The following is a 69634-nucleotide window of genomic DNA, read 5'->3' on the forward strand; positions in this document are numbered from 1 at the left end:
CATCCTTAACCTTGACATTCCTCTTTTCCTCTCCATCTCCATCCTTTTCCTCTCCACCTCCATCCTTTTCCATCAGCTTCCTTTTCCTCTCCATCTCTACCTTTTTCCTCTCCACCTCCATCCTTTTCCTCTCCATCTCCATCATTTTCCTTCAGCTTCCTTTTCCTCTCCATCTCCACCTTTTTCCTCTCCATCTCCATCCTTTTCCTCTCCCTATCCTTTCAGCACCACCTCCCTTTTCCCACCCCATCTGCCCCTTTCTCACCTCTCATTTTCCCCTTCCCCCTCTCAACCCACAGCACCTGGGCTCTGTTGCAGCCTCCTCCCACCCCAGCTGTGGCCACTTTGCCCTCCCTGCCCACTGCCCTATTTAAGCAGCCCCAGGACAGGCAGCAGCCCCAAGCTTGCCCAACTGGGCAGAGGATCCTCCTCCTGTCACCACAGGTGAGTGTCCCTGGTGCACACTGGTGCCTGGTGGAGGGGATCAAAGGCCGGGGGGCCTGGTTGGCCCCCCGGCTAGCTAGGGCTAGGCTTGCTGATTGCTCTGACCTTCCCCCCCTCCCCCACGGGTGCTGCCTGGGCTGCTGACTTAGGCTGAGCTCTTGCATGTTCAGCTGCTTCTTGCTCCCCCCTTGTGACCCTGCAGCAGCGCCAGGACCGGGAAGCTCTGGAGCAGGCTCTGGGAAGCAGTGGGAGCAGCACTGAGGGCACTGGAGGCAGTGTCTGGTTGCTCTGCAGTGAGCTGGGGATGCAGAGAGCAGCAGTGAGTGAGACTGAGGCTTTTAACGAGCAGCCTTGCCCAGAGCATCTCCTTGCAGTGCCCCTAACGCTCCTAGGAGAGCCTGTGGGAAGCCAGCCGTGCTCACTGCTGTTCCCTGGCTCTTGTGTGCTGCCTTTTGCTCCCAGCACAGGCTTGTGAGTGGCTCTAGCAGTGCCCCTGCGTGGAGAAGGCAGATGCTCCTCCTGGCAGCTGGGGAAGTGACCTCCCTCAAGTGGAGGAGGAGATTAGACCTTGACTTCTTGCTTCCTCTGTGAGTAATCACAGCTCAAACAAACTCTTTCCTCCTCTTGTGTTGCTGGGGAAGAGGATCAATCAATTGATTTTGAGGTGACTCTAAGGCTAGCAAAGCATATCAGTGCCACACACCTCCTAGGCTCCTGCTGAGCAGGTTTGGGAGACCTATTCCAGGAATAGACCTCTGAGATCACTGAGTCCTTCCTATCACCTTCTAATCAATGAACTCATGGCACCAAGTGTCAAGAGTCTCCTTGATAGGTTGAACTGGATGACCTTGGAGGTCTCTTCCAACCTGTTTGGTTCTGTGATCCCCAGGGATGGTAACTCCACCATCTCCCTGGGCAGCCCATTCCAGGGCCAATCATTCTTGCTGTGAACTTCCTCCTAACATCCAGCCTGAGCCTGGGAATGTTTGGGAAAGATTTAAGAGAGGTATTGAGGTGCTGGAATGTGTTCAGAGAAGAGCAGCAAGGCTGGGGAGGGGCCTGGAGCACAGCCCTGTGAGGAGAGGCTGAGGGAGCTGGGGGGGTGCAGCCTGCAGCAGAGGAGGCTCAGGGCAGAGCTCATTGCTGCCTGCAGCTGCCTGAAGGGAGGCTGTAGCCAGGTGGGGTTGGGCTCTGCTGCCAGGCACCCAGCAACAGAACAAGGGGACACAGCCTCAAGCTGTGCCAGGGCAGGTCTAGGCTGGATGTTAGGAGGAAGTTCCTGCCAGAGAGAGTGATTGGCATTGGAATGGGCTGCCCAGGGAGGTGGTGGAGTTGCTGTGCCTGGAGGTGTTGAAGCAAAGCCTGGCTGAGGCACTTGGTGCCATGGGTTTGTTCATTAGAAGGGTTAGGTGATAGGTTGGACTCAAGGATCCTGAAGGTCTTTTCCAACCTGGTTAATTCTGTGATGCCCTCCAGCCAAAATCCACTCCTGGCCACTGCCACAGCTGTGATGCTTGACCCAGGTGGGACTGTGGACAGCTCTGCTCCCCCCCTCCAGAGCTTTCAGGGCACCACATTAATCAACCAGCCAGTGTTTTGATGGCATTACACCACGATGCTGCTGCAAACATGTCCAGCAGGCAACACTGCAGAGTTTGACATCAAAAAGGAGCTACTGGAGGCTCTCAGCCTCCCAGTGTCTCCACAGGAGGCTTTCCCTGCCCTCTCCTCCACTGGGCAGATGTGAGCATGGTGCCCTGGCAGTCACTCATTAACCACCTGCCCAGGCAGCTGCTGCCCATGCTGTGGGTTACGCCTCGACCCCCCCTGGCCACTCATTTCTGATGCTTGACTTCACTCCACAGTGTTTTTATGGACCTCTTGCTGCAGGTCTCATTTCCCACAGCCTTTGTTTGTTCCTCCTGCAGAGCCACAGACGCAGGGAGTGAGCCTGAGTGCCACCAGCCCCAGCTTGCTTTTCATGGGTAAGTGCTCTGCAGCTCAGCCACCAGGCCTGTGTGGATGCAAGGATCTGGCCAGCATTTAAAGTACTTAGGGACACTTGTCCTTCTTGTGGGAAGAGCTTTCAAAGCTTCCAAGAGAGAGGTGAAAGGAAGGCACCTGAGAGACCTGTTCTAGTGGGAGGTGTCCCTGCCTATGGCAGGGGGTTGGAACTGGATGAGCTTTGAGGTCCCTTCCAACCTAAACCATTCCATGAAGCTATGAATCATAGGATCAGGCAGGTTGGAAGAGAGCTCCAAGCCCAACCAGACCATGGCACTGAGTGCCCCATCCAGGCTTGGCTTCAACACCTCCAGGCACAGCAACTCCACCACCTCCCTGGGCAGCCCATTCCAGTGCCAAATCACTCTCTCTGCCAACAACTTCGTCCTAACATCCAGCCTAGACCTGCCATGGCACAGCTTGAGGCTGTGTCCCCTTCTTCTGTCCCTGGCTGCCTGGCAGCAGAGCCCAACCCCACCTGGCTACAGCCTCCCTGCAGGCAGCTGCAGACAGCAATGAGCTCTGCCCTGAGCCTCCTCTGCTGCAGGCTGCACACCCCCAGCTCCCTCAGCCTCTCCTCACAGGGCTCTGCTCCAGGCCCCTCCCCAGCCTTGCTGCCCTTCTCTCAACATCTCTCTGCAATGGAGGAGCCCTGAACTGGACACAGCACTGCAGGGGTGGCCTGAGCAGTGCTGAGCACAGGGGCACAAGAACCTCCCTGCTCCTGCTGCCCACACTGCTCCTGAGCCAGCCCAGGATGCCATTGGCTCTGCTGCCCACCTGGGCACTGCTGCCTCCTCTGCAGCTCCTCTCTGCCAGCACCCCCAGCTCCCTCTCTGCCTGGCTGCTCTCAGCCACTCTGGCCCCAGCCTGCAGTGCTGCTTGGGGTTGTTGTGGCCAAAGTGCAGAACCCTGAACTTGGCCTTGTTCAGTCTCATCCCATTGGCCTCTGCCCACCCATGCAGCCTGGCCAGGTCCCTCTGCAGGGCTCTGCTACCCTCTAACAGCTTGTGAGAACTGAAGTGAGATTCCCATGAGCCATCCATGCCACTTAACTTTTCACCACAGAGTCAATTTGAACTCCTCCCAGAGAGGACAGCAACCCCCATGGCAACTTCTCCTCAGCCAACACCACCTTTGCTGTGCTCTTTAGGCTGGGCACGAAGCTTGCACTGGCAGCAACATAAGAACTGAGAGGTGAAGGTGCTGAAATCATCTTTATCTTTATTACATACATGAGATACAAAAAGGAATTACCAAAATAGTATCATTTCTCTTTAGGTTTTTTTGTTGCTGTTGAGTCCACAGGACCCTGAAAGAAAAATATCAACTTAAAGTGGATTGGTAGAGTTTTCTGCCCTTCCTTTTCTTCCTTCTCCTCCCCCCTCCTGAACACAACACATTCTACACAGTGTGGTTTAAAGATGCTCTACAGGCAAGACAAAGATGTTAGTGCTGAAAACTGCAGTAAACTTGTGCTATATTCCAGGCTGGTGGCAAAGAGGAAGTATAGAGGCCATGGATATTGCAGCTGATAACACAAAGGAACCAAGAAGATGCTCAGCTCTTAAATGCCAACAACAAACCAAAGGGAATCAACACCAGGCCCAAGGTGAGTGGCTGGGTTGGGATAGGTGAATGTGAGGGCTTTGCCTTCTCAGCAGCCACTCTGCTTCCTGCAGGCAGAGGTTTTCTCCTCTGGCATTGCATTTAGTTCTTTTTCATCTCAAAATCTCTTCTGCTGCTTCTTTTTTCTTCTTTTTTTCTTCTCTTTTTTTCTCCTTCTTTTTCTTCTCCTCCTTTTTTTTTCTTCTCCTTTTTCTTTTTTCTTCTCATTTTTTTCTTCTCCTTTTTCTTTTTTCTTCTCATTTTTTTATTCTCCTTTTTATTTTTTCTTATAATTTTTTTCTTCTCCTTTTTCTTTTTTCTTCTCATTTTTTTCTTCTCCTTTTTCTTTTTTCTTCTCATTTTTTTCTTCTCCTTTTTCTTTTTTCTTCTCATTTTTTTCTTCTCCTTTTTCTTTTTTCTTCTCCTTTTTCTTTTTTCTTCTCATTTTTTTCTTCTCCTTTTTTTCTTTTTTCTTCTCCTTTTTTTCTTTTTTCTTCTCCTTTTTCTTTTTTCTTCTTTTCAAATATTCTTTCTTTTTTTCTTTTTTGTCTATTTTCTTCTCCTTTTTTCTTCTTTTTTCCCTCATTTTTCTTTTTTATTTTTTCTTCTTTCTTTTTTTTCTCATTTTTCTTCTTCTTTTTCTTCTCCTTTTTTATTCTTTTCAAATCTTCTTTCTTCTTTTTGTTATTTTCCTTTTTTCTTCTCTTTCTTTTTTCTTTTTTCTTCTTTCTTCTTATTTTTTTTCTTTTTTCATATTCTTTTCTTCTCTTTTTTCTTCTTATTTTTTCTTCTTTTTTTTCCTCCTCCTCTTCGTCTCCTTTTTTCTTATTTTTCTTCTTCTACTTTTTTTTTTCCCTCTTCTTCGTCTCAGACTGTTAGTGAAGTCTCCCTGGAGCCCTGCTGATGGGGTCCAAACTCTGCTCTGAAGCTGAGACTTCAGTGCAAATACTTTCAGATTGCATCCTTAGATACTCTGAGGGGCCAGGGCCAGGCTGGCCATTCCCTTTATCCCATTAACACCATCCAAATCAGGGGGGATGGGGGTGGGTTTGTCTTCAGGAGTGCTTCTGTTTCAAGGAGTTTTGTTTCAGGTGCCACCTTTAGGCTCTTTTTTTTTCCCCCAACACAATCAGACTTCCCACCCTGTGAAGTGGTAGGTAGTAAAGTGCTTTATACAACAAAAATATTTACACTAGGGCTAGGTTCATATTTCAGCACTTCAAAGGCAAGAGCTTAGAGATGCTGTACCACCTACAGAGCTCCTCTCTGCAGCCAGGCGGTGGCTGTAGAGCCAGCCTCTGCCCTGCCTCTTGCTTGTGCCAAGGAAGAAGGGCTTGATTCACTCCAGCAGTTCCACCCTCACCAGGCCCAGGAGGAAGCTTAGCCCCTGAAAGCTTGGGTGGGGTGAGCAGGTTGAAAGCCAGTGGCACCTGATTCTCTTTGACAGGTGCCACGTCCCAACCCAAGGGGCTGTTTCTAGAGAGCTGTTGCCACTGCCAGGCTGCTGCCACTGTGGCCGTTGCCTTGCCCACAGCATCCTCTGGGAGCCTCTGAAAGTCACTCAGGATCCACTCTGGTGGCACTGGCAGTGGTGTTTTGCTCCTCAGCTGTGGCTCACGGGCACGCTTTCCCTCCCGAGGCTGGCAGTTTAGCCTGGGTGGCATCACAGGAGCGGCTCCAGCAGCGCAGCGCAGCGAGGCAAGCATCTGCCCTTCCTTTGCTTGCCCTCAGCCTCACCACAAGCCAGGCTCCTGCCAGCCCCTGGCAAGGAAGCTACAGGCAAGTGAGTGAACGCTGGCCAGGGAGGATTCAGTGAGCCAGTGCCTACAGCTCTGGCTGCCTCGCTACTCCTTTTGGCACTATTTGCTTACACTCCAGTTCTCATCCTAGAGGTCTCCTCTCCGTAGAGGCTGTTGCCTTTCACACGTAAAGAAATGCCCATGGCAGCTGCACACCTCTAGTTGCAGTCTCTTTTCAGAATCTCCAGAACCTTCCTTCCAAGAGCTGATTTCCAGGGATGGACAAAACTTTTCATGTTGACCACGAGCCTGCCGGTTTGGACATCCTCATGTCCTGCCACCAGGTACTCCAAGCCTGCAGAGCAGCAAAGCAGTGGGAGTCAGAGGATCGAACAGCCAGGTTGGCAGAACCCCTCAGCAGCACCAAGCCCAACCTAGAACCCTACTCTACAAGCTTCACCTTAAACCATAGTCCTAAGCACCACATCCAAACCACCCTGAAACACAGCCAGGCTGGGGCACTCCAACACCTCCCTGGGCAGCTCATTCCAGTCCCTGACCACTCTCTCCTTCTGCAGGCTGCACACCCCCAGCTCCCTCAGCCTCACTTCACAGGGCTGTGCTCCAGGCCTCTCCCCAGCCTTGCTGCCTTTCTCTGGACACCTTCCAGCACCTCAATATCACTGTTGAATTGAGGAGCCCAGAACTGGCCACAGTACATGATGTGCACCTCCTTCTGTTTGGGAAGAAACTGGGACTGGTGAAGCTGGAAGGCTGTAATTATGCAGCCGTTAATGAGAATCTGTGTTTGGAAGTCTACAGAACGAGCCAAGTTTTTTTTTCTACAAGGCTCATATGAGCTGGAGATTGCTGTTGGAATCCACCTGATGCACAGCCAGACCTACAGACCTCCTTCATGCACACCGGGCTGCAATCGCAGCTCATTGGCATGAGGGGATGGAGGGGCAGGAATGAAATCAGTGTGAATGTGCTGGGATGAACTGCTCAGGGCATCATAGAATCAGGCAGGGTTGGAAGGGATCACAAGGACCATCTAGTTCCAACCCCCCCTGCCACAGGCAGAGACACCCTACTCTAGAGCAGGCTGCCCAGAGTCCCATCCAGCCTGGCCTTAAACACCTCCAGCCATGGGGCCTCAACCACCTCCCTGAGCAACCCATTCCAGCCTCTCACCACTCAACAACTTCCTCCTCACCTCCAGGCTGAACCTACCCATCTCCAGCTTCACTCCATTCTCCCTACTCCTGTGACTCCCTGATATCCTGAAAAGTCCTTCCCCAGTTTTTTGTAGGCCCCCTTCAGATCCTGCAAGGCCACAATAATCAAACCTACCTGGGTTGAGGATGGGACAAGTGCAGCCCCTGTTAGTCCATGACTCAGGGTAGAGTGTCCTCTTGCCCCGCAGGATCTTCAGCTTTGTAGCTTTCAGGACTTTCTTGATCTTCACACTGACTTCTGCATGGGAGCCTTTGTCATGAGCTGACAGGATCTTTGCCTTGAGCACTGGTGAGACACAGATTCCAAACCACAACAGTCAAGCTACTTACAGTGCTTTGTTTCCTTTTGGTCTGCTGCAGGTGTCTGAGTGAAGCACTGAAGACAATTACTTGGCTGCACTGGAGCTAGCCTGGTGCTCCTGGCTGGGGAGCTTGGGGCCAGTGCAGCTGCCAGGGCAGTGTATACACCTCCATATGCTGCCATCTGGTTTGGCCATGGTCACTGGACCTGCCAGGTGGGCAGTGGGAGAGGTCCGGTGCCCATTTACCCCACGAGTTCAGCAAAGACTTTGGCTTCCTTAGCAGCTTTGGAGATCCAGCTCAACATCAGGAAGAACTTCTTTGGTGTGAGGGTGATGGAGCACTGGAGCAGGCTGCCCAGGGAGGCTGTGGAGTCTCCTTTGGAGGCTCTCAGAACCTGCTTGGACATGTTCCTGTGTGTCCTGCCCTGCAGAGGGGTTGGGCTAGATGATCTCTGGGGGTCCCTTTCAATCCTTACCACTCTGTGATTGTATGAACAAAGCAAGATGCTTCCCCCACCATGACCTCTGTGCGCTTTGGGAAGGTCACATATCTGCCCCTGCACCGAGGATCGCTGAGATAAAGCCTTGCACTCAGCATCCCCTCTCGTCTAGCACTGCCATTTACAGCCCTCCCCCCTCGCCCCCAACTCACCATAGGTGTACTTCATCCCACAGAAGACCTTGGGACTCCCTAAAACTTGCTCTTTACATTCACATTTACCTGGGGAAAGAGAAAGAAACAAACAGCTGCAGCCTTAGAAGACAGGAGCCTTCTCCAGCAGAGCCTGGGACTTGCCAGAAGCTTTCACATGGTCCACGAGGCCCATGAACAGCAAGGAAAAAAAAGTCCTATTTTCAGATCCAAGGGCAATTACTCCTTGTTTACAACGTGAAGAGAAACAAAGGCCTTATTATTTTGCCTTGGGATGCAAATAACACTCGTGTCTCTCTCCCCATGGTATTTTCCACACCATCGTGTACCAGACGGCACTCAAAGAGAAAGGAAACGTCGCAGAGGTTAAGGCAGATTAATGACTTCCCTGATCTCAGAACAAAGGATAACATGATAGACTTATTTATGTTTCAAATGAAGTTGCTCAGACAAATGCTGGAGCTTTTCCCCTCAATTAACTCAATTATTGTATCTTGGAGATTTTTATCAGGCTGCCTTCTGGAGCCGCAGGAAATGATGCTGGGCAGGGAGCAGGCAGGGAGCGCAGGGCAGGAGGCTTGGGTGCTGTGCTGTGCTGTGCTGTGCTGTGCTGTGCTGTGCTGTGCTGTGCTGTGCTGTGCTGCCAGCCTGTCTCACAGCAGCTTCGTGGAGCACCTCCCTCATTCAGGCTGGAGGGATGTGAGGAGAAACATCTTGCAGATGACACCAAGCTAGGAGCAGCTGTGGAGCTGCTGGAGGGTAGGAGAGCCCTGCAGAGGGACCCGGCCAGGCTGTATGGGTGGGCAGAGGCCAATGGGATGAGACTGAACAAGGCCAAGGGCAGGGTTCTGCACTTTGGCCACAACAACCCCAAGCAGTGCTACAGGCTGGGGACAGAGTGGCTGAGAGCAGGCAGGCAGAGAGGGAGCTGGGGGTGCTGGCAGAGAGGAGCTGCAGAGGAGGCAGCAGTGCCCAGGTGGGCAGCAGAGCCAATGGCATCCTGGGCTGGCTCAGGAGCAGTGTGGGCAGCAGGACAAGGGAGGTTCTTCTGCCCTGTGCTCAGCACTGCTCAGGCCACCCCTGCAGTGCTGTGTCCAGTTCTGGGCTCCTCCATTGCAGAGAGATGTTGAGGTGCTGGAAGGTGCCCAGAGCAGGGCAGCAAGGCTGGGGAGGGGCCTGGAGCAGAGCCCTGTGAGGAGAGGCTGAGGGAGCTGGGGGGGTGCAGCCTGCAGCAGAGGAGGCTCAGGGCAGAGCTGATTGCTGCCTGCAGCTGCCTGCAGGGAGGCTGTAGCCAGGTGGGGTTGGGCTCTGCTGCCAGGCAGCCAGCAACAGAAGGAGGGGACACAGGACACAGCCTCAAGCTGTGCCAGGGGAGGTCTGAGCTGGATGTTGTTATGAAGTTGTTGTCAGAGAGAGTGATTGGCATTGGAATGGGCTGCCCAGGGAGGTGGTGGAGTCTCTGTGCCTGGAGGTGTTGCAGCCAAGCCTGGCTGGGGCTCTTAGTGCCATGGTCTGGTTGCTTGGCCAGGGCTGGGTGCTAGGTTGGGCTGGCTGAGCTTGGAGCTCTCTTCCAGCCTGGCTGATCCTATGATTCCAAGGGCTGGAGCAGGGAAGCCCCCACAAAGCTGCCATCCTACCTGAGTGCCGAAGCGCTGAGAAGCCCTGCTCGTCCTCCCAGCCCTGCTCCTCCTCCCAGCCCCAGGCAGGCTCACTCTCATTGAGCACTGCCTGCAAAGAAGGTGCTGCGTTGTGCCAGGTCAGGTCTGAGCTGTAGGGGGAAAAGACACATGATCAATCTTCCTCCTGGAGTGGCTGGCAAGCAGGGCCACCAACAAAGGCATCTTCTGGGCACAATGTTCCTGTGCACTTTGGAGATGTGAAATGCAAGGGGCTGGTTTGGAATGTGAACAGGTTGAGTGTTCCAGAGGGGGTCAGGGGTTTGAATTTATATGCTGTAAATAGTCTCAGTGTGGTACAAAAGCCTCAACACACAAGGGGCTGAGGATGGGGTGTTAGTAACATGTGCTGCCTTCTGAAAGGCAGAGCCTGACTTTAAAGTCCAACACAGCCAAGCTGAGCTGCAACAGGAGCAGCAAGGCTCAAGCCTTGGCTCTGCTCTCATGCAGATGCCCCTGAGGGTCATGTTCAGTTCATGCAGAGGGAGCAGCTGGTGAGGTTATGGAAAACATCTGATAGATCAGCACCACCACAGAGGGCAAATGATCCAACGTCACCAGTGCCCTGCCAGGGTGTGCCAGGCAGCCAGCTGAGCTGTAACACCACCAGTGCCCTGCCAGGGTGTGCCAGGCAGCCAGCTGAGCTGTAACATCAGCAGTGCCCTGCCAGGGTGTGCCAGGCAGCCAGCTGAGCTGTAAGACCACCAGTGCCCTGCCAGGGTGTGCCAGGCAGCCAGCTGAGTTGTAACACCACCAGTGCCCTGCCAGGGTGTGCCAGGCACCCAGGTGTGCTGTCACACCACCAGTGCCCTGCCAGGGTGTGCCAGGCACCCAGGTGTGCTGTCACACCACCAGTGCAGTCTCATCTCCATCCCCAGTTCCTAACCATACCCACCCCAAATCTCTCCCCTGGTGTGCATTTTGCAGCCCATGTGCCACGTACAAAGAGGGTGAGCGCAGTGCCCTCCACGGGACAGGCGGGGGGCACGGGGAGGCTCAGAGGGGGCGCCAGGGCCCCCAGCTCACCTGCGGCTGCGGCAGTCTCCGGTGCGGGGGTGGCAGGCGCGGGCGCAGGCGCAGGGGCGGCAGCCGTGGGCACCAAAGCCCCAGTAGCCGGGCAGGCAGTGGTCGCAGCGGGGCCCTGCCACCCCGGGCTTGCAGGGGCAGTCGCCGGTGCTGGGGTCGCAGAAGGTGCGGGGCCCCAGGGGCAGCGCGGCCGATCCCAGCGGGTGGCAGGAGCAAGCTGCGGGGCAGAAAGCGTCTGTGAGCGCAGCAGCTCCGCAGCACAGCTGCCAGGCTGCCTCCAGCTGCGCCAGGGCAGGTCCTGGCTGCATGTTAGGGGGAAGTTGTTGGCAGAGAGAGTGATTGGCATTGGAAGGGGTTGCCCAGGGAGGTGGTTGAGGCCCCATGGCTGGAGGTGTTTGAGGCCAGGCTGGCTGAGGCTGTGTGCAGCCTGCTCTAGGGTAGGGTGTCCCTGGGCATGGCAGGGGGTTGGAACTGGCTGCTCCTTGTGGTCCCTTCCAACCCTGACTGCTTCTGTGATTCTATGAAAGACCTTCACCTAAACCTCCTTGCTGTAATGGCCATGGTGGTCTTAAGTTGCCAGTTACACTCAATCATAGAACCATAGAATCAGGCAGGTTGGAAGAGAGCTCCAAGCTCAGCCAGCCCAACCTAGCACCCAGCCCTGCCCAAGCAACCAGACCATGGCATTAAGTGCCCCAGCCAGGATTGGCTTCAACACCTCCAGGCACAGAGACTCCACCACCTCCATGGGCAGCCCATTCCAATGCCAATCACTCTCTCTGACAACAACTTCCTCCTAACATCCAGCCTAGACCTGCCCTGGCACAACTTCAGGCTGGGTCCCCTTCTTCTGGTGCTGCTTGCCTGGCAGCAGAGCCCAACCCCACCTGGCTACAGCCTCCCTGCAGGCAGCTGCAGGCAGCAATGAGCTCTGCCCTGAGCCTCCTCTTCTGCAGGCTGCACACCCCCAGCCTCTCCTCACAGAGTTTGTGTTCCAGGCCTCTCACCAGAGGTCTTTTCCAACCAACCCAATTCTGTGACTCACATAAAAGTCAAAGTCCCTAAGAAAATTGTGTTTGGAGGGGAAAAAAAACCTTTTCCTTAAGCCCCAGCAGGAATATTTGTAGTTTGTAACTGCAAAGGCAGCAAAGCAGAAACTCCACTGCAGGCAGCACAACCCCCCCCTTAAAATCCTGATTGCTCTCCACTTTATCTATTTCATTCTGCTCTGACAACATTTTTTTGTGGTTTCAGGGATTTGGAAAACCCAAGAAAACCACAAACCAAACCTGGAGTGTCCTTTCAGACTCTTTAAAGGACAGCTTAATATTGGCAGCTAAGGTGGAGGCAAGTAGGAATCCAAAATCTCTGCCAAAGCAATCCCCCCAAATTTTCCCCCCACCCTTTTCATTCTCCCCTTTAACTCTCAAAATACAATTATACAAAATTAAAAGATTAGGAAGGCTCTCCACAAGCTGCAGAAGTAGCTGCAGGCAGTGAGCTCTGGTAGCTCTAATAGCATAGTTTGCAGCAGCACTCAGCCAGCCTTGCATACCTTTCTCCTGAAGCCTGTGGAGTGCTTTACACCTGCCACGTCCAGCCAAATGCTCTCTTTCTCCTTACTGGATGTGGCATTCCTCAGCCCCTCCAGGGGAAAGATCAAACACTTCAAAACTTCTGTGTTCTCCTGAAGTTCTGGGCCACTCCATTGCAGAGAGATGTTGAGGTGCTGGAAGGTGTTTGGAGAAGGGCAGCAAGGCTGGGGAGGGGCCTGGAGCACAGCCCTGTGAGGAGAGGCTGAGGGAGCTGGGGGGGTGCAGGAGCCTGCAGCAGAGGAGGCTCAGGGCAGAGCTCATTGCTGTCTGCAGCTGCCTGCAGGGAGGCTGTAGCCAGGTGGGGTTGGGCTCTGCTGCCAGGCAGGCAGCAACAGAAGAAGGGGACCCAGCCTGAAGTTGTGCCAGGGCAGGTCTAGGCTGGATGTTAGGAGGAAGTTGTTGGCAGAGAGAGTGATTGGCATTGGAATGGGCTGCCCAGGGAGGTGGTGGAGTCACCATTCCTGGAGGTGTTGAAGCCAAGCCTGGCTGGGGCACTTAGTGCCATGGTCTGCTTGGCCAGGGCTGGGTGCTAGGTTGGGCTGGGTGAGCTTGGAGCTCTCTTCCAACCTGCTGGATTCTATGATCCTATGATAAACCTCCACTGCTCAGAGGGAGATTTGATGCTGTTGCACTTGGGGGTCCTGCTGAGTTTTACACCCGGCCCTTAGTGTTCTTACAGAATGGTTTTATTATCTCTTTTTCTTTCTTTCCCCTGATGGAAAATTTCATGGCAGGGGCATGGATATTAAATGTACAAAGGACAGCAGCAAGCTCATGAAATGGCAATTAGAAGTGAGAATGTGGCTGGCTGTACTTCATCAGAAGGCTGCAAAGAGATGTGTTGTAAAGGGTGGTCACTCCTGCAAGGGCTGCACACCCATTCATACCTTCAGACAATGGATTGGTCTGGAAGGGACCTTCAAGATCATAGAATGGTTTAGGTTGGAAGTGACATCAAGGATCATCCAGTTCCAGCCCTCCTGCCATGGGCAGGGACCCTTTCCACTAGAATCATGGAATCAACAAGGTTGGAAGAGACCTCCAAGCTTAGCCAGTCCAACCTAGCAGCCAGCCCTGGCCAAGCAACCAGACCATGGCACTAAGTGAGACTGTACAACCTCTCTGGGCAGCCTGTTCCAGTGATCTGTGACCCTCACAGTAAAGAAATCCCCCCTTGTGTTGAGGCAGAACCTCTTTTGCTGCAGCTTACACCATATACAGTGATGGGCAAAGAGCAACAGTTTGGAAACTGGAGCAGGGTTAGACATAAGGAAGAAGCTCTTCACAATGAGCATGGTGGAAGACTGGAACAGGGTGTCCAGGGGTGTGGTTGAGGCCCTGTTCCAGAAGGAATTCAAGCTCACACTTGATGTTGCCTTGAGCAGCCTGAGGTGTCCCTGCTGACTGCAGGGGGGTTGGACAAGGTGGCCTTTGAGGGTCCCTTCCAACCCAAGTCAGTCTGCAGGTCTGTGGATCAAGGATTTGGGTGAGGTGACCCTCAGTAAGCCTGCAGATGACACTAAGCTGGGTGGGTATGCTGAGAGGTAGGGAGGATCTGCAGAGAGATCTGGCCAGGCTGGAGAGATGGGCTGAGGCCAGCAGGGTGAGACTCAACCAGGTCAAGTGTTGAGTGCTGCACTTGGGCCACAAGAACCCCATGCAACATTACAGGCTTGGAGCAGAGTGGCTGGAAAGGTGCCCAGCAGAGAAGGACCTGGCAGTGTTGACTGATGCCCTGCTGAACATGAGCCAACACTGTGCTCAGGTGGCCAAGAAGACACAATCCTGGCCTGGAGCAGGAACAGGGTGGCCAGCAGGGCTCTGCATGTGATGGTGCCCCTCTACCTGGCACTCAGTTTTTGAGCCACTCACTGCAAGAAGGACACTGAGGTGCAGTGGGAGCAAGGGAAGCCTTCCATGGGCTCGACCTTGTTGCTTTCTGTTTGCTTTGTGAGCAGCATCATTAAAATGCCAATTTACCACCCAGTGCAGAGTTCTGCACATGACCTCCACCCATCCATGAATTAACAGCCACCAGCTCATGCTGACTGGGGTTCAAACCCAGTGAGAGGGACCCCAACAGAACCACATCTCCTCACCTTTGTATGCTGATACCATTGTGGTTTCTTCAGCTGCAGCTAACCTTTGGGAATGACAAATATTTGCCCTCCCCCCCACCCCCCCCAAAAAAAAAGACCCAAACAGTTGAAAAGCAAAAGTAAACTCAGCAGTTAGAAAACTCAGTCTATGGTCTGCAACTCTACTGTAGCTGAGGCTGAAAAATTCATGAGGGATGTGAAGAAAAAGAGGTATGGTGAGGGGCAAGAGCCATCAGAGAGCTGTTTGAGGGGGCAGAATATCTCACTTTATCAGGGACACACCTCCCCCTGAGCAAATACTATTCCCACTCTTTGCCTGCAAGGATCTTTCAAGCATCCTTAAAGACTGTGGCTGAACAGCTCTCTTTATTTGCCCTGACTTTGGTATTTTCTCATTTTCAGTGCTGCCTCATGGTTGAGCAATAAGGTTGCCTTCAGCCACCAGTCCAGATCTGGAGCCCTCTATTACCAAGAAAGATTTGGACCTGCTGGAATGTGTCCAGAGAAGGGCCAAAGAATTACCTCCCTGCCCCCCAAGCTACAGGGACTGTGCTAGTTTGAAGCAGGCTGGAGTGTTTTGGTGAGAAGAACTAGATGACTGGCTGTGGAAAGAAAACAGTGGTGATGTCTACTTCACTCACAGGCTTGCTGAGATGTATAGGAACAAGAGACAAAAGCATTAGATAACCACTCTCACTGGGGCTGCTGGCTGGGCTGCATCTCTCTAACCTCACCCTCTATTTTGGGCTAACCCACTTTGCTTCCTAACCTCTGTCCAAATCTCCATTCTTCCTTGGGACTGGGGTAGGGTTGAGAGGGGCAGGGGGAAGGTGAAGGGGTGGTTGGGAGTCCCTCCTGGGGACTCAGGTTTCTGGGAGGGCTGCTGTGTTTCTGTATTGCCTTTTCCCTTGTCTCTTTCTGTCTATAGCTGTCTATACTGTAACTATCTGCTTGTATATTGTGCCAGCTGTAAATATAAGCTTCATTCCATTTCCAGAGCTGCTGAGTCTAGTCTGGGTGACTTCCAAAGTACCACAGTATCACAGTATCACCAAGGTTGGAAGAGACCTCACAGATCATCAAGTCCAACCCTTTAGCACAGAGCTCAAGGCCAGACCATGGCACCAAGTGCCACGTCCAGTCCTGCCTTGAACAGCTCCAGGGACGGTGACTCCACCACCTCCCCGGGCAGCCCATTCCAGTGTCCAATGACTCTCTCAGTGAAGAACTTTCTCCTCACCTCCAGCCTAAATCTCCCCTGGCACAGCCTGAGGCTGTGTCCTCTCGTTCTGGTGCTGGCCACCTGAGAGAAGAGAGCAACCTCCTCCTGGCCACAACCTCCCCTCAGGTAGTTGTAGACAGCAATAAGGTCTCCCCTGAGCCTCCTCTTCTCCAGGCTAACCAATCCCAGCTCCCTCAGCCTCTCCTCGTAGGGCTGTGCTCAAGGCCTCTCCCCAGCCTCGTTGCCCTTCTCTGGACACGCTCAAGCATCTCAATGTCCCTTTTAAACTGGGGGGCCCAGAACTGGACACAGGTCTCAAGGTGAGGTCTAACTGGTGGGCGGGGAACACCCAAACCATCAGAGGGAGAGGGATGCTTGCAATAGATCTGTCAGCAGCACCTGCAGGCTTTTGCCCTTGCTGCTGCAAACAGCACCGAAAAGAGAAGGAGGTTTGCCCCAAGGAGGGGCAGGCAGGTCTCAGCTTGCTTTGGACACCACTTGAGAAGCCTTTCACCAGCCTGAGGCAGTGCTGACTCACGTTTGCAGGCGTCAGGGGCAGAGAAGGGCTTCCTGAGGTCGCGGTAGAAGCCTGGCTTGCAGCGCTGGCAGTGCTGCCCCTCCGTGTTGTGCTGGCAGCTGTCGCAGACGCCGCCGCTGCGGTTGCCCGAGGCCAGCCAGGCAGCCAGGTCGAAGTGGCAGGTGTCGGCGTGCCCGTTGCACTTGCAGGCTGAAGTCATGCCAAAGGGAACAGAAAGAGTTGTGAAGGCAGCGAGAGGGGGAGACAGAAAGACACCAACCCCCAACCCATGCTTTGGGATGGAAGGCTTTGGGTCTGTGCGCTTGTTAGCGGCTCAGGTGGGTGAAGCAGCATCACATTTTCCTGCTTCCCAACCTCTAGAGATGGCAAGAAAGAAAAAAGAGCTTCTTTAACTCTTTTACCTCCAGCACAAGTTTCCCAGTGCAAGGGCAGCAATGTGATGCAAGGAGCCTGCCCACAGTCAGCAGCCCTGCTGGGGCAGGATCCTTCTCACCCTGCTTTAGAAGTCAGCAGTGCAGCAGCTGCTCTATGAGATGCCTATGGCATGGAGTGGAGGGATGTGCTGGTTTGAGGCTAATTGGAATACCTTAGTGAGAGCAATTAGATGTGAAAAGAGAACAGTGGTGATGGCTACTTCACTCAGAGGCTTGCTGAGATGTATAAAAACAAGGACACAAACATAGATAAATCAGAGAGGGTGACTCTGTCAGAGTCTGTGTTTCTCCTTGTAACTAATCCTTCTGCTTCTAACTCCCTGTTGCCCATCCTCCAAACTCACCTTGCACATAAGGCAAACTCTGGGATAAGGTAGAGGGGTGGGAAGAAGGTGGAAGGGTGGTTGGGAGCCCCTCCTGGGGACTCTGGTTTCTGGGAGGGCTGCTGTGTTTCTGTACTACCTTTAACTTGTCTATTTCTGTCCATGGCTGTAAATGTTGTAAACATCTGCTTGTGTACTGTGCTGAGCTGTGAAGGTTAAGCTTCATTCCTTAACTTCCAGCCAGCTCAGTCTAGTCTGAGTGTGTGTGGGGGGCAGGTAACTCCCAAACCATCACAAGGGAAAAGGCAGTTGGAGGGCAGGTGTGTGACAGAGGGCAAGCATCTTCCTTCCCCTGTGCTGGCTTGAAGCCCGAAGCTAGGGGCTGAGACCTGTTCCAAACCCTGCTCCCCAAATGCTGCTACTGGGAAGAGGGATTTGCTGTCAGTCCCTTGGGGAACATCTTCACTGCAGCTCACACAGGCAGCCTGATGCTAGCTTGTGCTGACTGCAGGACAGCACTCACAATGCCTGCAGACCTTCCTGGGGTGGTGTGGTTGATCCTCGGTGTCCTCAGTACTGAAGCAGACCACTTTGTAGCCTCTGCAGTCCCCTGCAGCCTATGCTCACCCTGGCCATCCCTGCCTGGCATTGTAGAAGCAATCTTCAAATCTCCCCAGAGTCTGTGGCTCTCCTAGCCCCAGCACCCAGGGTGTGAGCAGAGCCCAGACCAAAGAGCCCAGAGCCCTGCCAAAGGCAGCTTTGTCACATGGAGGGGACACTGATGGCACCTCCGGCTTCGAGGTGCTGCAGTTTGCCTCCAGCAGAGGACCCTACAGCAAGGAGATGCACCTGAGTGCCAGAGAAAGGCCAAACCAGCAGCCACCATGGTCTGGTGGGCATTGCCAAGCCAGAGGCTGGCACACAGAACCACCCCCACCACACAGACATGCAGATGGAGCAGGGCAGGAGCAGGGGCATTGGATCTCCACTCACCGTGCTGCTTCCCAAGCTCCTGCCCAACACCTCAGTGTCTGCTGCCTCTGGGAAACACAGGAGAAAAGCCCAGGAGGGAGCATTTCACTCCAAGGAGGCTCTGGAGCCCAGCTGGCTACTTACACTGGCACTCCCTGGGCGCTCCGGTTCTGCCGTCGGCAGGCTGCCAGGGCTGGTCGTTGTAGAGAGGGGCACAGTGCTGGCAGTGGGACCCTGCTGTGTTGTGCTTGCACATGCATCTCCCATGGACCTGCCAGGAGAAAGAGAGCCAGGATCACCCACAGCAACACCCAGAGAGTCTCTGGGTCAGGAGCAATGCCCATGCCAGCGAGATGCTACTGCACAGACTGGAAGGAGGGCTGGCATGGTTCAGGGGGCAGAGGGGAGGCTGAGAGGCCTGAGTCTGCTTAGTCTGGAGAAGACAACCATAGAATCACAGAACCACAGAATCATGGAATCAGTCAGGGTTGGAAGGGAACACAAAGATCAGCCAGTGCCAACCCCCCTGCCATGGTCAGGGACACTCTACCCTAGAGCAGGCTGCCCTCAGCCTCAGCCAGCCTGGCCTCAAACACCTCCAGGGATCAGGCTTCCACCACCTCCCTGAGCACCCATTGCAGGCTCTCACCACTCTCATGCTGAACAACTTCTTCCTAACATCCAGGCTGAATCTCCCCATTCCCAGCTTTGTTCCACTCCCCCCACTCCTATCACTCCCTGACAGCCTAAAAAGTCCCTCCCCAGCTTTCTTGTGGCCCCCTTCAGATCCCAAAAGGCCACAAGAAGGCTGAGAGGAGATCTTACAAATGCCTATAAATTTCTGGGGGTGGGTGTCAAGATGGTGCAAATCTCTGTTCAGTGCTGCCCTGTGACAGGACACAAACTGCAGCACAGGAAGCTCCACTTCCACAGGAGGAGAAACTCCTTGGCTGTGAGGGCAGTGCAGCCCTGGAGCAGGCTGCCCAGAGAGGTTGTGGAGTCTTCTCTGGAGATTTCAAGACCCCTCTGGATGCACTCCTGTGTGCCCTGCCCTAGGTGACCCTGCTTTGGCAGGGGGGGTGGATTGGATGATCCAGTTCTGGGCTACTCAATTCAAGAGATGTTGAGAGAAGGGCAGCAAGGCTGGGGAGGGGCCTGGAGCACAGCCCTGTGAGGAGAGGCTGAGGGAGCTGGGGGGGTGCAGCCTGCAGCAGAGGAGGCTCAGGGCAGAGCTCATTGCTGCCTGCAGCTGCCTGCAGGGAGGCTGTAGCCAGGTGGGGTTGGGCTCTGCTGCCAGGCAGCCAGCAACAGAAGAAGGGGACACAGCCTCAAGCTGTGCCAGGGCAGGTCTAGGCTGGATGTTAGGAGGAAGTTGTTGTCAGAGAGAGTGATTGGCACTGGAATGGGCTGCCCAGGGAGGTGGTGGAGTCTTTGTGGCTGGAGGTGTTGAAGCCAAGCCTGGCTGGGGCACTTAGTGCCATGGTCTGGTTGATAGTGCAGGGCTGGGTGCTAGGTTGGACTGGCTGAGCTTGGAGCTCTCTGCCAGCCTGCTTGACTCTATGACTCTGTTCTTTGGCCTCTGGAGACCCCTCACAACTCCTCCCATTCTATCATTCTGTGATGTCTGCCTTGGTGTGCAGTGCAGGCAGAGGTAACTATTGTGCAGTTACACTTCGAGTTAGAGCAGTGCTTGTGGAGCTGCCAGCCACAGTACTGGATAATCACACTCCTTTCCTTGGGATCTAAAAGGATCTTTAGCAGAAAACTTGCAGCTGCAGCACCAATCACAGAACTTTAGAGGTTGGAAAGGACCTCCAGAGATCATCGAGTCCAACACCCCCTGCCAAGGCAGCATCACCCAGGGTAGTTCACACAGGAGTGCATCCAGGTGGGTTTGGAAAGCCTCCAGAGAAGGAGACTCCACAACCTCTCTGGGCAGCCTGCTCCAGGGCTCTGTCACCCTCACTGTGAAGTAGTTTCTCCACACGTTGAGCTGAAACCTTCTCTCTCCCAGTTGGAATGCCCAGAAGACATTAAGAAAACAAAGAAGCCAAGGTTCAAAGCATCCTTGGGAAGCTCTGTAAAGCCTTTTGCCTTTTGTCCCTCCTCAACATGGAGACACTTCTGCAGAACTTCAGGAGCAGCTCAGCACTCAGTCACCAGCAGAAAGAAGTACAAGAGGCAAAAAAAAATCAATTCAAACCCTTGAAACAGAAACCTCTGAAACACAGAAACTCTTCAAACTCACCCTGGGCAAAAGCTTTTGCCCACAAAGGAAGACCCAGGGCTAGCACAAGGCCCTTGAGTGACTACACTTGGCCAGGTTCATGGCAGATCAATGGTTCAGCAGCCAGGCAGCCTCCTCTAAAGGGGTAATTAGAGATGAAAAGCCAGCAGAGCAAGCTGGGTGCCAGCTGCCCTGTCAGCCTCTGGCACTGCTCACACTGCTGGCAAACACAAAGCAAACAGGACGTAGCCAGAGGGCAGGAGCAGCCCTCAGCTCCTGGGTGCAATGAAATCAAGCTCTGAAGCAGCAGGACTGCTGGCAGGGCTGAAGGCTCTGCCTTTTCCTGGGGAGTGTGGCAGGCAGCTACCTAACACAGCTACTCTGGTGGCTGCCTGTGCTCGCAGCTTTGCTCTGCTTGGTGTTTGGCTTTTAGATATGGTTTTACTGTCAGCCTTTCAGCTGCAAGTCTCTGCAGATGGCTGATGGCATGATGGGCAGCCTGTGCTTGCTGAAATGCAAACTGAGTGGTGCCACACCACCCTGGTGCCCCACTATCCTTGTGCCCCAACATCCTTGTGCCACACCACCCTGGTGCACCATCACCCTTGTGCCCCACCACCCTGGTGCCCCACCATCCTTGTGCCACACCACCCTAGTGCCCCACTACCCTTGTGCCACACCAGCCTGGTTCCCCACCACCCTTGTGCCCCACCATCCTGGTGCCACACCACCCTGGTGCACCATCACCCTTGTGCCCCACCACCCTGGTGCCCCACCATCCTTGTGCCACACCACCCTAGTGCCCCACTACCCTTGTGCCACACCAGCCTGGTTCCCCACCACCCTTGTGCCCCACCATCCTGGTGCCACACCACCCTGGTGCCCCAACACCCTGGTGCCACACCACCCTTGTGCCACACCACCCTGGTGCACCATCACCCTTGTGCCCCACCACCCTGGTGCCACACCACCCTGGTGCACCATCACCCTTGTGCCCCACCACCCTTGTGCCCCAACACCCTGGTGCCCCACTACCCTTGTGCCACACCACCCTGGTGGTGATTGGCATTGGAATGGGCTGCCCAGGGAGGTGGTGGAGTGCCCATGACTGGAGGTGTTGAAGCCAAGGCTGGCTGGGGCACTTAGTGCCATGGTCTGGTTGGTTGGGCAGGGCTGGGTGCTAGGTTGGACTGGATGAGCTTGGAGCTCTCTTCCAACCTGCTGGATTCTGTGATTCTATGACTACTGTGGGGGGATGCCTCCTCCCTCTGCCTGTGCCCACAGCCTGCAGCCTCACCCCTCAAATTCAGCTCTCCCCTTTGCCAAAGCCAGACAAAGAACCAGTGGGGACTCGATCAATCAGCCCATGGCTGCTCAGAATTAATGATGTGCAACTCTGCAACTCAGCAGCACCTAAGAAACCCTCAAAGGCTTAAGAATCCCAAGACAGCAGCACAGAGTGAGGCAGAACTCCCTGCTGAGGAACATTCACAGTCCCACAGCCTAAGAGCCTGCATTCTCTGACAGCCCAAGTGGTGCACAATAGGGCATGTCCCGTTGCCAGAGCACAGGGAGGTGGGCAAAAAGAGAACAGAAGGGGATGGGCATCCAAAAAGCCTCAACCCTGATGTGCAGCCACTTATTTTGCATGCAGAGCTAAGGAGTGAAGCACTGAATAGCTCTGTGCCTACTTGTTCATATTAATCTGAATGTGGGCTCCAAAGAAAAGAGGTTTTGTGACCTGAAAACCTGCTGCAGCATTGAGCTTCCAGGGCAAGCAGCCCTGCCAAAGAGGCATGTTTGGAGATGGTGCAAATGAAACCAGCTGCTGGTGGAGTAGAGCCCAAGGTAGAGCAGGGCATGGTGCACCTGGTAGAGATCACTTGTAAAGGTGTGATGGGCCTGAGGGCAAGGAAATGAATGGACTGGCTGGAAAGCTTAAGATGTAAAGAGAGTAGAACAGTTGTTGAGTTCATACCTTGAATATTGAATTCAGATTTGGACCACTCACTCCAAGAATGGCATTGAGGAGCTGGAGTGTGTCTTGAGAAAGGCAACAAAGATGATGAAGGGTCTGGAGAACAGGGCTGGGAAGGAGCAGCTAAGAGAACTGGGGGTGTTTAGACTGGGGAAGAGGAGGCTGAGGAGAGACTTCATTGCTGTCTACAGCTCCCTGAGAGGAGGTTGCAGGGAGGTGGGGGTTGGACTCTGCTCCCTTGTATTGGATAAGATGAGAGGAGATGGCCTGAAACCGTGCCAGGGGAGGGTTAGGTTGGAGACAAGGAAAGATTCCTTTGCTGCAAGAGTGGTCAGGGCTTGGAACAGGCTGCCCAGGGGGTGGTGGAGTGCCCATCCCTGGAGGTATTCAAGCAACCTGTGGCCATGGCACTCTGGGACATGGTTTGATGCCATAGTGGTCTCGGGTTGACAGCTGGACTCAATGATCTCAGAGATCTTTTCCAGCTGAACCAATCCTGTGATTCCATGATTCTAGAAGCACAAGGCCAGCACAGAGGTCCTTAGATTTGGAGCTCCCAGTTGACTCTGTGGGGATCAGGAGGAACTCTGTTTCCGCTGCCTATGAGAGACTGCTGCTTTGCAGGTTGCCTTCCTCCAGAGGCATTAGTGCCTTCATCAGCTGCTCCCTGCCAGGCCCAGATCCCCCTGTGGATCCCAGCAGCACGGGCTGGGTTGGCCAGGCAGTAGCTCAGACTGCCAGGCACACTTTGCAAACCTCTGCAGCCCTGCTTGCTGCCAGGCTGGGGACTCAGTCTCAGCGAGATCCACACCTGGCTGAGCACCCACAGGGGTGCACCCACACACGTGGCAACCCAGCTGGTCCTGCTTCTGCATCAGATGCAGCCAGACAAGGCCTGGTCCCCACTGGTCTCCCTCTGGAGCATCCCCAAGCACACAAACACAGCTCCCACCTCAGCCTTTCAGCGTTCACACAGCTCTCCACTCGCCTCAGCAGCAAAGCCTCCTCATAACCATCTTTCATGTTGTCACAGGGGCTTTACATCCCAGTGCCCTTTCACACTGCCTCCCTTCTGGGCACAACAGCCCTGTCACGACGCCAGGCACAATGCAAACAGTGTTACAAAAGTTGCTTTCTGCAAGATAAACGAGCCACTGATTTCTCTATACAAAGGCAGCTGCCAGGCTCATGCTTCCTTCCACAGCCTTTTGTGGCTGAATTACAGCCTTCCACTGCTTCCTTTCACACTGCAGAGACATTGGGTTCCTTGGGTTGGTTTTGTTGGGCTGGGGCTTTTTTTTTATCCCCTTTAGTCACAACCTATAAAATACTTCTCCCCCTGTTTATCCTGGACCCTGGGCAGTGAGACAGAGATGTTGTTTCAGGGGTGGGGAAAAACCCCAACATAATAAATGCTTTCAGTCACCTGCTCTGAAGTGATTGATCTTGCAAAACCTCATTTTGTAGAGCCCAGCACAAATGCAGACTGAAAGGAAAACCAATCTCCCAAGAGCTGATAACAGAGATAGGTTAAACAGCTGGGAGGGGGAAACTGCTTCTCATAGAGTTCCTTGCATGGACCCTGGAAGTGTTTAAGGGTGGTTTGGATGTGGTGCTTAGAGCTGTGCTTTAAGGTGAATCCTGTGGAGTAGAGTCCTAGGTTGGACTTGGTGATAACTCTTGAGGTGTTTAAGGGTGGTCTGGATGTGGTGCTTAGAGCTATGCTTTAAGGTGAGTCTTGATGAGTAGAGTTCTAGGTTGGACTTGGGGATAACTCTGGATATGTTTCAGGGTGGTCTGGATGTGGTGCTTAGAGCTATGCTTTAAGGTGAGTCTTGATGAGTAGAGTTCTAGGTTGGACTTGGGGATAACTCTGGATATGTTTCAGGGTGGTTTGGATGTGGTGCTTAGAGCTATGCTTTAAGGTGAGTCTTGATGAGTAGAGTTCTAGGTTGGACTTGGGGATAACTCTGGATATGTTTCAGGGTGGTTTGGATGTGGTGCTTAGAGCTATGCTTTAAGGTGAGTCTTGATGAGTAGAGTTCTAGGTTGGACTTGGGGATAACTCTGGATATGTTTCAGGGTGGTTTGGATGTGGTGCTTAGAGCTATGCTTTAAGGTGAGTCTTGATGAGTAGAGTTCTACCACCTCCCTGAGCAACCTGTTCCAGGCTCTCACCCCCAGGGTGAAGAACAGTTTTGGCACTTGGCTCCTTCCCACAGCAGCACCTGTTAGCTCCACACCCTGGTTTCCACAGGCTGCATGTCTGCCTGCAGGCTCTGTTACAGTTCTCAGCAGTGCTGCAGGCTGTGGTCTCAAGCCACTTTATGCCACCTAAACAATCCTGAGCAAAGAGCTTCCTTCCAAGACTTCTGCTCAGGGAACCTCTGTGGGAAGCAGAAGCTGCTCTGAGCAGTGCTGTCAACCACAGTGCTGCACACACTGCTTTCAAGATGTGCAAGGCTGGGTCTGTTGGAAGGGAAATGTGCTGTCTGCTGCTTGTCTGAGAGCATCAGCCAAGAGAAAGGAGAGCTCCCTGAAGAGCTGGCTGGGTGCCAGACCTCCTCACCTCCAGGATTTCTTTAATGCTCTTTCCCTTTCTAGCATTATTCAGCAAAATCTGATGGACTGCTCTGGCTTCTCCCCACAGCTCCTCTGCCAGCAAAGCCAAGATCACAGAATCACAGTGGCAACAGAAGCAAAATGCTTCTCTGTGGTACCAAAGTCAGCAATGAAAGATCAGAAAGGTGACAGAGATCAGCCTGGTTGTACCTTTGAAGATAGAGAATCACAGAAGGTCAGGGGCTGGAAGGGAGCTCCAAAGCTCAGCCAGTCCAAGCCCCCTGCCAGAGCAGGAGCACCCAGAGCAGATCACACAGCAACACAGCCAGGTGGGCTTGGGATATCTGCAGAGAGGGAGACTCCACAGCCCCCCTGGGCAGCCTGTGCCAGGGCTCTGGCACCCTCACAGGGAAAAATTCCTCCTCATATTTCCATGGAACCTCCTCTGCCTCAGCTCCCACCCAGTGCCCCTTGGCCTGGCACTGGGCATCACCCAGCAGAGCCTGGCACCAGCTCCTGGCACTGACTCTGCACACACCGATAACCATTGCTGAGGTCACCTCTCACCTGAGCCCCCTCTTCTCCCAGCAGCACAGCCCCAGCTCCCTCAGGCTCTGCTCCTAACAGAGCTCTTCCATTCCCTGCAGCACCTTTGTGGCTCTGTGCTGAGCTCTCTCCAGCAACTCTATGTCCTTCTAGAACAGGGGGGCCAGAACTGGACACAGTGCTCCAGATGTGGCCTCACCAGGAGTTGCTGTCCCTGGAGCTGTTCAAGGCAGGACTGGACGTGGCACTTGGTGCCATGGTCTGGCCTTGAGCTCTGTGCTAAAGGGTTGGACTTGATGATCTGTGAGGTCTCTTCCAACCTTGGTGATACTGTGATACCAACCACAGCCCTTCTAACCCACCCCAGAATGGCACTGCCCCTCCTGGCCACCAGAGCACAGTGCTGTGATGAGAGCAAATGGCTTGAAATTTGTGCCAGGGGAGGCTTAGGCTGGAGATTGGGAATAAAATTATTTGCTGCAGGAGTGGTCAGAGGTTGGAACAGGCTGCCCAGGGAGGTGGTGGAGTTTCTGCCCCTGGAGGTGTGGCCATGGCACCTGGGGACATGGTTTAGTGGCCATGGTCTTGTTTGGTTAATGGCCTTAGAAGTCTTCCAAGGGAACAGTTCTGTGATTCTAGGGCATGAAGAGCTCTTCCTCTGTAAAGACTGAGGGAGCTGGGGGTGTGCAGCCTGCAGAAGAGGGGGCTCAGGGGTGACCTCACTGCTGTCTGCAGCTCCCTGCAGGGAGGCTGTAGCCAGGTGGGGTTGGGCTCTGCTGCCAGGCAGCCAGGGACAGAAGAAGGGGACACAGCCTCAAGCTGTGCCAGGGCAGGTCTAGACTGGATGTGAGGAGGAAGTTGTTGGCAGAGAGAGTGATTGGCATTGGAATGGGCTGCCCAGGGAGGTGGTGGAGTCCCCGACCCTGGAGGTGTTTAAAAGGAGGCTGCATGAGGCACTTGGAGCACAGTTTAGCTCATCAGAAGGTGCTAGGTGATAGGTTGGACTCAGTGATCTCAAAGGTCTCTTCCAACCTGGTTAATTCTGTGATGCTGTGATGGAGAACTGCTTGGCCCTAGCTGCTGAACGGGGAGAGGTTCTGGAAGCAGTGCCAGCCTGTGGGTGCATTCCTGAGCAGGAGGCAGTGGGTAGGATGTGGGCATCTGCCACCTGCCTCTTCTCCTCTGCTCCCAGCTGAGGAGGGGCTCAGCTGCTTGCTTTGGCTCCTGGACTCTTGCAGAGAAGTTACAGCTCTCCTGGCAGCTGAAAGGAGGAGTCTCCTTTGCATGAAGTCAGACCAGAGCCAGGCTGCTCTGGCAGGGCACTCAGCTCAGACAAGTCTCTGAGCCTGGGCTCATCCCTGAGCTCAAGCCTGCCTCCACTGAAAGAGCCTTTCAGAGCACATCCAGAGCTTCAGAGCAGCGTTCCTGACACCAGTCCTGTGCCATGCAGCCTCCAGCCTCCTTCCTCTGCAGTTCTCTCCAGATCTATCCTTCCCCTCCAATCTCACCAGTGGGCTCTTGGTCTTCCAGGTCATACCTGCTTCAAGGTGGAGGACTGGGATGCATCCAAAGCAGATCACCATGTCTGCTGGGTCTGCAGCTTCAGGGGCAGGCAGCCAAGAAGAGCACATGCCTACCATGTCCCTGCTGAGGCAACTCTACCCATCAGCACACCTGCCAAGTGCCACACATGGCACACATTACCCAACCTGGTTAATCCTCTGATTCCGTGACTGCTTTTGCTCCCTGTGCTTAGACTCCAGGGTGCCACACAGCACACTTGGACCCGTGTGCAGGACTAGACCACCTCTGCCACATCCCAAAGCCCTCTTTGCCGTGGGGCAGCCCTTGGACACCCATACATACCACCTGGAAAACACCAGCTGCCTTGAGAGGCTTGAATCCCGCCACCGGGACGCAGTGGTCGGCGTGGCCGTTGCAGAAGCAGCTGCCCTTCACGATGAAGTCATAGATGGCATAGTGCAAGGGCCCTGGGGGCTGCAGGGGCTGCAGGGCAGGGCTGGCAGGGAGGCAGGGACAGCCCTGCTGCTCCAGCAGCCGCACCCGCAGGTTGGTGATCTTCAGCTGTGCCTGGGCTTCAGCGCTGTATGGGTCCTCCACGGCGTGGGGTGGTGCCAGGGCTCGATAGATGACCTGGGCAGAGAGGTGCAGCAAGGGAAAGCATCAGAAAGAAATTCCCTACAGTGAGGGGGGTGAGAAACTGCAGCAGGTTACCCAGGGAGGTTGTGGATGCACTCTCCCTGCAGCTGTTCAAGGCCTTGAGCATCCTGGGTGGGTGGAAGGTGTCCCTGTCCATGGCAGGAGGTTGGAACTAGATGATCTTTAAGGTCCCTTCCAACTCAAACCAGTTCAGAGGAGGGCCATAAAGATGCTCAGAGGGCTGCAGCAGCAGCTCTGCTATGAGGACAAGCTACAAGAGTTGGGGCTCTTCAACCTGGAGAAGGCTTTGAGGAGAGCTTATAGTGGCCTCCCAGTATCTGAAGGGGGCTCCAGGAAGGCTGTGGAGGGACTACTGACAAGGTATTTCAATGACAGAACAAGGGGGAATGGGTTTGAACTGGGAGAGGGGAGATTGAAACTAGATGTTAGGAAAGGGTTCTTTGCAGTGCAGGTGGGGAGACACTGGCACAGGTTGCCCAGGGAGGCTGTGGAGCACAGAAGCACAGAATGTGATCAAAGACAGGCTCTGCTCACTGCTCCCTGGCACAGGACAAGCAGCAATGCATGGAAGCTGCAGCACAGCAGGTTCCAGCTCAACACAAGGGGAAACTTCTTGCCTGGAAGGGTCCCAGAGCACTGGCACAGGCTGCCCAGAGAGGCTGTGGGGTCTCCTTCCCTGGAGCCTTTGCAGGCCTGTCTGGATGTGTTCCTGTGTGACCTGAGCTAGATTGGATGGTCCTGCTGTGGCAGGGGGGTTGGACTGGATGAGCTCTTCGGGTCCCATCCAACCCCTGCCATCCTCTGATCCTGTGATTACAATTTCTGCTAGATGCCTCTGCAGACTGCTCCCTGACTGCCAGTTTTGCTTGTTTGTCCTCACTCAATGCACCTGAGTGCTGCCTGCAGCTGCAGCACAGGCAGCCACAGCAGGGGAATCAATCCCCCTTGAGTGCCCTCACACACAGAGAGTTAAATCTTGTCTGAGTGGAATTCAGGGGGAGTTGTGCTGCTGATTTCTCTGGAGCCAGGATTCCCAAATTCTCCAAACACTTCTTTTTATGGCTACTTGAAAACAGTGATGCTAAACATGAGCCCTCTCTGTAACTCCCAAGGGCTGTCCTGTACTGCTCCTTCTGTGCCCAGCAGCCCCACAGCCGTGCTACACCCTGCAGCAGTGCCAGGGAGAAGGGCAAGCCTGGTCTTGGCACTGCCAGGCAGTAAATGTCCTCCTGCCTCTGCCCCAGATGTGAGTTATGGAACAAAATACAAATCACTCATTCTAAGATGTGGGAGCCCACACAAACAGCAGCTTTCTGCTGGGCAGAGTGGGTTGAGTTGGAGGCAATGAGGTCAAGGTTGTGCTTTCCAGCAGGACTTCCCTGCTCAGTTATCGACCTCTCTGATTTATCTTTCAGGAGTCAGCACATCACTGGGTCCACATCAACCCCAGAAAGCTGTTATGGGTCTGCAGCCCTGTGCTGCCCAGCACCCCACACCCACCTACAGGCTGCTGCCAGCTTTCATAGAACCAGAACTGCTTTGCCTGGAAAAGACCTCTAAGATCAGAGTCCAACCATCAACCTAACCTCACCATGGCTGTGAAATCAGGTCTCAAAATGCCATGGCCACACATTTCTTTAACACCTCCAGGGATGGGGACTCCACCACCTCCATGGGCAGCCTGTACCAAAGCCTGAGAGCCCTTCCTAATATCCATGAGCAGTTGCTGCTCTGTTGATTGCTTCACACATCTTTTTGCCTTAGCTTCTTGCCCTTCCACAGATGCAGCCCTGCAGCTGTGTGTGCAAACAGAGCAGCAGCCACGACTGTGGTGCACTCCGGCACCTCTATGGGCAGCCTCTTCCAGTGCCTGAGAGCCCTTCCTAACATCCACAAGCAACTCCTGCTCTGTTGATTGCTTCACACATCTTTTTGCCTTAGCTTCTTGCCCTTCCACAGATGCAGCCCTGGAACAGTGTTGAACGTGGTGCACTCCAGCACCTTCATGGGCAGCCTGTACCAATGCCTGAGAGCCCTTCCTAACATCCACAAGCAACTCCTGCTCTGTTGATTGCTTCACACATCTTTTTGCCTTAGCTTCTTGCCCTTCCACAGATGCAGCCCTGGAGCTGTGTGTGCAAACAGAGCAGCAGCCATGACCATGGTACACTCCAGCACCTTCCTGTACCAATGCCTGAGAGCCCTTCCTAACATCCACAAGCAACTCCTGCTCTGTTGATCGCTTCACACATCTTTTTGCCTTAGCTTCTTGCCCTTCCACAGATGCAGCCCTGCAGCTGTGTGTGCAAAGAGAGCAGCAGCCATGCCCGTGGTGCACTCCAGCACCTCCCTGCTCCACAACGACCTCGGTTTATAAATACCCCAAGGTCCCTTCACCAGCAGAAGCCCAGCATGTTTACATGCCATGGGCAATGAAAGGACATCTTTATATCTATCTCCACAGTGGGAAGGAAAATGCTAATGAATGATGCTGAGAGCAACAAAACAGGCTCTGAAGTCAAAGCTGCTTGAGGAAGTCAACAGCATCAATGAAAGATTTGCCACCAGCAAAACCTCCTCCATGAGTCACAGACGCATCGCAGGCTGCAGCAGCCTCCACCCACTGCAGCTGCAAGGGCCTGCACCTCTGCCAAGGTGCAGATCTCCACAAGGATAAAGTGGGGTCCTCTGGGATGCAAATGCTCACAACATTGCAGGAATCATGGTCCACAGGAAGCTTTTTCCTCACAGGCCTGCAGATACAGAGAGAGCTGCAGAGGCTGTGGACAGGGACCCTTAGCGCCCAAGCATGTGCCCCTTCCCTGAGTCACTGCTCCTGGCTGGAGACAGAATCAGAAGCATAGAATTGCTTTGGTAGGAAAAGACCTCCAAGATCATCAACTGTCAACCTAAGACCATCACAGCCCAGACTGCAGCCAGCCTTCATAGAATCAGAATTGCTTTGGTTGGAAGAGACCTCCAAGATCATCAAGTTCAACTGTCAGCCTAAGACCACCACAGCCCAGATTGCTGCCAGCTTGCATAGAACCAGAACTGCTTTGGTTGGGAAAGACCTCCAAGATCATCAACTGTCATCCTAAGACTACCATGGCCCAGATTGCTGCCAGCTTGCATAGAACCAGAACTGCTTTGGTTGGAAAAGACCTCCAAAATCATCAACTGTCAGCCTAAGACCACCACAGCCCAGATTGCTGCCAGCTTGCATAGAACCAGAACTGCTTTGGTTGGAAAAGACCTCCAAGATCATCAACTGTCAGCCTAAGACTACCATGGCCCAGATTGCTGCCAGCTTGCATAGAACCAGAACTGCTTTGGTTGGAAAAGACCTCCAAGATCATCAACTGTCAGCCTAAGACCACCACGGCCCAGATTGCTGCCAGCTTGCATAGAACCAGAACTGCTTTGGTTGGAAAAGACCTCCAAGATCATCAACTGTCAGCCTAAGACCACCATGGCCCAGATTGCTGCCAGCTTGCATAGAACCAGAACTGCTTTGGTTGGAAAAGACCTCCAAAATCATCAACTGTCAATCTAAGACTACCACAGCCCAGATTGCTGCCAGCTTGCATAGAATCAGAACTGCTTTGGTTGGGAAAGACCTCCAAGATCATCAACTGTCAACCTAAGACCACCACGGCCCAGATTGCTGCCAGCTTGCATAGAACCAGAACTGCTTTGGTTGGAAAAGACCTCCAAAATCATCAACTGTCAGCCTAAGACCACCACAGCCCAGATTGCTGCCAGCTTGCATAGAATCAGAACTGCTTTGGTTGGAAAAGACCTCCAAGATCAGAGTCCAACCACCAACCCAACACCACTATGGCTGTGAAACCACATCCCAGAGTGCCATGGCCACAGGTTTCTTGAACACCTCCAGGGATGAGGAGTCCACCACCTCCCTGGGCAGCCTGTGCCAATGCCTGACCACTCTTAGCATTACAGAATCACAGGATGTTAGGGGTTGGAAAGGACCTCAAAAGGTCATCAAATCCAACCTCCCTGCCAGAGCAGGGTTCCTACAGCAAAAAGATCTCTCTCCAGCTCAAAATAGCTTTTGGGTTTCTTCACCTCCAGTTAACAGTGTTTCTCCCAGACCTGAGTTTATTCCATGAGGGCATTTCTTTTTTTGCCTAATCACAACTTTCACTCAACTTCTGGGCTCACAAACCCCTCCAGATGCATTATTTCATCAGCTACTCACTATCAAAGAAGACAGTTAATTAGGGGTTTTACTCCTCATCCTCAGAAGCACTGCTTGCCAGGCTGCACTACAGCAAAATGAGCCAGCAGACTTCAGCTGATGATTATGAAGAAGTCCTCTGCCCCATCAGCAAGAAAGATGGCTTTTAAATACTCTTCCCTCCAGCAATTCTCCTCCTTCCCTTATCCTCACAAAGATTTATGTCCTCAGCTTTCGCCTACCTGTTGTGTGTGTGTGTGTGAAAAACCTGGAGCTGCCTCCAAAGAGCCAGACAGAGAACTGGAGCTGCCTGTTTGCAGGCAGGGCTGTAAGAAAAGCTGCCTTGCCCCCCAGAGCTGCAGACTAACCCCTCTGACAGCTCCTGAGCATGAAGCACCACTGCAGAAGCCTGCAAAGGCAGCAGGTTAAGTGTTTCAGCAGCTGCAGCAGTATCATAGAACCACAGAATCAGGCAGGGTTGGAAGGGACCACAAGGAGCAGCCAGTGCCAACCCCCCTGCCATGCCCAGGGACACCCTACCCTAGAGCAGGCTGCACACAGCCTCAGCCAGCCTGGCCTCAAACACCTCCAGCCATGGGGCCTCAACCACCTCCCTGTACTGAGGACCAAGAAGATTTCTTTCAGCCTAACTTGATTTCAGGAACCTTTTTTTTCAGCTGCTCTTCTGTCCAGTGAAAAGTGTTTGTGTCTAAAAGTGTTTGTGTCTATTTGTGTCAGACTGGCTGCTCAAACCACCCAGCTACCATGAGCTACATTTAGTTTGGGGCAAAAGAACAACCTGTCTTGAACTGTATCACAGAAACACTCAGGTTGGCAAAGCCCCTCAGGATCACCAAGTCCAACCTAGAATCCTACTCTACAAGACTCACCTTAAACCATATCCCTAAGCACTACATCCAAACCACCTTGAAACACCTCCAGAGTTATCACCAAGTCCAACCTAGAACCCTACTCTACAAGATTCACCTTAAACCACATCCCCAAGCACCACATCCAAACCACCTCCAGGTTTATCACCAAGTCCAACCTAGAACCCTGCTCCTCAAGACTCACCTTAAACCATATCCCCAAGCACCACATCCAAACCACTTTTAAACACCTCCAGGTTTATCACCAAGTCCAACCTAGAACCCTGCTCCTCAAGACTCACCTTAAACCATATCCCCAAGCACCACATCCAAACCACCTTGAAACACCTCCAGAGTTATCACCAAGTCCAACCTAGAACCCTGCCCTACAAGATTCACCTTAAACCATATCCCCAAGCACCACATCCAAACCACCTTTAAACACCTCCAGGTTTATCACCAAGTCCAACCTAGAACCCTGCTCCTCAAAACTCACCTTAAACCATATCCCCAAGCACCACAACCAAATGAGCCTTAAACATATCATAGCATCATAGAATGGTTTAGGTTGGAAGGGACCTCAAAGTTGATCCAGTTCCTCACTACAAGAAGGACATTGAGGTGCTGGAGTGTGGCCAGAGAAGGGCAGCTAAGCAGGTAAAGGCTGCAGAGCTGCTGCACAGACACCTTAAAGCATCCACCTGCATGGAAACAGGCACTGGTTACACCTGTACTGGCTGTGTGCTCATCCTCTTGTGGTTTTGGTGATGCCCTAACTCCTCAAAGCCATTTCACAGAACCACAGAATGGTTTAGGTGGGAAAGAACCTCAAATCTCAGCCAGTTCCAACCCCACATCATAGGCAGGGACACCTCCCACTAGAACAGGTGGCTCAAGGGCTCATCCAACCTGGGCTTGAACACCTCCAGGGAGGTTGTGGAGCACAGAAGCACCCAATGTGATCTTTGATCACATTGGGTGCTTCTGTGCTCCACAACCTCCCTGGGCAACCTCTGCCAGTGTCTCACCACCTGCACTGAAAGAACCCTTTCCTAACAGAACCCTTTCCTAACAACCATCCTAACACCCAGGCTGAGGGACTCCACCACCTCCCTGGGCAGCTCATTCCAATCCCTGACCACTCTCTCCATGAAAAACTTCAAGGTCCCTTCTAAACCAACCCATTCTCCCCATTCAAAACTTTTCCCTCATGTCCAACCTAAACCTCCCCAGCCTCAGCTTGAGGCCATTCCCCCTTGTTCTGTCTGCAATTGCCTGTGAGAAGAGCCCAGCAGCAGCCTCTCCACAGTCTTCAGGTAGTTGTAGACAGCAATGAGACCAACATATCAATGCAGACTGTCCAAAAAGGGCATGAGAAACAGCAGCAGCACCACCCCCTTTAGTGCCCACAGCACAAAGGGCATGAGAAACAGCACCACCCCCACCCCCTTTAGTGCCCACAGCACAAAGGGCATGAGAAACAGCAGCACCACCACCCCCTTTAGAGCCCACAGCACTGAGGGCTGCTGCTGCAGAGGCTGGTGACAGGGAGCCATGCATACATGTCCAGTGAAGTTTCAGGCATTAACTTCTTTTCTTGCTGGCAATGTTGCCCAGGGAGAATGTGAGGAGCTGCCCACTTGTCTAGCATTCTGAAGGCTGGTAGACTTTGGGCATCTCACGCCGACACCCACTGTGCGCAGTGATTAATCTTCAGCTTAAGTCCCCAGGAGCTTTTGATCCCAACCTCCTGAGAGGTGTCAGCTCACTGCTCTAGGTTACACACTTCCCATGTTAACTGGTTGTATCCAGGAATCCCAAAGAGAAGCATGGCAGCCCAGACTGCCAGCCAGCAAAGTGAGAGCTGAATGAGTGACTCAGGGCTCCCTTCATGCCCCAAAAGGAGCTGGGAAATGAAGCAGTGGGGTGCAGTGCCTTGGAGAGGGGCTCTGGCTGCACTGAAATGCTGGGGCACTTTTCTCAGTAGCCCCACTAACAAGGCCAGCTGCCAGCTCAGAGCATTCAACTCTGCCCACCCAAATTCCTCCTGTTTCATCTGGGCACGGCGCTCTTAGCTTCCAACAGAAGGAGCTTGGAAAGGGTCTCCTGGAGCACTGGGACCCATTCCCTCCTGCTGTTGGCAGCCTACAATACACTGCCTGCCTTTCACAGGCTGGTTGTGAGGAATAATCTGGTTTAGCCACAGCTGGAGGCCAGTCCAGAAGCCCTGATCCTCAGCTGTTGGAAAGTGGCTGTTGCAAAGAGGGGACTGCTGCTCCGCGCCATTAAGCACTGGCAATGCTCCACCCCAGAGGTGGCTGCATTCCAAGAGCTGGCCCAGAAGAGGACCAACCTCCATGTGCCAAAAGCACTGGAAAAGCCAGGGAGGAAAGGAGACAATGAGACCTTCCTGTGGGCTAGCTGCAAGGGGGGGAATAGTGTAGAGGAGCAGTGGGCAGGCTGGAGAAGTGTCTTGCTCTTCACATGCCCTGGACGTGATGACCTTTGAGGGTCCCCTCCAATCTGAGGCAGCCTATGATTTTAGTGTTCCATTGACTCCAGCCTGACTTCATCTGCTTCATCTCATTAAGAATTCCCCTGGAAGTCATTATTCTTCTGCTTATGAAATAATCCCTCCCCCCCCATGCTTTGCTTAACTCACTGATGCAATGCAAAGAGCTGGGCTGGGTTTGGTCACCACCCTCATCACCCCTGGGCTCCAGCTGAACAGATTCTCCCTTTGCATGTGGTGCTCCTATACAAAGCCTGACAATCAGAGCAGCCAGGAAGAAAGAGACCTGGGGGTGCTGGTAGATAGTAGGCTGAGCATGAGGCAGCAGTGTGCCCAGGTGGCCAAGAGAGCAAATGGCATCCTGGGCTGGCTCAGGAGCAGTGTGGGCAGCAGGACAAGGGAGGTTCTTCTGCCCCTGTGCTCAGCACTGCTCAGGACACACCTGGAGTGCTGTGTCCAGTTCTGGGCTTCCTAGATTCAAGAGAGATGCTGAGGTGCTGGAAGGTGTTGAGAGAAGGGCAGCAAGGCTGGGGAGGGGCCTGGAGCACAGCCCTGTGAGGAGAGGCTGAGGGAGCTGGGGGGGTGCAGCCTGCAGCAGAGGAGGCTCAGGGCAGAGCTCATTGCTGTCTGCAGCTGCCTGCAGGGAGGCCGTGGCCAGGTGGGGTTGGGCTCTGCTGCCAGGCAAGCAGCAACAGAACAAGGGGACACAGACTCAAGTTGTGCCAGGAGAGAACTAGGCTGGATGTTAGGAGGAAGTTGTTGTCAGAGAGAGTGATTGGCATTGGAATGGGCTGCCCAGGGAGGTGATGGAGTGGCTGTGCCTGGAGGTGTTGAAGCCAAGCCTGGCTGGGGCACTTAGTGCCATGGTCTGGTTGCTTGGCCAGGGCTGGATGCTAGGTGGGACTGGCTGAGCTTGGAGTATTCTTCCAACCTGCTTGATTCTGTGATTCTATGGATTCCCATTTCCTCAAAGACAGAGTGATCAGGAAGGTGCTGCTAAAGAGGCTTTTTCTCCCTACAAAATGCACTTCTGCAAAGTGTAGAGATGAGACCTGAACCCCTCTGTGCCTAACCATGTCCTCACATGTCCTGAGCGCTGCTGAACACCAGCCAGGATCTGTCTTTCCTTCTCATCAGCTTGGCTCTTTGTTTCATCTCTCTGTGCAGACATCAGTGGCACAGGGTGATGAGAAAAGCCATTTGCAGCCCTGAAGTGGGCTGAGATCCCAAGCTTTTCTTTTCTTTAGGTTATTCTTGCCTATTGGCTTAGGTCCTTTGTGAAGTCCCAAGCCCTGCAAATGACTGACCTCAAATCTCCTGTGATCCATGATATCCTTGGAGGACCTCAGAACAATGGAGCTGTAGCTTCAGTTGAGGACAGCAATGAGAAGCTTAAACCCCAAGTTTAGTCAGGCTTAGAGGACAGGCAAAGCTGAACTGGGCAAAAGCTTGTAGGCTTTGAGAGTGTTTCTCCAGGCCACAATCAGAGCTCCAAAAGAAGAATCACTGAGCATCTGTGCTCAGAAAAAATCCTGTTTGTGTCTGCAAGTGTTACAACTCCTCACTGTCTACGAGGGCCAGACTGGTGAGAAGCAAGCTCACAGGCTCACAGAATGTTAGGGGTTGGAAGGGACCCATGGAGATCATCCAGTCCAACCCCCCTGCCACAGCAGGACCATCCAATCTAGCTAAGGTCACACAGGAACACATCCACAAAGGTCTGCAAAGGCTCCACAGAAGGAGACCCCACAACCATTCTGGGCAGCCTGTGCCAGTGCTCTGGGACCCTTACAGTAAAGAAGTTCCCCCTTGTGTTGAGGCAGAAGCTCTTTTGCTGCAACTTACACCCATTGCTGCTTGTCCTATCCCAGGCAGCAGTGAGCAGAGCCTGTCCCCCACTCCTGGCAACCCTCAGATACTTATAAACATTGATTCAATCCCCTCTCAGTCTTCTCTTCTCCAGACTAAGCAGCCCCAGGTCCTCAGCCTCTCCTCATCAGCCATGCCCTCCTGTCCCCTCATCATCCTCCTAGCCCTCTGCTGGACCCTCTCCAGCAGATCCCTGTACCTCTGCAACTGGGAAGCCCAAAACTGAACACAGTATTCAAGATGAGGTCTCAGCAGGGCAGAGCAGAGAGGGAGGAGAACCTCCCTTGATCTGCTGGCCACACTCCTCCTAATACACCCCAGGCTCCCATTGGCCTTCTTGGCCAGCAGGGCACATTGCTGTGCCATGGGGAACTTGTTAGCCACCAGCACCCCCAGATCCCTCTCCACAGGGCTGCTTTTAGCAGGACACAATTCTCCTCTACACAGCTCACTTCAGGTAGAATCAGTAGGATTGATGTCCACATGCTTAAAGGAAAGGGGCAGGCTGCTTGCAGCAAAGGTGCAAGGCAAAGCATTTGAAGACTCTTCTGCTCCAAAAGACATCTGAAATCAGTGAAATGCTCAGTTCTACACAGAGCCCAGAGCAAAACAGTGGCATGTGATGTTTGAGAAGCTAAAAGCATGACAGACTCAGCTGCTGGAATACAGTCAAGCTGCAAACAAGCCTCTCCTATTAATAGCAAACAGCAACAAATGATTTATTAGCAGCATTCTGAAGAAGTGAAGACTCAAACAAGTCACTAATTTACTACAATCTTGTCAAGGAGACCCTGCTCAGTTAAGTTCTCTTATCCTGGAGCTTGTGTAAATGGGGACACTGGAGCAAGCTAATCTGAATTGAGCACAGATGGGAATGTGAAGTGAGTGAGATAATTGCATTGCAGAGTGGACAGTCAGCCTGGCTCACCGGGAAAGAATTAACAGCTGCTCAGGGGCCCTTGGTGATGAGCCCCAGGCTGTGCTCTCCAGCCAAGGAGAACTGCAAGATCAGAGAGTGTAAAAGAAGAAATGCTAACATGGGCTGGGCTGGGGGAGGGAAGTGTTTGTGTGCATGCTGATAACGTTGGCCCTTCTGTCCGGCCATGGAGCTGAAAGACTTCTGCATCTTTAGGGGATCTGCTGGAGAGGGTCTAGAGGAGGGGTGTGTTAAGAGTGTGTCCAGCAGATCAAGGGAGGTTCTCCTTCCACTCAACCTTGGTCAGACCTCATCTTGAGTATTGCCTTCAGGCTTGGGTTCCTCAGTTTAAGAGGGACAGGAATCCATGGAGAGGGTCCAGTGGAGCGCTAGGAGGATGCTGAGGGCACTGGAGCACTGCCTGAGGAGGAGAGGCTGAGGGATCTGGGGCTGCTTAGTCTGGAGAAGAGAAGACTGAGAGGGGATTGAATCAATGCTTATAAACATCTGAGGGATGGTCATGAGGGGGGGACAGGCTCTGCTCACTGCTCCCTGGGACAGGACAAGCAGCAATGGATGGAAGCTGCAGCACAGCAGGTTCCAGCTCAGCACAAGGGGAACTTCTTGACTGGAAGGGTTCCAGAGCCCTGGCACAGGCTGCCCAGAGAGGTTGTGGAATCTCCTTCTCTGGAGCCTTTGTAGGCCTTTGTGGATGTGTTGCTGTGTGACCTGAGCTAGACTGGATGGTCCTGCTGTGGCAGCGGGGGTCCGACCCGATGATCTCCATGGGTCCCTTCCAACCCCTAAAATCCTGTGGTCTTGTTTACTTAGATCTGGTTGCACTTGGCTGATGAATCCAGGCTGATGAATCCAGGCCTGATTTCCCCTGCAATGATGTGGCTGAAGGGTCACACCCTGGAAAAGTGGGAATACTCTGGTTTCAATGCACATTTGGATGACCCAGCCTAAAAGTTGGCTTTAGCCTTTCTCTTGAAACACTGATGGGATAAGGCCAGCATTTAGAGGTTTCTGCCTATGCAGAAGAAACTGCTCCTAGCAAACATTTACTTCAATAAACTCAGCACAAGGAAAGTGTTCAGTGATCTCTCTGCATGCAGCTGATCCAAAATGATGCCCTGACAAGGAAGGAGTTTTCTGTCCCCTATGCAGTGTTGCAAACCTAACCCCTCAAACTGGTACATGCTTGAAGCTTGCTGGAAATCCAGGCTGGGTGTGCTGAGGTTTCCTCCTCTTTTCCACTTCTCTTTCAGCCATACTGGACAGGTTCCATGATGGTTGCTCTCTTCTCCCAGGCAACCAGTGACAGAAGAAGGGGACACAGGCTCAAGCTGTGCCAGGGCAGGTTCAGGCTGGATGTTAGGAGGAAGTTGTTGGCAGAGAGAGTGATTGGCATTGGAATGGGCTGCCCAGGGAGGTGGTGGAGTCCCCGACCCTGGAGGTGTTTAAAAGGAGGCTGCATGAGGCACTTGGAGCACAGTTTAGCTCATCAGAAGGTGCTAGGTGATAGGTTGGACTCAGTGATCTCAAAGGTCTCTTCCAACCTGGTTAATTCTGTGATGCTGTGACGGAGAACAGCTTGGCCCTAGCTGCTGAACTGGGAGAGGTTCTGGAAGCAGTGCCAGCCTGTGGGTGCATTCCTGAGCAGGAGGCAGTGGGTAGGATGTGGGCATCTGCCACCTGCCTCTTCTCCTCTGCTCTCAGCTGAGGAGGGGCTCAGCTGCTTGCTTTGGCTCCTGGACTCTTGCAGAGAAGTTACAGCTCTCCTGGCAGCTGAAAGGAGGAGTCTCCTTTGCATGAAGTCAGACCAGAGCCAGGCTGCTCTGGCAGGGCACTCAGCTCAGACAAGTCTCTGAGCCTGGGCTCATCCCTGAGCTCAAGCCTGCCTCCACTGAAAGAGCCTTTCAGAGCACATCCAGAGCTTCAGAGCAGCATTCCTGACACCAGTCCTGTGCCATGCAGCCTCCAGCCTCCTTCCTCTGCAGTTCTCTCCAGATCTATCCTTCCCCTCCAATCTCACCAGTGGGCTCTTGGTCTTCCAGGTCATACCTGCTTCAAGGTGGAGGACTGGGATGCATCCAAAGCAGATCACCACATCTGCTGGGTCTGCAGCTTCAGGGGCAGGGAGCCAAGAAGAGCACATGCCTACCATGTCCCTGCTGAGGCAACTCTACCCATCAGCACACCTGCCAAGTGCCACACATGGCACACATTACCTCTCCTGGCTCCCACCACTGCGGTGACCGCCAGCTTGGATGACTGCAGCAGACTGCTGCTCTCTGAGCACAGATCACTTCCCCAGTCCTCTCCACAACCCTGGTCCCACCACCACAAAGGGAAATTCAGAGCTGCTCTGCTGCAGAAGATGAAAAGAGCTGTTCTGTCATCTGTCATTCCTCCACCAGCACTGAGCTGTGGGTCTTTGACATGACCCAAGAGGCTTGGCAGTTTGGCAGCTTGGCAGCTTGGCAGCTTGCTTCCCCTGCGACCATAAATCTCCTCAAGATCAACATCGCAGCGAGTTGTGATGAGGGAGGATATTTGTCATAACAGTTGAGTCAGGCATCTAAGGAATGACTCAAGGGGATGAGGGCAGAAGAAATGCACAAAGCCTGATCCTTCTCTTCAATAAAAACATCCAGTCCAACCTTGCACCCAGCCCTAACCAGTCAACTAGACCATGGCACTAAGTGCCTCACCACCTCCTAAGGCCCCCACTGAGCTCTGCACATTGTTCTTCCAGGGGAACATTCACCATCCCTCAGGGTGTTGAAGAAATCACAGAATCACAGAATTAACTGGGTTGGAGAAGCCCTCTGAGATCATGGACTCCAACCTAACACCTTCTAATTAACTAGACCAAGGCCCCAAGTGCCTCATCCAGCCTCCATTTAACCACCTCCAGGGATGGTGACTCTACCACCTCCACAGGCAGCCCATTCCAATGCCAATCACTCTTGCTATGAATCAAGCAGGTTGGAAGAGAGCTCCAAGCTCAGCCAGCCCAACCTAGCACCCAGCCCTGCCCAACCAACCAGACCACGGCACTAAGTGCCCCAGCCAGGCTTGGCTGCAACACCTCCAGCCATGGGCACTCCACCACCTCCCTGGGCAGCCCATTCCAATGCCATTCACTCTCTCTGCCAACAACTTCCTCCTAACATCCAGCCTAGACCTGCCCTGGCACAGCTTGAGCCTGGGTCCCCTTGTTCTCTTGCTGCTTGCCTGGCAGCAGAGCCCAACCCCACCTGGCTACAGCCTCCCTGCAGGCAGCTGCAGGCAGCAATGAGCTCTGCCCTGAGCCTCCTCTGCTGCAGGCTCCTGCACCCCCCCAGCTCCCTCAGCCTCTCCTCACAGGGCTGTGCTCCAGGCCCCTCCCCAGCCTTGCTGCCCTTCTCTCAACACCTTCCAGCACCTCAACATCTCTCTGCAATGGAGGAGCCCAGAACTGGACACAGCACTCCAGGGGTGGTCTGAGCAGTGCTGAGCACAGGGGCAGGAGAACCTCTCTTGTCCTGCTTGAATAACATAAACCCTCTAAAAATGTAACCAAGACATCCAGTAGCACTTGCTTATGCTTTTAAAGTAGAGTGAGGCATCTGAGCAGCAGTTAAACAACCTTCAGACCCAGACACTTGGATTTGTTTGAAACCACTGTTTCAAGTGGTTCCATATGTCTGAAATTAGGGTGCTACCAGAAGTGGGAGTAAAGCACAGCATTAACTCCAAACAGAACACCAAACTCTGCTGTTTCTTTAGGTGAGATGCATGTTGCTGTTGGCAGTTACAAGCAATTGCTGGAATGTAGCACACTGTAATAAACTAGATGTGATATTTGCCAAGCTTGCAGGCTTGCCATCTGGACACCAGAATGCTGCTCTTAGCGCTTTGCAGGTGAAAAATGGTGTTGAAGTGCAGGGAACTGAAGTGTGCCTTGCAAATAAAAACCTTACAAGCTGCAGCCCCTTGGACTCAACATTTGTTTAAAGCCTGGACTAATTCAGTGATCTGGACTTTTATGGCTTCTTTGCAGTAACACAGACTAAAGCCATGCCAAAAGCAGAGATGCCAAAGGAGCAAGCTTTGGTAACTGCTTGGGTTTGCAGCATGCTCCTGCAGATACATCGACCACCACCAAGCTGTTTTTTACCCTGAGACAGGCACTGGTTTCTACACACCAGAGGCTGTAGCCAGGTGGGGTTGGGCTCTGCTGCCAGGCAAGCAGCAAGAGAACAAGGGGACACAGTTTCAAGTTGTGCCAGGAGAGAACTAGGCTGGATATCAGGAGGAAGTTGTTGGCAGAGAGAGTGATTGGCATTGGAATGGGCTGCCCAGGGAGGTGGTGGAGTGCCCATGTCTGGAGGTGTTGAAGCCAAGCCTGGATGAGGCACTTAGTGCCATGGTCTGGTTGATTGGCCAGAGCTGGGTGCTGGGTTGGGCTGGAGGAGCTTGGAGCTCTCTCCCAGCCTGCTCGATTCTGCTCCTACGAACTCCCCTGCAAGCCCATCCGGTTGCGCCGCCAGAGGGCGCAGTCTCTGAGGACTCAGAGCAGCCCGCAGCAGCCTCGGCTCCAGGGGAGGGTCTCCAGCAGCAGGACAAGACTTGGCCAGCAAGGGACAGAGTCCTACCGGTAGCACTTCCAAGTGCATGGCCTCTGAGCTATGTATCTGGAAATAATTCTTCACATCTATTTTTCCCTCTTAGCAAATGTGATGCTTTTATTGTGTTATGCTCATTTCACAGGGGAATAACTGTGCACGGAGGGGAAATAGTGAGATAGAAAGTTTCTTAACTACCTGGTGTCTTAATTATTACCTGGGTTTAATTATGGCTGTTGAGAATAATCCTTCAGCATGGGATTAAGTTCTACTGATTACAGAATTACAGAATCATTGAAACAAGCAGGTTGGAAGAGACCCCCAGGCTCATCCAGCCCAACCTAGCACCCACCTCTAGACAATCAACCAGACCATGGCACTAAGTGCCCCAGCCAAGCTTGGCTTCAACACCTCCAGGCACAGCGACTCCACCACCTCCCTGGGCAGCCCATTCCAATGCCAATCACTCTCTCTGACAACAACTTCCTCCTAACATCCAGCCTAGACCTGCCCTGGCACAACTTGACACTGAAAATTGTGCCAGGGGAGGCTTAGGTTGGATAGAAGGAAAAACTTGTTTGCTGCAAGAGCAGGCAGGGATTGGAACAGGCTGTGCAGGGAGGTGGTGGAGGTGTCCAGGAGAGGTGTGGACGTGGCCCTCCGGGGGACATGGTTTAATGGTCATGGTGGTGTCAGGTCAGCAGCTGGACTCGATGGCTTTAGAGGTGTTTCCCAGATGAAATAATTCCACGGCTCTGTGATTTGTAGCTGTGTGAAGACTTTCACCGGCTGAGGAGTTTCTCGTTTTTACCCAAGCTGGCAACTGAGGGCTCAGCAGAACGAGGGGCAGAGTGGTGCCCACCTCGCCTAGGGACGACTCGTGTTGACTCCCGCCGTGAAACCCAGGTGACAGCAGCGGATGGCGGCGCAGTAAAACGCGAGGTGTGAAGAGCGCAGAGCGAGAGCAGCGCCAGAGCAAGAGCCTTCTCCTCCCCACCCCAGCAGACCTACCTCTCCTCCAGTGCAGGGGAAGGGGCTCGAGTATCTCGAAGTGCAAATGGCTCCTCTCTGCCTCACGTCATCCTCCAGCCCAAAGGTGGCCGAACAGTTAGCAGCGAAGTATTTGTAAGGCTTCCACGTCTCGCCGAAGTCCTGGGAGCGCTCCAGCACCATGGCCGCCGGCCGGGGCGACTTGAAGACCAGGATCAAGTGAGTGAAGTAGAAGGCGGCTTCCAGATCCAGCTGGATGGTCTCCCGAGGGGTGTCCGGAGCCGACTGCCACCAGGTGCGGGGCAGACGGAAGGGTGAGTCGGCCATGGCGGCGGCAGGGTGAGCCAGCCCGGCCTGAGCCCCGCTGCAGCGGCCGCAGAGCAGGCGGCGGCAGCGGCGCTGCGCGTCCGCGGCGTAGGCGCAGAAGGGCTCGGTGCCGTTGCGCCCGCAGGCGGTCTCCGTCCGCAGCGCCCGGCCCTGGGCTAGGTTGCCCATCCGGGGGTTGCAGGCTTTGTCGCAGGGGCTGCCCGCTCCCGCCGCACCGTCCGCACCTGCAAGGCAAGCAGAGGTGAGGGCTGGAGCGGGCTCCGAGGCGGGCACAGCAGCAGCCGTGCCCCGTGGTGCGCTTCCCGGGGGCGCTGAGAGCACATGCCACAGGCACCCCGGCAACGGACAGCACCGCGCTGCTGCTCGCCGCTCCCCTCCGGGCAGCTCAGTGTGCCCGTAACAGCGAAAAACGCTCAGGGCTTCTCCAGGCTTGGGGAAAGCCCTGCCCAGAGTGGCAGAGCAGGCAGCAGCGTGTCCAGAGCAGGACCAGGAGGATGCTCAGAGGCTGCAGCAGCTCTGCTGTGAGCACAGACTGAAAGAGTTGGGGCTGTGCAGGCTGGAGCAGAGGTGGCTCCCAGGTGACCTTCTTGTGGCCTGCCAGCATCTGAAGGGGGCTGCAAAAAAGCTGGGGAGGGACTTTTGAGGCTGTGAGGGAGTGGTAAGAGTGGGGGGAATGGAGCAAAGCTGGAGGTGGGGAGAGTGAGGCTGGAGGTGAGGAGGAAGTCGTTGAGCAGGAGAGTGGTGAGAGGCTGGGATGGGTTGCCCAGGAGGTGGTTGAGGTCCCATGGCTGGAGGTGTTTGAGGCCAGGCTGGCTGAGGCTGTGTGCAGCCTGCTCTAGGGTAGGGTGTCCCTGGGCACAGCAAGGGGCTTGGAACTGGCTGCTCCTTGTGGTCCCTTCCAACCCTGACTGATGATATGATTCTCTGATTCTAATGCTAGGTCGAGGCTGTATTGGATCATAAAAAGCATTAAATAATAATAATAATAATAATAATAATAATAATAATAATAATAATAATAATAATATATTATTGTTATTATAATTATATTATTTATATAATATATTATTATTATTATTATTATTATTATTATTATTATTATTGTTATTATTATTGTTATTATTATTGGAAATAAGCAGTGGTTATCTGTATGTGGGCAGGCCAGACCCTCTGAGGTGCATAATGTCTTCTTTATCACCAGGCCAGTCATACAGTCAGCTTTGTGCACCAATTAGTATGCCTTCTTCTTGGCATTCTTGTTCTGTCCAAAGGTCGTTTCAGTTTAGCATCCAATAAAGCCTTTATTTGGGGTTTATTCAGCTTTTGCCTGCAGTGTCATAGTTGCAATTAAGCTGTATTGCAATGCTGGCAGAGGCTAAGCCTTCAGAGCCTGACAGTGCTGCCCAATCTTTCTGCTCCCCAAGAAACACCCTGGAGAGAAAAACGTTTCTACCACCAAAGATCTGTGCAGGTTTTCTGCAGGGATTATTCAGAACAGATGTGGCCCACTGCTTGTTACAGAACCATTACAAAATGCTCCTGGATCCCCTCTCTGGATCTCAGGCAGCCTTGGGAAATCTGTGGTGAACAAGAAATGCTGTTTGTTTTCTACAGGGACCAGTTAAAGACTCTGAGATGATCTCCTTTAAGTGAGCAGAATATGTTTACTCCAGGAAAGCAAACAAAGCTGACTGTAAAACTCATGTAATATCACTTCCACCTCCTGAACATCCCTTTCAAATCGCTGTCTAAACATTAACACAGCTCTCCCGAGGAGCAGATAAGTGCTATTATCATGTTATCAGTCAGGCTTGCCACAAGTTGGCCTCGTTTATGCCTTTGGCTGCTTTCCTGGATTCTTGGGCTACGTGTAACACGATGCAGCTAGCCACTGAATAAACAGATGAACACCGACTGCCCTTCCCTCGGCTGGGGAGGGCAAAAACAGACTGGGGAAGAGGGAAAAAAGAGCAGGGCTCAGCCAGCACCCCGGGACAGATCACGATTACTGTTTGTCTTCGCCAAGTCCTTATGGGTTGTTTCTGCACCTCACTGATTATTGCCTCCGGGGAGGCAGTGGAGGAGGACATGGTCAGTGGGAGGTCTCATGGTGACTGCACCGGTGGCAGGACTTGGAATGGCTGTCCCAGAGGTGATGGCAGGGACTTCTGGTATAGCTGTCCTAGGGGTGATGGCAAGGATTTGGTATACCTGTCCCAGGGGTGATGGCAGGGACTTGGTATACCTGTCCTAGGGTTGATGGCAAGGACTTACTCGGTATACCTGTCGCAGGGGTGATGGCAAGGACTTGGTATACCTGTCGCAGGGGTGATGGCAAGGACTTACTCGGTATACCTGTCGCAGGGGTGATGGCAAAGACTTGGTATATCTGTCCCAGGGGTGATGGCAAGGACTTGGTATACCTGTCCTAGGGTTGATAGCAAGGACTTACTTGGTATACCTGTCCCAGGGCTGAAGGTGAGGACTTGGTACACCTGTCCCAGGGATGATGGCAAGGACTTTGTATGTCTGTCCCAGGGATGACAGCAAGGCTCTACCTAAGTCCAGCCAGGAGAGGTTGGCTACCAAATTGCCATGTGAATAGGAGCTCAGAAAAGCAAACCAATGTAATGGTAAATTTAAAGTAATTAACTGCTCATGGCTCTGCTCACACACGGTCACTGACTGCAGCTGTCTTTCGACCAAGCACAGAAGGTCCCTTCCTCACCTGGGGGGCCAGATTCAAGGACCTCAGCTTCAGCAAGATTTGAGACATACTGCTGGCACACAGACCCCACTTCCCAACGCAGGGGCAGGCGGTGGGGAGAGGAAACCCCCTGTGAAAGGCTGCTTGTTTTCACATGAACTGGAAAGAGCTGCACGAGGGATGCGGTGATGGAAAGTGACAGCTTTCTAGTGCCAGGTTGGCTGCACGGGAGCTCAGCACAGCCACAACCCAGAGCACAAAGCTTTCCACGCCGTCAGCTCACCGCTGCTCTGCCGCAGCCCCCGACAAGGCGCTGTGCTTTGCTTTTCTTGCACTTAACGAATCTGCTCAACTAAATAGCCTCCCCAGACCATATACTGTACATGCCACCGGTCTGGGATCTTCTGTGATGAGTAAGAGCATGTAGAGAACCATGACTCACCTGTAAAACATCCATGGAAAATCATATGCTTCCTGCTGAAGCGTTTTAACAACACTTAGCCTTGTGATGTTTCATTTATATCTTGGGCCCGATTAAATCTTTGTTTCCCATCTGGGACTTCTTGTTTTTTTAGGTTGGTTTTATTTTCGTCCCACCACCACCACCTTAAATTAGGAAATTGGCACCGACTTACGACCGCCCGAGGAAGTGTTATGCAAACTGTTTATGCCCAATCGTCTGTGGTGCGGGGCGGCAGGACGCGGCTGCGGCTGGAGCTTGGGCGCAAAGTCTTTATGCTGCGCGAAGGAGCTTTCAAAACCCTGCCCACCCGTGCCCACCCGTGCCCACCCGTGCCCACCCTGCCCGCCGCCCTCCCGACGACTCGGGGCACCCAAACGCGGACTTTTCCGCCGCCGCACAGCACCGGGGAGAGTGGCGGTCAGATGCCCAGCTCCCGTAGGGCTCCTCTCCGCCGCTTAACCGGAGTCCCGGTCCCCTCTTTGTCTGCGGCGAGAGGTGCGGGGCTGGGTGCGCAGCCGCGGCCAGCGCTCCTCCGCGCACATAGCCGCGCACCTACACAACGTGTAGGGACAGCGGCATAGCCAGCACGTACGTACACACATGCACATCGTATGTGCGTGTGCACAGACACGCGTGTGCATGCGGCGCGCAACCGCGTACGTGATAGCGGCTGCATGGGCACGGCGGTGTACACAAACACCGTGCGTATGGATACGCACGGCGATGTATTCACACGCTCCCTGCTTATAGATACGCGCATCCGCGCACATTCGTGCTGCGCACACGCCGAAAGCACAGGCAGCCCCGTCCCTACCTCGCCCGCCCGCCCGCGGAGAACGGAAGACACCGAGCGCCGGTCGGTCGCGACCCACCTGCAGCGGCGGCGGCGGCGGCGGTGCCCGGCAGCGGCAGCGGCAGGAGCAGCAGCAGCGACAGGAGCAGCGGCGGCAGCCACATCCCGCTCCCCATTCCCGCCCGCCCCGCGCTCCCCGCCGCCCCGCGGCGCGACCGGCCCCGCGCGGCATCAGCGCCCCGCGCGGCACCGGCGGGCGGGCGCGCGCCGCCCCGCCACCGCCGCCCCGCGCCCCGCGCCGCCCCGCGCCGCGCCGCAGCCCCCGCCGCAGCCCGGCCCCCGCGCCCCGCCCCGCCGCCGCCGCCGCCGCTTTGCCCTCCCATCGGGGACGGTTGCCGGTGCGCGGCGAGCAGCGGTACTGCAGCGGAGAGCACCGAGGCGGGCGGCGTGATGCTCAGGAGGGGGCCTGGCTGCCGTTCTCCGGGGCGGCCCGGCTTCGGCCGAGCGGCAGAGGTGCTCGCACCTGTGACCACGCTTCTTGTGTCGTGGGCTCCTTTCTGGCCACGGCAGGACCGAGCGATGGAGACACCTGCACTTAAAACGTCTCCGAATCCGTCGGGTTGGAAGGGACCCTCGGAGGTCATCTTGTCCGTCCTCCCCGCAGTCAGCAGGGACATCCTCAAACTAGATCAGGTTGCTCAGGGTCCCATCCAGCCTCACCTTGAAGGTCTCCAGGGATGAGGCTTCAAACGACATCTCTGGGCAACTTATTCCAGCGTCTCACTGCCCTCACGGTGCAGAGCTTGCTCCTGATGTCCAGCCTAAATCTCCCCTGCCCCAGCTTCAGACCACTGTCCTTTGCCCTATCACCACAGGCCCTTCAGAACAGTCCCTCCCCAGCCTTCCTGTAGGTACTTCCTTTAGACACTGAGATGCAGCTATAAAGTCTCCTGAAAGCCTTCTCCAGGCTTCTCGTTTCTGTCCCAGGACACGGCAATCCAGGGCTTAGTTCACAGCTCCCATAGAGCTGGTTTGACAGCACCAGTTACCACACCTCAGCACAACCTTGGGGCTCAGAAAACAGGAGAAGACCAAAACACATCCACTTTCACCACCAGACTCTCACCTTTTCAGATCTCAGCAGAGGAGAGCAAGTGTGGAGACCTCCTGAGCAGCCACCTCTGTTACTTACCTGAACTGAACCTTGGTGGTGAACACGTTGCGAGCACTACAACATCTTTGCTACCTCTTCCTCTGTGCTTTGAACTTCAGAACAACCCTGTTTTATGAGACAGCATGGTGGCATCTCAAGGCCACTGTGCTTTCTCCTACCATTCAACACCACTGCACCTTCAGGGCTGCACAGCACTGCACCATCACCAGAAGATTCCCCAAGAGGCATTTGATCCACTCACAGCAGTCAAGCACCTGACTTACAGGGTGGTGATACTCACAGGTATCAGTGTAGGTTGGGCACTGACCTGTTGGAAGGCAGCGAAGGGGAAAAGAGTTTAGGGGTCCTAATTGATGGGAGGTTGATCAGGAGCCAGCAATGTGCTCCGGTGGCCAGGAGGGGCAATGCCATTCTGGGGTGGATTAAAAGGGCTGTGGTTAGTAGGTTGAGAGAGGTTCTTCTGCCCCTCTACTTTGCCCTGGTGAGGCCATGTGTGGAGTGCTGTGTCCAGTTCTGGGCCCCCCAGTTCAAGAGGGACATAGAACTGCTGGAGAGAGTCCAGCACAGAGCCACAGAGATGCTGCATGGAATGGAACAGCTCTGTTAGGAGCAGAGCCTGAGGGAGCTGGGGCTGTGTGCTGGGAGAGGAGCAGCTGAGAGGGGACCTCAGCAATGGTTATCAGTGTGTGCAGGGTCAGTGCCAGGAGGTTCTGCTCGGGGATGCCCAATGCCAGCAGGCTGGAGCCAGGCTCTGTTGGGTGATGCCCAGTGCCAGGCCAAGGGGCACTGGATGGGAGCTGAGGCAGAGGAAGTTGCATGGAAACATGAGGAGGAATTTTTCCATGAGGGTGCCAGAACCCTGGCACAGGCTGCCCAGGGGGGCTGTGGAGTCTCCCTCTCTGCAGATATTTAAGAGCCATCTGGATTCATTCCAGTGTGATCTGTTTTAGGTGCTCCTGGCCTGGCAGGGGGCTTGGACTGGCTGAGCTTTGGAGGTCCCTTCCAGCCCCTGACACTCTGTGATTCTGTGATATCTCTATATCTTCAAAGGTACAACCAGGCTGACCTCTGTCACCTTTCTGATCTTTCATTGCTGACTTTGGTACCACAGAGAAGCATTTTGCTTCTGTTGCCGCTGTTATTTTCACTCCCTGCCAGGTGTGGGCATCTTAGAATCACAGAATGGTCTGGCTTGGAAGGGACCTGCAAAGGTCATCCAGTCCCACCCCACTGCACTCAGCAGGGACACCTTCCACTATGTCAGGTTACCCAGAGCCCTGTCAAGCCTGGCCTTGAGGATCTCCAGGGATGCAACCTCAATCACCTCCCTGGGCAACCTGTTGCAGTGCTCCACCACTCTCATGGTGCAGAACTTGTTCTTGCCCTGATCCTGAAGGGCCAGATGAGAAACTGCCATAGTCAGGAGGAGCAGAGTGTTCACCTCTTCCCAGGCTTAGTTCACAAAGCCTGTGGGGTCACTCTGTACTGCTGCTTAAGGAAGAGCAAGAGAGGCTTCTAGCTGCTCATTCTTGCAGTGTGATTCTAAGTAGCCAGGTAGATCAAAATGTGAACCTCATCTGTCTTTACCTGATGTCATCTCTCAGTCATACTTAAGAAGCCTTTGAAGAGTGCTGATGTTCCCTGAATGTGTCCCAGTAAGTTAGAGGGGAACAAGCAGGAGCAACAGGCCTAGGAGGTGATCTGTCTCTCCTCAGAGACCCTGAGAAGGCAACCTGCAGAAAGAATCAGAGCCTGCTGCTTTGGCAGAGGTCCCCAAGGGCATGATGCCAACCCTGGGGAGAGGCAGCAGAAGTCCTTCAGCCTGTTCTGTCAGGGAGAAATCCTGACCCCTGAACTGGGTGACAAAGAGGATCCTCTGCAAACCTCTTTCCCCAAGCCCCTTTGCCGAGGGTAGGGCTGAGCCAAGATTGATATGTTCAAGTCAATGTGTGAAGCTAATGTCAGCAGCAAACCATGGGGGCAGTACCTCACCTGCTGCCTTGGCCAGAGCTGTCTGGCTTAGACTTGAGTCCTAACAATCTCAAAAATTCAAAAGATCAGATTTACTTTTTAACTAGGGGCATGTCCAAAGATCACCACTGCCACTGGTGGCATCCATCTAAGTATGCAGGGCTCCTGTTACAGTTTAACAGGAGGTGCCTGGGGCCAGTGCAACCCTTCAGACACATCTGCTGTTCCAAGTGGTGTCATCATGCCATGCTCTCACTGCTCCTCCAGGCACTGGGCAAGGCCCCCTTGGTTCTGTGCAGGGAACAGGGGTGATACCCGAACAGAGCATCGCTCTTTGGTGGGAAGAGGAGTGGTGGGGTGGAAGTGCTCTCTGCAGGGCAGCATTTCCAGGTGAACACTTCATTGCTGACATGCTTTAGCTCTAGAGATGTTTGGGTTTAGTTTGCTAGCTATTTTTCACTAAGGGGCCTTCAGGTGTCCTCTGGGCAGGACTGGATGCATCTCATACACTGCTCAGCTGTAGGTTGCTGGTAGGAGAGAGACAGAAGGGGGCAAGACTCCCCACTTCACACTGCTCCAAAGTGTGGTGTGTTGTGCAAGCAGAGAAGCCACACTCGTGTGTGCAGCCACAGAAACACACAAGTGTTTTGGTTTGCTGGAAAAGACCTCTAAGATCACTGAGTCCAATCATCAACTCAGCACCACCATGCCCATCAAATCATGTCCCAAAGTGTCATGTCCACAAGTTTCTTGATGGCCTCCAGGGACAGTGACTCCACCACCACCCTGGGCAGCCTATTCCAATGCCTGACCACTCTTGCAGGACAGAAAACGTTTCCCAGTGCCCAATCTAAACCTTCCCTGGCACAATTTCAGGTATTGCTTCCACTTACAACCCTCTCTTGGGACTCATGGGAGGGAATCATAGAATCACAGAATCAACCAGGTTGGAGAGAGGGTTAAGGCTGGTTCAGGTGTCCAGGAGGTCCTGCAGCTGCTACACTTCTCTGACCAACAGCACCAAAATACCTTCTGACAGGGCTTTGGTTCAGCAAGGAGGGTCAGTCTCCAAGCCCAGCACAGCAGAGGCTTTGCCTGGCAGCACACAGGCCTGGATCCAGGGGCACTGGATCCTGGGCAAAAGAAACCAAACCAAACTCAAACCACCTCCTATTTCCAGCTTTTAAAAGGTTCTGCTGTTTTTCTGGAAGCAAGGAACGAGCTGGGCACTTGATTCTCCACACCACACCTCTACCACCTCCTTTATTTATCATGTTTTTTTTTATCCACAAGCCATGGCTCCAGGCATTTTGAGGTTTTTTATCCTTTCTCTCTCTCTCCCCCTCCCTTTTTCTTTACTTCTACCATCTATTTTGGACAAGCAGGAATGAAGGGGAACCAACTAATCTGTCTGTGTTCATTTATAGGGGATTCAGGAGGTGGGGGGAAAGCAAAGTAAGAGAAAAAAAGAGATGGAGAAGGCTTGCTAAAGAAGGAAAAGTGCTGGATTGTTGCTGTCACTGTTTTCTTAGCTCCCAGGTAACCTCTGCCCCTTCTCCTTCCCTCCTTTCCTGGGTCATTGATATGCAAATATCAAGACAATGATGACATTTAAATGCCACAGAGACCCAGAGCACCCCAATGCTTCCTGTGTCAGTTCTCCACTCCATCCTGCACGCTATGAATTACTAGAAGGATTAACCTGCTGGCTGCTTCCTGAATGCCACCTCTGCCAACTTCAGCATCTACTCAGCAGAAAGCCTCCAAAACCCTCCCAGCGGGCAAGGGGAGCAGCCTGAGAGGTGGCCAGGACTGCAAGGCAGCCAGCCACGGCTGGCAGTGGGATGAGGCTGGGCACAGCCCTCCCAGGCCCTCACTGGCTCTTGTTTCAGCCCCTGGCATCCAGCTCAAAAGCTGGGAGCAGGATGCTGAAGGGCAGCCCAGCAGCTGCAGCGCTGGGATAAGAGTGAAGCCAGGCTCAGGCAAGGATGCCTGCTTTGGCCTCCCACTGCCCTCTGAGCTGCATCAGGAGCTGGTCCAGAGGCTGTCCTGCGCTGCAGAGCCAGCAAGTGCAGCAGGCTCAGCACATCTTTCCTCCTTGGGAATCACCCCTCTGGCAATGGCCTACCACAACCTGATTCTCAGCTCCTGAGGGGTGAATGACCTTCAGCATTGCTCCACCTCACCACTGATGTAAGGGGAGGCAAAAGCCCAACACTGGGGTTCAGGGTAACATGGGCATGTGAGGCTTCCTTTAGTCCAGTCACCCTAGGGAGCTCACTAGGGAGCTTTTAAACATCACCTTTTGCAGGTAGCTAAATATGCCAGCCCTGGTTGTTGAGTGTGTCTGTGGATGTAGAACCTGTATGGAGTGGGAAGACAAGCACAGGAGGTTCCAGCTCAACACAAGGGGGAACTTCTTGACTGGAAGGGTCCCAGAGCCCTGGCACAGGCTGCCCAGAGAGGTTGTGGAATCTCCTTCTCTGGAGCCTTTCAAAGCCTGTCTGGATGTGTTGCTGTGTGACCTGTGATAGATTGTATGGTCCTGATCTAGCAGGGGACTTGGACTCAATGAGCTCTTTGGGTGCCTCCCAACCCCTGACATCCTGTGAGCCTCTGATCCTGTGAGTAGACACAAGTCACAACAGATCCACTTCTACCTGACCCCAAGAAAACACTTCTATACTGTGCTGGTGGTGAACAAGTGCTGGACCATGCTGTCCAGAGAGGTTATGGTGTCTCCATCCTCAGACTCAATTATCTCTCTGGGTCCCTCCCAACCTCTGGCATCCTGTGATCCTTGGCAACACCTTAAACACAAGTAAAGAGCAACCTTGAGCAACCTGTGATGCTGTGGCAGGCAGGGAGGCAGCCTGAGTGACACTGTTGCAGCTGCCTTGCAGTAAAGATGCCAGGGGCCTCCTGGCTTCTGCTCTGCTAGAAAACTGAGCAATTAAGCTAAATTAACCTGTATTAAGCTCTTGCTTACAGCCAGTTTTGGTACCTCTGAAGCACACTGGAGGCAGCAGTGATGACAAGAAATATCAGTGTGGCCAGAAAGAAGTTTAAGCTCCTCCCTGAGAGTCCTCTGGGGGATCTCCATCATCCTCAAAGCAGCTCAGATTTCCAGGCTCTGCTGTGTGTGCTTTTCATTCCAAAATGTCCAGCAGGAACAAGGGGGTCTGGAAATGTTTTGCTGTGCATACCAGCAAAGTGACAGATTGTTCCAGAGGACACACTGGCCACATGCCTTTGTCCAAAGGGCTTAGGAGGCAGCTCCTAGGACCTCTCAGAAGAGGAAAAGAAGTGGAGTCAGTGTCACTCTGCACAGCCACTTACCATATCAGGCTGATATGGTAAGCCTGAAATCTCAGAACCCATAGGTTGGAAGGGATCTCAAAGCTCATCCACTTCCAAACCCTTGCCATAGGCAGGGACACCTCCCACTAGAACAGGTCACTCAAGGCTTCACCCAACCTAGCCTTGAACACCTCCAGGCAAGGAGCATCCACAACCCCCCTGGGCAACCTGTGCCAGTATCTCAGCTGGGAAAAAACCCTCTAAGATCACCCAGTCCAACTTTCAAGCTAACACCACCATGGCCATTAAACCATGACCCAAACTGCCACATCCATGCAATACTCAAACACCTCCAGGCATGAGGACTCCACCACCTCGCTGGGCAGCCTGTGCCAATCCCTGACCACTCTTGAAGCAAAGACATTTTCCCTGATCTCCAACCTAACCCTCCCCTGGCACAATTTCAGGCCATTTCCTCTCCTTCTACCACCTGACAGGGCAACGAAGCTGGGGAGGGGCCTGGAGCACAGCCCTGTGAGGAGAGGCTGAGGGAGCTGGGGGGGTGCAGCCTGCAGCAGAGGAGGCTCAGGGCAGAGCTCATTGCTGTCTGCAGCTGCCTGCAGGGAGGCTGTAGCCAGGTGGGGTTGGGCTCTGCTGCCAGGCAAGCAGCAACAGAACAAGGATGCTCAGTCTCAAGCTGTGCCCTCAGCCTCCTCTTCTCCAGACTAAACACTCCCAGTGCCCTCAGTCACTTCTCATAGGATTTGTGTTTCATGGACATGCTCCAGCACCTCAATGTGCTTCCTAAAGGACCAGAGCAGGTGGGATCAAAGGGGGAACCAAGCTTGATCTGGCTGAACAATGGTTCCCAGTACAGCTGTTTGAGGCAGTACAGTGCATGGCTGAGCACCAAGCATCGCAACTGAATGCCAGGGAATGGGAAGTGAAAGAAGGAATGAAAAGAAGTAGTTTAGGGCATTCCCAGCTCCATTTCAGAAGCATAACAATGGGCAACATGGGGACACCACAGCACTCAGAGAGACAGGCAGAGACTCCTTTCTCCATCTCCCATCTCTGTGTCCCTACAGGCCACCAAGCAGAACCTGCTGACCTGCAGGGCTAAGGCTGTGAAGGGAAGCAAGTAAACACTCAGATAGCTGGATGGGAATGCAGAGTCTGTAGCAACAGCCAGGATCAAAACCTTTGTAAAGACACAGAGCAGACACTAAACTCTGAGCCATATCTCTAACTATGGTCAAATCACTTCATAGTTTTCCATTCTTGGCTCTTCACCAGGGCTGAGCCATTCTGAGAGATGGGACATTGAATGGCTGCATAATAGCAACCAAGATAAAGTTCTTCCTTGGTTTGAAACCAGAAGGCATGAGGAGAGATAAGCAAGGCTCAAGAGGAAAAACTCAGAATGATGCAGGAGGTAGTGAGGCTGGGAATGGGTTTTTTTTATAGCTTTGCAATCCTGGGGCTGGGAAGAAAAAAATCTGCATGCATTCCTGAGAGATGAGATCCCCAAACATCTGGAGAGAGATGTGCTGATAAGGAGCCACTGGCTGAGTCCTGTTTCAGAAGGGGTAAATTTAGACTTTTCTAACAGCTGGAGTGGCTGCAAGAGTTGGACAGGGGCCTGGGTGGAAGCTGCCAGAAGTGCAGCAAGGAAGCATAGGATCGTTTGAGATACAGACAGAGGGAGGGTTGTGGATGCCTCCTCCCTGCAGGTGTTTGAGGCCAGGAGCAAACTGGTCTAGTGGAAGGTGTCTCTGCCCATGGCAGGGGGGGTTGGAACTAGGGGATTTTAAAGGTCCCTTTCAACCCATTCCATGATTCTGTGAGAGGAAAACTCAGACATTGTTTTTCAGTTACATAATGACTGATTTGGGTGCATAGAAACATAGAATCATGGAATCAAGCAGGTTGGGAGAGACTTCCAATCTCGTCCAGTCCAACTTAGTACCCATCCCTGGCCAGTCAACCAGACCATGGCACCAAATGCCCAATCCAGGCTTTTCTTGAGCACCTCCAAGGATGTGGACTCCACCACCTCCCTGGGCAGCCCATTCCAATGCCAATCACTCTCTCTGACAACAACTTCCTCCTAACATCCAGCCTAGACCTCCCTTGGCACAGCTTGAGGCTGTGTCCCCTTCTTCTGTTGCTGCTTGCCTGGCAGCAGAGCCCAACCCCACCTGGCCACAGCCTCCCTGCAGGGAGCTGCAGGCAGCAATGAATGTCTCTGATTTTAGGAATTTCTAGTTTCAAGCCATGAATTCCTTTTCCAGTCTGGATGGAAGCATAACAGGTTTTAGGGTTTCAGTCTGGAGAGGAGAAAGCTGCCAGGTGACCTTATTGTGACCTTTCAGTATATTAAGGTGGCTACAAGAAAGCTGGGGAGAGGCTGAGCTTGGCCCAGTCCTGTGGCTGGCTGGGCTGGTGGCTTCTGCCTTTAGCCTTCTGCACAGAGCAGGTGGTACTGATCCACCACTGTTTCTGCTGATCATAGGATCACAGAGTCAACCAGGTGGGAAGAGAGCTCCAAGCTCATCCAGTCCAACCTAGCACCCAGCCCTGGCCAATCAGCCAGACCATGGCACTAATCATCGTGGTGCCTGCCAGCTCTGCTGCAAGGCAATAGTAAGGAGAAGCTCATAGTACTCAGGGGCTTATGGCCTCTTTGTAATTAATCACCTGTGTTAATTTGAAACAATTTGGAGCAGCTCTCCCGTGAGGAGAGACTGAGGGAGTTGGAGATGTTCAATCTGGAGAGGAGAAGGCTCCCAGGTGACCTTTCAGTATCTTAAGGGGGCCACAAGAAAGCTGGGGAGGGACTTTTTAGGCTGTCAGGGAGTGATAGGAGTGGGGGGAGTGGAACAAAGCTGGGAATGGGGAGATTCAGCCTGGATGTTAGGAAGAAGTTGTTCAGCATGAGGGTGGTGAGAGCCTGCAATGGGTTGCTCAGGGAGGTGGTGGAAGCCTGATCCCTGGAGGTGTTTAAGGCCAGGCTGGCTGAGGCTGTGTGCAGCCTGCTCTAGGGTAGGGTGTCCCTGGGCATGGCAGGGGGGTTGGACCTACCTGTCCAGGAGCTCTCTCCCACCTAGGACAGAGTTAGATCAGACTGGCCTATCATGGATAACCATCAGGGCCACAGATGGGCTCAGACCCCCATCAGGCAATAGTCTCTGTTATCCACTCTGAGGGAGAGCCTCTCACTCTCTACAACTCCCTGACACAAGGTTTTAAAGTGTTGGGTGTTGCTTTATTCTTGCAAGTCACAAGGACAAGGTGGTTTAGGTGAGGCATTAGTAAAAACCTCTCTCTGCAAAGGGTTTAGAACAGGCTGCTCAGGGAAGTGCTGGAATCACCATCTCTGAGTGCATCTGAAAGCCATTTAGACATGGTGCTCATGTCGAGGTGCTGTGGCAGTGGCCCTGGCAGAGTTAGATACAGGCTGGACTTGCTGATCTCCAGAGATCACTTTCTAGCTCCTGTGATCCTTGTGGTCCCTTCCAACCCTGACTGATTCTATATGGTTACAGGGAATTAAAGGACTCCTTTTCCTCTGTCCATCCCAATATTCCCTTCCTCTTTGCACATCTCAGCTGCATCACCTCCCTCACGCTGGAGTCTTTATTTCTCCTCCCTAGTATAGAAAGGCCAGAGAAAAGGAAGAAACAACAACCAAAGCACCCTAAAGCACCCTTTCCCCTCTCCCTTTCTCCTACAAGGGCTTAAATCAATTTTATCCTTGTTTGAAACCATGGTTTTAAGCCATTTCCCTGATAATTCTGTTCTGAAGTGCTCCAGCAGGGAGCAAGGCTCTGCTTCATTTAGCATACATCACATTCCCTGTTGCTGCTGCTGCAGCACATTAGTAAATCTGAGCAAATCTCACTGCTTGAAAGGCAAAAGGGGATGTGGAACACTTAAATGTTGATGCATCTTATGGACAGAAATAGAAGCACAATGAAAATAACCTAATTGCCTCAGCTTGCAAAGGAAGAGAGGAGCAGAACCAAGTTCAAAACAGAGCCTGGAAGAAAAAAGAAAGTCAACAGTGACTCATTAGATTGCATCTGTGAAGGCTTAGTCCTCAGGCTTCATCTTCAGGGCAGTGATTGATGTTTTCTATCTTGGGATAATGTGGTCTGGGCTTGGTTGTTGGAGTTTCTTTTTTATGCAGTGAGTAGCTCTGTGGCTTTGTCCGTGGCCTCCTCTGCACTTTGTGAAAGGCAACATCTGGAGGGACTGACACAGGACAGTCTGAGAGCAGATCTTGGTGGGCAGCCAGCAGCAGTGCTTGTGGAAGCAAGAAGGGATATGAAACACAGTTTGGATCTCTTTTCATAGAGCCACAGGATGGTCTGGGTTGGAAGAGACCTCCAAAGGTCATCTAGTCCAACCCCCCCCCTCCCCTGCAGTAAGTAGGAGCATCCTCAACCATCTCAGGTTGCCCAAAGCCCTGGCAAACCTTTCCAGGGCTGAGGTCACAACCACCTCTCTAGTTCAGTTTTAAGATGAAGACTAAAACACAGCCCCCCAGAACCCAGCAAATGGTTTGCTTGTGTCCACATCATAACCATCACTGCTCTGCTGAGACTCCACCTCAAAGTGCAAGGTCCTGCTTCTAGGTTGGGTCAATCCAAGGCACAGACCCAGGCTGGATGGAGAGTGAGTTGAGGAGAAAGAGGCTGGAGCACACTGACTGAGGGGAAGCTCAACAGGAGCCAGCAGTGCCCTCATGCAGCCCAGCAGGCAGATGTGTGCTGGGCTGCATCCAAAAAGAGTGCAGGCAGCAGGGCAAGAGAGGGGATTCTGCCCCTTGACTGCTCTGCTGAGACCTCACCTCGACTACTGCCTCCAGCTCTGCTGTCCTCATCAGCAGGTGGACACAGAGCTGCTGGAGCAAGTCCAGAGGTGGCCACAAAGGTGGTCCAAGGGCTGGAGCAGCTCTGCTATGAGGATAGGCTGAGGAAGCTGGCGGTGGTCAGCCTGGAGAAGAGAAGGCTCTGGGGCGACCTCAGAGCTGCCTTCCAATAGCCAAAGGGATGCCAGAGGAAGGCTGCAGAGGGACTTGTTAGGAGGGTATCTGGAGATAGGACAAGAGGGAATGGTTTGAAGCTGAGGGAGAGTAGGTTCAGACTGGATCTTAGGAAGTTGATCAGTATGAGGCTGGTGAGACTCTGGAACAGGCTGCCCAGGGAAAGCTGTGGCTGCCTCCTCCCTGGGGGTGTTCAAGGCCAGGCAGGATGAAGCCTGGAGCAGCCGAGTCTAGTGGAGAGGTCTCCCTGGGCACGGTGGGGGAGCTGGAGCAGCTGATGGCTGAGGTCCCTTCCAACCTGAGCCATTCTCTGCTCGGTGACTGCTGCTGCTGCTGCCGGGTCAGGAGCCGCCTGGCTGTGAGAAGTTCCCTTTCTCCGCAGTTGCAAGGCTCAAGCCTGTGCTAGCTTGTTCCAAGGCCTTCTGCAGCAGCCACTGATTTATGTCAAGTGCTTTCTGTCAGCTCTAAGATTTGCCATAAATCACAAGCAGTCTTCTAATAAGGCACTTCTGAGCGCTAGGGCTCCAAAAAGCCCCTCTCAGAAGGGGAAATGCTCTGATGGGGTTTAATGTCTCTCTTTCCTCCCTGCCCTCGGGCCATGCTTTCTTCTCCCTTTTGTCCTTTCCAGGGAAATGAAAGCTCTCCTTTGGACTGACTGCAGACAATTCAGCTAAACTCTCTGCTTGTCCCCTCTTTGTCTCCCTGTAACAGAGGCAATTCCCTTTTGTCTGCACAAATATCCAGCAGGCTGCACTCAGCGTTTACCATTTAGTTTCCCTTCAGCACTTTCTGACTCGGGATCATAGAATCATAAGATCATAGAATCAAAGAGGTTGGAAGACAGCTCCAAGCTCAGCCAGCCCAACCTAGCACCCAGCCCTGGCCAATCACCCAGACCATGGCACTGAGTGCCCCAGCCAGGCTTGGCTGCAACACCTCCAGGGAATCATAGAATCTTAGTATCTTAGAATCATAGAATCCTAGAATTTTAGAATCACAGAATCAGTCAGGGTTGGAAGGGACCACAAGGAGCAGCCAATTCCAACCCCCCTGCCATGCCCAGGGACACCCTACCCTAGAGCAGGCTGCACACAGCCTCAGCCAGCCTGGCCTCAAACACCTCCAGCCATGGGGCCTCAACCACCTCCCTGGGCAACCCATTCCAGCCTCTCACCACCCTCCTGCTCAACAGCTTCCTCCTAAAGCAAAAGTGGACATGAGCAAGCCTAAAGAAAAGACTTCTAGAGGCTGGAGACATTTGGTTCAGAGGCAGAGCCACTTCTGGTGAATCACAGAACTGTTTTGGTTGGAAAAGATCTCTAAGATCATCCAGTCCAACTTTCAACCTAACAGCACCACAGCCACTGAACTGCCATGTCCACACATTTCTTGAACACCTCCAGGCCTGGGGACTATGAGGAGAGGCTGAGGGAGCTGGGGGTGTGCAGCCTACAGAAGAGGAGGCTCAGGGCAGAGCTTATTGCTGTCTGCAGCTCCCTGTAGCCAGGTTGGGTTGAGCTCTTCTGCCAGGCAAGCAGCAACAGAACAAGGGGACACAGTCTCAAGCTGTGCCAGGGCAGGTTTCAGCTGGCTGTTAGGAGGAAGTTGTTGTCAGAGAGAGTGATTGGCATTGGAATGGGCTGCCCAGGGAGGTGGTGGAGTCCCCATCCCTGGAGGTGTTTAAGCTAAGCCTGCAACCTCCTTTCAGGTTCTCACTGAGAAGCAGCTGGCCCCTGCTTAGAGCTACCTTAGGTGAACCTGGACCAGGCTGTTAGGTCACCTCCTGAGCCAGGGCCAGATGCAGCTGTGCAATGAAGCAGGAGCTGAGCGTGGGGCTCTGCTGCAGAGCCTTGCTCAGTAAGCCCTGAAGTACCCCTGAAATGCCACACAGCCCCTCAGAAAGGCTTTGAGCAAGAAAGAAGCCACAGGCAGGAGCCTAGAAGCAGCCCTCTGCAGATCCCTATGTCAGAACCACTCAGGGCAGTCATGCAGCAGAGAGGGTTGGAGCTTTGGGAGATGAATCTGAAGCATTTGGGGGTATTATTTCTAAGCACTTCAGCTGACTACCTGGGCAAATAATCTTCCAGCCAGGGCTGTCCTACCAAACCTTGGCTGCCCTCTCCCAGCAATGAACCACTGTGAGCAGGCTGCCTTGCAGGTGAGGTTTCTCATTCCCTAAGCAAACACCAACGTTGCCTGGGCTGGAGAAGCTGAGTGGGGAGCAGTGACTAATGAACAGCTGCTCTGAGTTCTTGACACTCCTGGAATGCAGAGAGATGCTGATGAATTCTGGCAGCAGCCCAAGCGCTTGCAAAGCACTGACTCAAGCGGTAATGAGCTACAGCTGAGTGCCTTACTCCTGTCCAGAGGCTCAGCAGTTTGATCTGGTGTACATCCACTCTCTCTGCCTCAGGTCTGGCTCACCTCTGCATGCCTGGAAGGTGGTGAGGATCTGGGGATGCTGTGGGGGCTCCCAGGAGTACCAGTGCTGTGCTGTGCTGCACACACACTATCAGAGAGTTGTTTTGGCTGGGGAGGACCTCTAAGATCAACGAGCCCAGCTGAACCATGCTCCTCCTCAAGGCATCTGGGCTGTGTGAGAGCTCCAAGCCCTTCCTGTCTCCTATGAGGAGAGGCTGAGGGAGCTGGGAGTGAAGAAGAGGCTCAGGGCAGACCTCGTTGCTGTCTACAACTATGGGGCTGGGCTCTGCTGCCAGGCAAGCAGCAACAGAAGAGGGGGGGACAGCCTCAAGTTGTGCCAGGGCAGGTCTAGGCTGGATGTTAGGAGGAAGTTGTTGTCAGAGAGAGTGATTGGCATTGGAATGGGCTGCCCAGGGAGGTGGTGGAGTCACTGTGCCTGGAGGTGTTGAAGGCAAGCCTGGCTGGGGCACTTAGTGCCATGGTCTGGTTGCTTGGCCAGGGCTGGGTGCTAGGTTGGACTGGCTGAGCTTGGAGCTCTCTTCCAGCCTGCTTGATTCTATGATTCTATAAAGCACTGAAACATCTTGCCCAATGCTGGGATACACCTGCCCACTTGAGCTCAGCCCAGCCTGAATCCCTTTAACTCTGGCCGAAACTAGGTGATGACCTAGTGATGACCTGGCTACAAGTTGTACCTCTCAGTTCCAGGGCCTGGAGCAGCCTGAAAGGTGCTGCACAGCTCCAGCGCCTGGAGCAGCCTGGAGGGTGCTGCACAGCTCCAGCGCCTGCAGCAGCCTGGAGGGTGCTGCACAGCTCCAGTGCCTGCAGCAGCCTGGAGGGTGCTGCACAGCTCCAGTGCCTGCAGCAGCTTGGAAGGTGCTGCACAGTTCCAGTGCCTGCAGCAGCTTGGAAGGTGCTGCACAGTTCCAGTGCCTGCAGCAGCTTGGAAGGTGCTGCACAGCTCCAGTACTTGCAGCAGCTTGGAAGGTGCTGCACAGCTCCAGTGCCTGGAGCAGCCCTGGAAGGTGCTGCAGAGTTCCAGTGCCTGGAGCAGCCTGGAGGGTGCTGCATGGTCCAACCTCCCTGCTGCAAGGGAGGTCTGGAAATCCAAGCTTCTTGTGGGAAGCTGGTAAAAGCCATCTGATGAACAAAAGACTTTCCAGCAATCCTCGAGTCAAGCCATTTAGCCATCTGCTGCCAAAGAGGAAGATGGAGGCTGAGAGGATTGCCTGTACCGTGCCTGCTCCTCTGCTGAGCACTGCCCTGTGCTTGTAGCAGTCTCTAAGCTATGTCTCTCTGTAGAATGAGAAGGAATTTTACACATGGGAAGAATTCTCCACGCTTCAGCTCACAGTTGTGATTTAACAGTTCTTGCCCCCAGAGGGGTTGACAGAGAAATAGCTGAGCTATCTCAAATACTATAAGAGAGGTCAGAAATAGCACTGAGAACCTTGGGCTGGCTGCTTTGCTGGCCACGTTCAGCCTGCTGCAGTGACAGAAGTGCTTTGGCTTTGGGAAAGGGTGTTTCATGGGCTTGGAAGGAAGTGTCCAAAAGCACCTCCTGGAGAGTCTGAGAAACATCCTCTTTTGCTTTAATTTGTGTGTTTGTTTTCCTGCTGAGAAGTAGTTTGGGTGGAACAAGCTGAAGTGGCTCCCTGGGAAGGCTTTCCAAACGTTAGCAAAGCACATTTAGTATAAAGTCTCCATCCCATAAACAGGGAAGACTCATCAGCTGGAGTAGGTTTTTTCCTTGTCCTATACAGAGCCAAGGTTTGGAAAAGACCTTCAAGGTCATCAGTGTCCACTAAGGCTGGAAAAGACTTTCAAGGTCACCAAAGTCCACTAAAGCTGGAAAAGACCTTCAAGGTCCTCACTGTCCACTAAGGCTGGAAAAGACCTTCAAGGTCATCACAGTCCACTAAGGCTGGAAAAGGCCTTCAAGGTCATCAAAGACCTTCAAGGTCATCAAAGTTCACTAAGGCTGGAAAAGACTTTCAAGGTCACCAAAGTCCACTAAGGCTTCAAAAGACCTTCAAGGTCCTCACTGTCCACTAAGGCTGGAAAAGAACTTCAAGGTCCTCACTGTCCACTAAGGCTGGAAAAGACCTTCAAGGTCATCAAAGTCCACTAAGGCTGGAAAAGACTTTCAAGGTCATCAAAGTCCACTGAGGCTGGAAAAGACTTTCAAGGTCATCAAAGTCCACTGAGGCTGGAAAAGACTTTCAAGGTCATCAAAGTCCACTGAGGCTGGAAAAGACCTTCAAGGTCATCAATGTCCACTAAGGCTGGAAAAGACCTTTGAGGTCATCAAGTCCAACTGTAACCCAAGCACCATAATCACTAAACCATGCCCTGAAGTGCCACATCTACAGCTTCTTGAACACCTCCAGAGATGGGCACTCCATCACCTCCCTCGGCAGCCTGTTCCAGTCCCTGACCACTCTCTTAGTAAAGAAGTCCTTCCTAATGGCCAATCTAAACCTCCCCTGGCACAGCTTAAACCCATATTGATGGTAACTTAGGAGCAGAGGCCAACACCAACCTCACTACAGCCTCATTTCAGGGAGCTGTAGAGAGCAGTAAGACCTCCCCTTAGCTGTCACTTTGCTGCATCTCTTTTCACAAGTGGTCAGTGCCTCCAGCTCTCTGACTGCCTGTCTTGGGAGCAGCAAGGCAAGACCTAGATCATCATATCTGGCTTTCCCCCTCCCCCTCCCCTCCCCCTCAGCCACAGTTCCTGAAGCTGAATGATTTTATACCAATTGTGCCAGATGATTTTATGCCCTCATTTGTCTTTGGGCAATTTTTTCTGCCTGCAGCACATCCAAATGCAACATTTTCTCCTCGTGTCAGTGGCATGCTGCTCCTCCCTTTCCACTTCATTAATGAACTTGTTAAAAGCCTTTTGCTGGCCTTCAATGGGATTTACTATGTGTTGTTGCTTCCATGACTCAGGGGGACTCTGAGCAGGTCTGGAATGTCTCCAGTGTGTCTGGAGTATCTCTGTGTCTTCATACTTGAAGTCCTGCCTACAAGCCAGGCTGCTCAGAAGACAGAAACAGTAATAACACAGTTTTAGACCACTGCCTGTGGATTCATCCCTTCCCATACCTCTCCCTTCTGAAACAGAAGTTGTTTTCTCTTGTGATTTTGCACCCCAGACAACCTTGGCAATAGCTGTGAGCCTCCCCTGACCACGATGCTGGAGTAGAATCATAGAGTCACAGAATGGTTTGAGTTGGAAGGAATCTTAAAGCTCAGCCAGTTCCAATCCCCTGCCATGGGCAGGGACACCTCCCACCAGTCCAGGTTGCTCAAGGCCTCATCCAGCCTGGCCTTGAACATCTGATGTTGCCTGCCATCATCCTGCCCAGCACGGAGCCACAAAGGTGATGAAGGGAGGGGAACATCTTCCTTGGGAGGAGAGCCTGAGGGAGCTGGGGCTGTGTGCTGGGAGAGGAGGAGCTGAGAGGTGACCTCAGCAATGGCTCTCAATGTGTGCAGCTGAGTGCCAGGAGGCTGCAGCCAGGCTCTGCTGGGTGATGCCAGTGCCAGGAGGCTGGAGCCAGGCTCTGCTGGGTGATGCCAGTGCCAGCACAAGGGGCACTGGGTGGGAGCTGAGGCAGAGGAAGTTCCATGGAAACTTGAGGAGGATTTTTTCCCCTGTGAGGGTGACAGAGCCCTGGCACAGGCTGCCCAGGGGGGCTGTGGAGCCTCCTTCTCTGGAGACATTCCCACCCCACCTGGATGTGTTGCTGTCTGATCTGCTCTGGGTGCTCCTGCTCTGGCAGGGGGCTTGGACTGGCTGAGCTTTGGAGGTCCCTCCCAGCCCCTGACACTCTGTGATGCTGTACCCACATCTGGTGCAGAATCTGCTTGCAGGCAGCTGGGGTTAGTGGCAGGAATGCCATGAGGCTGTTCTAAAAGCTGATTTAGTCAGCTGGCACAGCTCAAATAAAGCATGAGCAAAGATGTCCTCTCAGGTGGCTTACTTGTTTTGGGTACTGATAGATGTGGGCAAGGCTCAAGGAGATCAGCAGGTCATGACAAAGCTCCTACCTGTTGGTGATGGCTTGCAGAGAGCTGTTAACCAGAACGAGACCTTCCTTAGGAGTCTCCCTCTCTGGAGATATTCGAGACCTGCCTGGGTGTGTTCCTGTGGGATCTGTGTGTTCCTATGGGATCCGTGTGTTCCTGTGAGATGTGTGCTCCTGTGTGACCCGTGTGTCCCTGTATGATCCATGTGATGCTGTGTGATCTGTGTGCTCCTGTGTGACCCGTGTGTCCCTGTATGATCCGTGTGATGCTGTGTGATCTGTGTGCTCCTGTGTGACCCGTGTGTCCCTGTATGATCCGTGTGATGCTGTGTGATCTGTGTGTTCCTGTGTGACCCGTGTGTCCCTGTATGATCCGTGTGATGCTGTGGGATCTGTGTGTTCCTGTGTGATCTGTGTGCTCCTGTGTGACCCGTGTGTCCCTGTATGATCCGTGTGATGCTGTGTGATCTGCTCTGGGTGCTCCTGCTCTGGCAGGGGGTTGGACCGGCTGAGCTGGTCCCCTCCATCCCCCGGCACTCCGCGGTCCCTCCGCCCGCGCAGCGCTCCCCGGCCGGAGCCAGCCGCGCCGCGGGCTAATGAGTTGCCGGAAAGCCCTCGCTTGTCCCTGGCCTCCTGGGCAGGTTATTATTCCGCGGGCTGCCAGCGGCGGGTGAGGATGGGGCAAGCAGTCGGCTGGGGCAGCCAGCGGGGAGCTGCTGGCCGCTCGCAGGGACCAGCAGGGTGCTGTGGGAACCGTCCCGCCCTGCGAGCGCCCACCCCGGGGCGACCATTCAGGGCAGCGCCGTGCGCTCACGGCCAGCGCAGCGAGCGAGCCTCTGATGCCTGCCCTAATGAGTCGGCCCGGGGTGTCCTGCCGGCCTCAATGTCTCCAGTGCGCCAAAGCCAAGTGGACATTCCCATACAACAGTGAGGGCTTCAATTCAGCTTCTCGCCGCGCCCCGATGCGCGCACGGAACGGCTTTTGTGCCACCTTAGAGAGGAGGAGCGCGGCAGGGTCGTTCCACCAGCTAATTGCAGCTGACAGGTCCCTGTCTGCCCACATCCCAGAGCCGTCTGCGAGCCCTTGGAGAGGCAAAGCACTTCGTCCTGCCGAGGAGGGGGAAAAAAATCCACCTATGGCTTTGTGCTTCAGGCACTCACAGCCCTGCAGCAAAAAAAAGGACACGTCCTGGCAATGCCTTCCTCACCGGTAGGGCATTGAGGGTTGTCTTTCTTACCTCTGCCCTCCTCCTTTTCAGTGAGGCTTCTTTTATCCCCCCCAAAAAATTAACACGTCCTGGCAATGCCTTTTTCACCGGTAGGGCATTGAGAGCTGTTTTTCTTACATCTGTTTTTCTCCTTTTCAATGATGCTTCTTTTCTCCTCCCCCAAAATTAACACATCCTGGCAATGCCTTTTTCACCGGTAGGGCATTGAGGGTTGTCTTTCTTACCTCTGCCCTCCTCCTTTTCAGTGAGGCTTCTTTTATCCCCCCAAAAATTAACACGTCCTGGCAATGCCTTTTTCACCGGTAGGGCATTGGGAGTTGTCTTTCTTACATCTGTTTTTCTCCTTTTCAATGATGCTTCTTTTCTCCTCCCCCAAAATTAACACGTCCTGGCAATGCTTTTTGCACCGGTAGGGCATTGAGGGTTGTCTTTCTTACCTCTGCCCTCCTCCTTTTCAATGATGCTTCTTTTCTCCTACTCATGGGTTGATAGCGTCTGCAGGGCACCCTCTTGGTGTTTGCTGAGTGCCCCACAGTGTGTTTGGAAAGGTAAAGCATTTAGTCCTGCCAAGGAGCGAAATAAATCCACCTATGGCTTTGTGCTTCGGGCACTCACAGCCCTGCAGCAAAAAAAAAATGGACACGTCCTGGCAATGCCTTTTTCACCGGTAGGGCATTGAGGGTTGTCTTTCTTACCTCTGCCCTCCTCCTTTTCAATGATGCTTCTTTTCTCCTCCCCCAAAATTAACACATCCTGGCAATGCTTTTTGCACCGGTAGGGCATTGAGGGTTGTCTTTCTTACCTCTGTTCTCCTTTTCAATGAGGCTTCTTTTCTCCTCCCCCAAAATTAACACATCCTGGCAATGCCTTTTTCACTGCCACGGCGTTAAGTGTTGTCTTTCTTACCTCTGTCCTTCACCTTTTCAGTGATCTCTCTTTTTCCCCCACTCACAGATTGAAGAGTGGAGAATGTCCCTGCTGAGCGCAGTGGGGTTGGACTGGATGAGCTTCGGAGGTCCCTTCCAGCTTGGACCATTCTGTGATTGTATGATTTTGCTCTCAGAACCATCAGAAAATCACAGGATGTCAGGGATTGGAACTTCTAGAGACCATCCAGTCCAACCAGTCATTCAACCAAGTCCCATCCCAAACCATGGCAATCTTTGGGAAGAATTAAGTGTGGTTTCAGCTAACTTGGGGGAACAGAACTATTCTTCTTTCCCACTAAAAGCCTGGGTTTGTCCCATCTGTCATGCTAAAACCTCCAGGCTTTCTCGGTGCCAGCCTCAGTTCCATTAGCAGCCTTTGATGAAACCATCTAACTAAACAAATGGCTTCTTCCATTCACTAAACATTTGTTCCACATGGGATCCAGAGTGCAGAGCCTGGTGGCAATGCCTGGTGGCACTGCCTGGTGGGGACTGCGTGCTGGGACTGAAAGTGACTGCCACCCCACCTGCCTGAAAACAGCTAAACTGGACTGAAAGAAGCAATGTTTTGGCATTGATTCTGCCAACTCAGAGGCAATTGATTTCTTCTTGACTTGGCAGGGATGTTTTCTAAGGTGCTCCATAGCAAGGAAGCTCTGTGAAGTCACACAATAAAGATATCAATGGCCATGATTTTGTTTTCTAACTGGAAAACAGATCATAGAATCATAGACTCAGGCAGGGTTGGACGGGACCATAAGGAGCAGCCAGTTCCAAGCCCCCTGCCATGCCCAGGGACACCCTACCCTAGAGCAGGCTGCACACAGCCTCAGCCAGCCTGGCCTCAAACACCTCCAGCCATGGGGCCTCAACCACCTCCCTGGGCAACCCATTCCAGCCTCTCACCACTCTCCTGCTCAACAACTTCATCCTCACCCCCAGCCTCACTCTCCCCACCTCCAGCTTTGCTCCATTCCCCCCACTCCTGCCACTCCCTGACAGCCTCAAAAGTCCCTCCCCAGCCTTTTTTTGTAGCCCCCTTCAGATGCTGGAAGGCCACAAGAAGGTCACCTGGGAGCCTGCTCTGCTCCAGCCTGCACAGCCCCAACTCTTTCAGGCTGTGCTCACAGCAGAGCTGCTGCAGCCTCTCAGCATCCTCCTGGCCCTGCTCTGGACACTCTCCAGCATCTCCACAGCCCTCTTGTCCCAGGGGCTCCAGAGCTGGATGCAGGACTCCAGGTGGGGTCTCAGCAGAGCACAGCAGAGGGGGAGACTCCCCTCCCTGGCCCTGCTGGCCACACTGCTGCTGCTGCAGCCCAGGCTCTGCTTGGCTCTCTGGGCTGCAAGTGCACTCTGCTGGCTCCTGTTGAGCTTCTCCTGCAGCAGCACCCTCAAGTCCCTCTGCCCAGGGCTGCTCTCCAGCCTGGCACTGCCCAGCCTGGAGTTGTGCTTGGTATTGCCTCGACCCATCTGCAGGACCTTAATACAATACAATAAATACACTTTATGCATTGATTCTACCAACTCAGAGGCAATTTACTTCTGCTTGACTTGATGAAGATGTTTTAAAGATGCTCCAGGGTTGCACAGCTCTGTAAAGTTACACAACAAAGGTACCAATTGTCAAGATTTTGTTTTCTAAGGCACTTTATGCATCGGTTCTACCAACTCCGAGGCAATTTACTTCTTCTTGCCTTGCCGTGGATGTTCTCTGAGGTGCTCCAGAGCTACAAAGCTTTGCAAAGTCACACAACAAAGGTACCGATTGCCATGATTTTGTTTCCTAAGTGGAAAACTAATGCACTTCATGCATCGATTCTACCAACTCCGAGGCGATTTACTTCTATTTGACTTGATGTGGATGCTCTCTGAGGTGCTCCAGAGCTAGGAAGCT

General features: G+C 53.3%; 1 protein-coding gene and 2 long non-coding RNA genes across 4 annotated transcripts; 2 read left to right on the top strand and 1 right to left on the bottom strand.

The window, feature by feature from the left end:
- The first annotated feature begins 388 nt into the window (after positions 1–388).
- On the top strand, positions 389–4263 carry LOC135181522 (uncharacterized). The gene is made up of 3 exons (XR_010304905.1): positions 389–444; positions 2373–2429; positions 3938–4263. It is a non-coding gene; the product is annotated as an uncharacterized LOC135181522 (long non-coding RNA).
- A 527-nt stretch (positions 4264–4790) lies between these two features.
- NTN4 (netrin 4) lies at positions 4791–47804 on the bottom strand. Of its 2 annotated transcripts, XM_064154950.1 has the most exons (10): positions 47709–47804; positions 43361–43890; positions 27052–27339; positions 18017–18143; positions 16144–16332; positions 10690–10906; positions 9625–9755; positions 7988–8056; positions 7149–7319; positions 4791–6150 (listed from the first exon to the last, which is right to left on the bottom strand). In XM_064154950.1, the coding sequence occupies exons 1-10, from the start codon at positions 47791–47793 to the stop codon at positions 6014–6016; spliced, it is 1944 nt and encodes a 647-aa protein (XP_064011020.1). In that variant the 5' UTR covers positions 47794–47804; the 3' UTR covers positions 4791–6013. The 2 variants fall into 2 exon arrangements, with proteins under 2 accessions (XP_064011020.1, XP_064011021.1); XM_064154951.1 differs by lacking the exon at positions 27052–27339.
- On the top strand, positions 6111–8450 carry LOC135181674 (uncharacterized). The gene is made up of 2 exons (XR_010304963.1): positions 6111–6195; positions 7394–8450. It is a non-coding gene; the product is annotated as an uncharacterized LOC135181674 (long non-coding RNA).
- Positions 47805–69634: the final 21830 nt, after the last annotated feature.

This window comes from Pogoniulus pusillus, chromosome 15 (genome assembly GCF_015220805.1).
Source record: "Pogoniulus pusillus isolate bPogPus1 chromosome 15, bPogPus1.pri, whole genome shotgun sequence".
Classification (NCBI taxonomy): Eukaryota; Metazoa; Chordata; class Aves; order Piciformes; family Lybiidae; genus Pogoniulus; species Pogoniulus pusillus.

What these genes read in the sequence shown, in the direction of transcription:
- NTN4 (XM_064154950.1), bottom strand. Translation starts at nt 47,793, where the DNA reads ATGTGGCTGCCGCCGCTGCTCCTGTCGCTGCTGCTGCTCCTGCCGCTG. An exon ending in CGCCGCCGCCGCCGCTGCAG is followed by an intron (nt 43,891 to 47,708) that starts GTGGGTCGCGAC and finishes CTTGCCTTGCAG; the next exon opens with GTGCGGACGGTGCGGCGGGA. An exon ending in TCCCCTGCACTGGAGGAGAG is followed by an intron (nt 27,340 to 43,360) that starts GTAGGTCTGCTG and finishes CTCTCTGCCCAG; the next exon opens with GTCATCTATCGAGCCCTGGC.